At 37.9% G+C, this 72,089-nt stretch overlaps 1 protein-coding gene and 1 non-coding gene across 2 annotated transcripts; one reads left to right on the top strand and one right to left on the bottom strand.

The window, feature by feature from the left end:
* The first annotated feature begins 14,812 nt into the window (after positions 1–14,812).
* Positions 14,813–16,974, top strand: LOC141618349 (uncharacterized). The gene is made up of 4 exons (XM_074435448.1): positions 14,813–15,065; positions 15,260–15,499; positions 15,671–15,831; positions 15,910–16,974. Exons 1-4 carry the CDS (start codon positions 14,813–14,815, stop codon positions 16,972–16,974), a joined length of 1,719 nt encoding a protein of 572 aa, XP_074291549.1.
* A 38,841-nt stretch (positions 16,975–55,815) lies between these two features.
* On the bottom strand, positions 55,816–55,922 carry LOC141625043 (small nucleolar RNA R71). Its single transcript, XR_012534843.1, has one exon. It is a non-coding gene; the product is annotated as a small nucleolar RNA R71 (small nucleolar RNA).
* Between the last annotated feature and the right edge of the window lie 16,167 nt (positions 55,923–72,089).

The raw sequence follows: 72,089 nt of genomic DNA on the forward strand, positions 1-72,089 counted from the left end.
CAATATTAATCTAACTAAAAATTGACCCAAAACTATTGTTTTGTCCTCTTGAAATTTCGGTCAAGAGGGGAGGAATATTGGAGTAATTTTTCTCTCTAAAATTCTTTTGTTTTTTTAGATGTGCAAGAATGATTGATACACTAATATGCATGTAGTGTATATTAGGGAAATTATAGAAAAAAACCCTTGGTCTTTCTCTATGACAAAACTGGGTGGGGTGGGTTAAAGGGGCCAATGCATGAGCTTCAATTCTTCCCAAGAAATTAGGCATGCAAGGCTATGTGTTTAGGTTAATCATTATGCTTCTTTTATGAATAATAAAACATAATATAAACCCCAACCCACCCATAATTTTGGTACATATTGTGTAAAATGGAAAATCCATTTTACACATTATCTTGTCGATTTGTCACATGTAACATATTCCATGATATTATGTATATAAAATGTATTTTTAACAATTAAAAATCAACATATTAATAAAATATGTCACTTATAAAGTTAACCTAGTAATTCATAATTACTTGTACCGTAATGGGTTCCCGAGTCATAAAATACAACATTCTATATTTATAATAATCAATTCATTCCGTTTCAATTGTTTCCGTAATCAATAATCTCATCTAAGTAATAAAATAATTCGATTACTTAGACTGTATCTTATTTAATCAAATTACAATGAGATACGTAAGTATTACTTCCAAAATCGTCAGTCAATTTTAAGTAATTTAATTAACCCGTATCGTCATACGATCAATTAAATAATCAATTAAGAGTGTTACTCTTTAGGTATGACCTAAGGGGATCAACTGATCACCACCGTCGCACGACAGTAATGTCAAACTCTAGTCAGCCAATCATTACCGATATGTGTGGACCAGTTGACAGTAAAATATTACTTTCCACATGTATTCTTAAAATGAGACTTTAAACATGTGATCATCATGATCGACAATTGTGATCGCATTATTGTCGGAGGACACATATTCCAACAATCTCCCACTTGTCCTCGACAAGTGTGCGTCACCAATTCTCTTGTCCTATTACTATCTCCCACTCAATGCAAGGTGTCTTTCAGGTCGTACTTGCAAGTGATCATATCGAGAGTGGTTTCCTCGATCTGGAGAATAACTGATTGACCGGATTTATCTACCATAGATATCTTCCGAGCGTGGCCACGCATTTCTAGTTCATTACTCCTCGAGTGGCCCTGAGATATTGTTATAACCCTGACAAGGGGTGGACAGTTCCTATTGCACTTATTACCTTCGACTAGCCACATCCATCATAACCCAAAATATGCCCATTTGACCCCATTTACGAAGGTCGTAGTAACACAAATCAAAGTTAATCTAAAACTGTGCCATCTTAGGCGAACAGTCTTTAGTCAAAAGAATTGACTCATTAGAATACTATAGTAGCTCTCGCCACGACCAGGCTATATAAATTTGCCAGAACTCTATAAGCGGTCATAAGGCCCGACAAAGTGTTCCTAATGATCGCCTATGTGATCGACTAGTCATCACACATGACTCCATGGCACTTGAACTTGCCATCAATCGCATCACACTCTAGTCACTTCGAGACGTCACCTCATGTAAGTAACTATGGGCGAATACAATGCTAATCCGTGTTCACTTTAACGGGGTTCAATTGTCTCTACAACCCGTTTGGATGTAACAAAGTATAAGGTGAGTTAAGAATAACTCAAACGACGAATGTCGACATCACATTCGGGTAGTCAATACCATATTACAACCTTGTGATGTATATCGTAAGTGTGTAAACACTAGTCGATTGCAATAGAAGTTTAACATACCGTGTGTCCATGTGTTCATACTTTTTGTATTGCATTTTCCTTTATATTCATGTTATCTCTTATATCATGAACCGTACCAAGAACACATATAGGTTCCCAACCTAGGTTTGGGTTCTTTATCTTGAAAGAACTTTCTTTGTTGTTTATCACATAACCAACGAATTTGTGGTGGATGATATAACTTGCACTGGTCAAGTGTTCTACCAACTCGCAATGCACTAGGTATACGTTTTGTAGGGTCTTGCAACAATTGTCAAGATGATTAGTCTAGCACTTCTCATAAGTCCTAGCATATTAGAAAATATTAGTTTTGAGTAACTTCTTACTTTAACTAAGTATCTTTCAAAGCTTCTTATTTCTCCTTTTAGCTTGTATAGCTTAGGATTTTCATAAATCCTTACGTGTGATTGAACTTCAAAATGTGCTCACATAACAGAGTGTTATGTCCATCACTGGAATCGCTCATTAGTTCTCCTCGAGAATTCATGACGATTCTTCTATGGCTTGCCAATGAATCATCACGCTCTTATGCATATGATTCATTATTGGACATATGAATGATTATTCTAATGGCGGAAACATTAGTAATAAATGATCATCTGATCAACCATTCTTAGGTTCAATGAACGACCATGACTGCTTATGCCAATTCCATTTTCATTAACATGAATAACCTACGTTTCTAGTTGATATGATGTGTATATCTCAATACCTATCCAACATCTCATGATGTGATTGGATTCATCATAGTCCATTTTCATCCAGAATTGAAAACTCAAACATATCTTTGTGAAAGATAGTATTAGCTCGTCATTCTCAATGAGTAATGAGTTATCAATTTTACAAGATGATTGCTCCCACTAAATTCCATGTCTTCACATGATAATTTCCAACTCCCACTTAATTCCACATGTCTCGAAATTGACTACTCAATCGAAACATTTCAAGAATTGAAATACATTTTGCTTTGCCAAATTATTAAGATAAAACCAAATGGTCCCAACATATCTTTTTAAAACACCTATTTAGAGAAGGTTTCAATCTTAAACTTATGGAAAGAGAATTTTAATCTCTAACTCATTCATTTTATAATGATGCGTAGTAATGTCATTACTTAAATGTGAATTTCATTTAATATACGTCCTTCTCAAAATACCCTTTTCCGGAAGGATGTTTAACCATTTCATTTTCATAATGAGGTTAAGTAATGACACTAGCGTGGTTAACAATTAACTTAGCTTTTGTAGATATCGGCATATCTTTTTTTGCAACTTTTAGTCATAAATCTCATTTACTTTCGAGGATGCAACTTTGTTTCATTTAGGCTCTTAAGTAAATATCAATATTGAAAATCTTGGTCAAATGTTGTTCAAAAACTAGTCAAATCTCTTGATAAGTCTTTTCATTAGTCATTTTCTTCCAAAACTTTCTTTTGGTCTCCTCGTGTAGTTATCTTGAGAACATATTATTTTGATTACTTCACTTGGTCTCTTTTGTCATGTAGATTTCATCTATTCGAGACCATAGATCTCATCTATTCGTGTACACTATCTATATAGGTATACAAATCATTCTTTCTTTCGTAGATCTTATTTACTCAAGTATACAAATTCGCTTTGTTTTCTTTGTGTCTTCATTTTTCTCCCACTCTATCTTTAGAATAAATACACTAGAGATTCAAAGATAGCTTATGAGACACAAATAATGATTTTGAAGTATAAGGAGGACTATTTCATAGATTGACTAATTGTTATAGATTTGATAAGTGTATTCGGTGATTGACATTCCTTTAAGAGAGTTCATCAACTCAACATCACTTTATAATTGATCATACACAAGCCTTAAGCTTGTGGATATATAATGAATCCCATCATTATAGTTGTCAATTAGATCACTTTAAGTGGATGATCATATGTTTCTATGTGCAAGCATATAAAGACGAATTTTTAGAACAAAGAAAATACGATAAAAGCGGTGACTTGGGTTGCAAACCAAGCCACCATAATCCAAAATACAACAATTGTTTAGAAAGGATCAACCATTTTCATGTCGAACACGGAAATCAAAATAGTTCTAAAAATCCATCACATTAAAATAAAGACAATAATAAAAGCCAAGCTTTATCGGTGGCTACTCCTAGCTCCTTCATGATTTCTCAAGCTTGCTTTTCCTTTCCCTTGTCCTTGCTTGGTGGAGGCCCTATTTACAATAAAAAGGGGATACATTATCACAACTTTGTACCAAAATACCATAGTTGAATTAGAAACATAAAAGAAAGGATAGTCATTTACCTACTAGAGTAATCTTTCCAGCTTTGATGTCACCAAGATACTTGGAACAATTCCTTTTCCAATGTCCAACACCATTACAATAATGGCATTTATCAAGAGGACCCTTCTTGGTCTTGGAAGTACTAGCTTCAAAAGTCTTAGCCTTGGTGAAAGTGGGAGCTTGCTTCTTACCCTTCGTCCCATTGTTTTTGAATTTCCCCTTGCTCTTGGTGCTTATGTTAAACACATCCTTAGGTGGGTTAACATTTAACCCCATGTCTCTTTCGGCTTGCACAAGTAACTTGTGCAACTCTTCAAGAGACACGTCCTTGTCTTGCATATTAAAATTCACCCGGAATTGAACATATGCCTTGACTTTGGATAAGGAGTGTAGAATCCTATCTACAATGAGTTCTTTGGGGATTTCAACTTTTTGAATCTGCAATGTCTCGACTAGCTCCAACAATTTGAGCACGTAAGGGCTAACCTTTTGGCCCTCCTTGAAATCGAGATCAAAGAATACCGAGGCCGCCTCGTATTGGACGATCCTCGGAGTTTGTGAAAACATTGTCACAAGCTTGGAATAGATTTCATTAGCGGTGCCCATTTTAAAGGCTCTCCTTTGGAGATCCGCCTCCATCGCAAAAATCAACACATTTTTCATTGCGGCGGACTCCTTGTGGTGAGCCTCATATGCTTCCCTAGTGGCGGCACTCGACCTAGCATTAGGTTCGGGTGGAGAGGCCTCGGTGAGGTAACGAAGCTTGTCGTCACCTTGGGCAGCTAATTTGAGTTGGGCATCCCAATCGGAGAAATTTGACCCATTCTTTTCAAGTTTACAATGATCCATGAAGGATCGGAGCCATGAAGCATTAGTGAGAGGTGTGGCGTTTGGTGTTTGGAGCGGCCATTTGTTATGAGAAATAAAAGCGGTCTACAAAACAAAAAATAGAAGGAATAAAACATATGTCATTTTCAAAATAATAACACTCGTAAAATTAATTAATTTTAAACAAGTTTTATTGCATTTATCTAGTGAGCTCTACCCAACTTGATAAATGATTCCAAGATCCAAATTCATATTAACTTGGGCACGGGGTAGCCGATTCATCCCTTATCAATATAACTCGGTGGATTAACTCTTTAATCGATTCTACTTTTAGAAATCTTGGTCGATAAATTACATTAATATTTATCTATAGCCCGGAACACATGCGACTACGGTCACGAATACTTCCGTTGAGGTCAATCCAAATTTCAAATAAATGTGTCCATGATCCAAATTCACATTAACTTGGGCACGGGGTAGCCGATTCATCCCTCATCAACATGAATTCGGTGGATAGACATTTATCACCCACTTCCCCTACGTAACAAGGTTTGTACCCCGGGGTGGCCGAGTGCACTCCCTCGCGAAATAGGTTTTCATGGTTTCTACTTTTTGGTAAGGCTATGTCTCAATTGTTTATTTTTAGCGAGAGGTCATGTCAATTTATTATCTATCACGTTTTAAGTGAACTAAAGCGGTGAACTACGATAATTGTAATTGACACGGTCGATAAACTCGATAAAAGGATAATGCATGTTTTAGTTATGACGATTTAGCGATGCATGCAACATATAAATAAAATGCAAACCATAATAAAAAAAAATCCTAGTATGGCCTTCCTAAAATAGTAAATCTAATTTAACTATTACAAATTCGGAAACCAACTCCTTTGGTCCCTTGAACTTCGGTCTTGGCACGCATTTCGAGGTAACACCGTCTTTAATGGATCGCCTTCTCGAGTGGCACCGTCTTCAAGGATCTCCGGAATAAATAAATTACATAACAAATTACATAATTTCCTATTATACATTTGTAATAAAAATAAAAATAAATCTATTAAATTACAAAACGGCGATAAGAGATCACAATAAATTACAACCGAATCGATATTCCCATACATTTCGGGTAATATCAATTAAAACTAAGGCCATACTAAGTAAAATTACATAATTCAAAAATTACATAAAATAAAATTATGACAATCATAAATAAAATGCATCATTATAATATGTATGAACATGCCCAATTTTATGCTAAATCGCCTTTAAGGAGCCAATATCGTATATTAATCGGTTTTTACGGATTTGCGTGATTTAACCTTTTAAAAATCACAATAATTACATAAAATCATATTTATGTACTAGTTAATTACCCTAACCATATTAGGAGTCAAAATTAGTCTCCACTAACATATTGACAATAATTAACTTATATTTCTTAATATTGTTCATAAAAGGACTTAAAATTATACAATATAATGCCATAAACTTCAAATAAATCATAAAAATTTCAAATAAATTTGAAATTTGAAATTTTAAACTCATGGACATTCTGGAAAAATACCATGACACTCATAATGTTCAAAAACATAGGTTAAAATTTCGAAATTTATCGAGAAAAACAATGTTGCGGTTTATCGGATTTATCAATTATAACCATAAAAATGTGAGAAAAATTATTTTTATCAACTTTTAAATTTTAGATCTGAAATATGTGATAAAATGCAACATGTGACGTTTTTCCTTAGTCATGAAGTATGTTTTAGCAATTTTTACTAATTAAAGTCACTATTTATGTGATTTTTCATCAAAAAATCATATATCATGCATAAAGACTTCATTATAGCCAATTATTTTACACACATCTTGTAAAATTGCATGTGACATAATACTAAATTTCTATGACCAGATTCGAAATATAATTCATATTAACCTATTTTTCATTTAAATTCAATTTTATCTTGAAAAATCCATATTTCGAGCATAAGAACTCATAAAATTATGAAAAATTACAGGTCATCAAAAGATAATATATGTCAAAACATATCCAAAAACCACTGGAAAAATCGAAGTTTAGGTAATTTTAGTCCAAAAATGACATTTTTATCATAAAATCACATTTTAATGCCATTATTATAAAAAATGAACAATAAAAATCCATAAATTAACCAAAATATCCTAAATACATTTTAGGACAAGAAACTTTAACATGCATAATAAATTTCGTGATATATCATAATAAACACAAATTTATAAGTTTTGTTTGTTAATCATATAACTCGGAAAAACAATAACCGATTTGCATGCCAACAACCTAAGGCTCATGATACCACTTGTTAGAAATTATAATCTCATTATACTCACCATATTCATATATGTTATAATTAATTTAGTCATAAAAATAATTTAGATCTTATGCATGCAAACATGAATAAGGATAAAGAAGAAATCGTTTTCCTTACATTGAGATTTCGGATATATGGGCACAAATGAGTTCTCCTACTCACTTGTTCTTGAGCTTCCTAATATTGGATGAACAAGGATTCAAGCTTAGAATCCCTCCCAAGGAATTATACCCAAGATAACCTCTTAAAAATTAATATTATTAATACTAGAACAATATTAATCTAACTAAAAATTGACCCAAAACTATTGTTTTGTCCTCTTGAAATTTCGGTCAAGAGGGGAGGAATATTGGAGTAATTTTTCTCTCTAAAATTCTTTTGTTTTTTTAGATGTGCAAGAATGAATGATACACTAATATGCATGTATTGTATATTAGGGAAATTATAGAGAAAAACCCTTGGTCTTTCTCTATGACAAAACCGGGTGGGGTGGGTTAAAGGGGCCAATGCATGAGCTTCAATTCTTCCCAAGAAATTAGGCATGCAAGGCTATGTGTTTAGGTTAATCATTATGCTTCTGTTATGAATAATAAAACATAATATAAACCCCAACCCACCCATAATTTCGGTACATATTGTGTAAAATGGAAAATCCATTTTACACATTATTTTGTCAATTTGTCACATGTAACATGTTCCCTTACATTATATAAATAAAATGTATTTTTAACAATTAAAAATCAACATATTAATAAAATATGTCACTTATAAAGTTAACCTAGTAATTCATAATTACTTGTACCGTAATGGGTTCCCGAGTCATAAATTACAACATTCTGTATTTATAATAATCAATTCATTCCTTTTCAATTATTTCCGTAAACAATAATTTCATCTAAGTAATTAAACAATTCGATTACTTAGACTGTATCTTATTTAATCAAATTACAATGAGATACGTAAATATTACTTCCAAAATCGTCCGTCAATTTTAAGTAATTTAATTAACCCGTATCGTCATACGATCAATTAAATAATCAATTAAGAGTGTTACCCTTTAGGTATTACCTAAGGGGATCAACTGATCACCACCGTCGCACGACAGTAATGTCAAACTCTAGTCAGCCAATCATTAGCGATATGTGTGGACCAGTTGACAGTAAAATATTACTTCCTACATGTATTCTTAAAATGAGACTTTAAACATGTGATCATCATGATCGACAGTTGTGATCGCATTATTGTCGGAGGACACATATTCCAAAAAAAGGGACTCGAGCTAGTGAACTATTGGGCCTTATACATACCGATGTATGTGGAACAATGACTATCACCGCTAGGGGTAATTATGACTACTTCATTACCTTCACCGATGATTTACGTAGATATGGGTATATCTACTTAATGAAATACAAGAGTGAGGCCTGTGAGAAATTTAAAGAATTTCAAAATGAAGTAGAAAACCAATTGAACAAGAAGATAAAGGCACCACGATCCGATCGTGGTGGAGAGTATCTTAGTAATGAATTTGATTCATACTTGAAAGGTTGTGGCATTGTGCCACAACTCACTCCATCCGGTAAACCACAACTTAATAGTGTTGCCGAGAGGAGAAATAGAACCCTACTAGATATGGTTCGATCTATGATGTGTCAAACTGAGTTACCCGACTTGTTTTGGGGATTGCAATCCAAACCGCAATCAAATCATTGAACAATAGTCCAACAAAAGCAACCGAAAAGACTTCATATGAGATGTGGAAAGGAAGGGTTCCTAATATATCCTATATGAAGATTTGGGGATGTAATGCTTACGTCAAGGTAAAGACCGAAAACAAGCTAGCTCCACGATCTGAAAAATGCATCTTTGTAGGTTACCCCAATACCTCCCGAGGCTATTACTTCTACAAACCTCATGAAAACAAAGTGTTTGTGTCTAGTGAAGCTGTCTTCTTAGAAAGTGAGTTTATTTCTAAAAGACAGAGTGGGAGAAATTTTGAACTTGATGAAGTTCAAAAGCCACAAACCGAAGTAAAGGCGCAAGAAGACGTTCCTTCGTCGTCTAATTCGGTTATTATTCCTCCACCGAGGAGATCGGGTCGAGTTTCTCGCCATCCTGATAGATATGTTTGACTTATCCAAGAGGATGGGAGTCTTGATGTGTTACTTCTAGAAAGTGACGAACCCGCCACCTACAAAGCTGCAATCTCTAGTCCCAATTCAGCTTTATGGCTTGAAGCCATGAAATCCGAATTGAGTTCTATGCATGAAAATCAAGTTTGGAGCTTGGTAGATTTGCCTGAAGGGGCAAGACCTCTTCAATGCAAATGGATCTTTAAAGTAAAGAATGGCATAGAAGGGCATGATGATGACTACAAGGCTAGGCTAGTGGCAAAAGGTTTTACCCAAGTTCATGGTCCTCACTATGACGAAACCTTTGCCCCCGTAGCCATGCTGAGATCCATTAGGATACTGTTAGCGATCGCCACATTTCATGACTATGAAATCTGGCAAATGGATGTCAAGACCGCCTTTCAAAATGGGCATTTAGAAGAGGAGGTGTATATGATGCAACCTGAAGGTTTTGTAGATCCTAAAAATCCTAACAAAGTATGCAAGCTTAAGAGATCCATTTATGGTCTTAAGCAAGCATCAAGAAGTTGAAACCATCGATTTAATCATGTTATAAAAGAAAATGGTTTTACTCGAAGTGTTGAGGAACCATGTTTATACATGAAAATCAGTGGGAGCAACGTTGTGTTCCTAATATTGTATGTGGATGACATACTACTTGTTGGAAATGACATTCCAATGTTATTCTCCATCAAAGAGTGGTTGGGAAATCATTTCCAAATGAAGGATTTAGGACAAGCACAACGCATATTAGTTATCCGGATCTATAGAGATAGACTCAAAAGGATATTGACATTAAGTCAAGAATCTTATATTGACAAGGTTTTTCGACGCTTCAACATGGACCAGTCTAAGAGAGGCTTAATTCCTATGGGTAGTGGGATATTTTTTGGCATGTCTCAATCCCCCTCCGAACCCGAAGATGTTGAACGCATGAAGTTGATTCCCTATGCTTCTGCTATTGGATCAATCATGTATGTCATGATATGCACTCGTCCAGATGTCTTGTATGCTTTAAGCATGACAAGTAGATATCAAGATAATCTAGGTGAGAGTTACTAGATAGCTGTTAAGAATATCCTTAAGTACTTGCGAATGACTAAGGATTCTATCTTAGTGTTTGGAGGAGACTCCGAGCTATGTGTTAAGGGTTACACAGACTCGAGCTTTTAAACAGATAGAGATGACATGAAATCACAAGGTGGATTCGTTTACATGCTCAATAGTGGTGCCGTAAGCTGGGGAAGCTTCATAGAAGCTGTGACTACGGGTTCTACTACAGAGGCTGAGTATGTTGCAGCATCAGAAGCTACCAAGGAAGCTGTGTGGATTAGGCAATTCATAGAAGGGATAAGGGTAGTTCCTACTGCGAAAGATCCCATTACTCTCTATTGTGACAACAATGGGACCATCTTCCAAGCTAGAGAGCTAAAGTCTAGTAATAAATCTAGACATGTACTCAGAAAATTTCATAATATTAGAGATTTTAATGAATAAAAGGATATTGCAATTTGTAAGGTTGGGACGGATGATAACTTAGCTGATCCCCTCACCAAGCCTTTATCGCAGGCTAAACAAGATGGACATGTTGTTTCCATGGGGCTTAAATGTATGCCTAATTTGTACTAGATTATTTGATATGAAATAAAATGTTGTTTTATCTGTTCATATATAATCACATTTGTCTTTTAAATTTAAAATATTACTTTGTCACATCCAAATGGGTTGTTGAGACAATATTGAACCCCATTAAAGTGAATTAGATTGACATAGTAATCGCCCATAGTTACTTACATGAGGTGATATCTCGAAGTAACTAGACTGTGATGCGATTGATGGCAAGCTCAAGTGCCATAGAGTCATGAGAGATGACTAGTCGATCACATAGGCAGAATGTATCAGACACTCTGTCGGGCTTATGACTGCTTATAGAATTCGGGAAAATTTTATAGTCTGGTCGTGGCGAGAGCTACTATAGTATTCTTATGTGTCGATTCTTTGACTAAAGACTATTCGCCTAAGATGGCACAATTTCAAAGTCACTTTGATTTGTGTTCTATGACCTTCGTAATTGGGTCAAATGGGCACATTTTGGGTTGTGATGAGCAGTGGCTATGCGAAGGGAAAAGTGCAACAGGAATTGTCTACCCCTAGTCAGGGTTATCTTATATCTCGAGGCCACTCGAGGAGTAATGAACGGGAAATGCGTGGCCACGCTCGGAAGGTATCTACGGTAAATAATTCCGGTCAGACAGTTATTCGCCAGATCGAGGAAACCACTCATGATATGATTAAGTGCAAGGACGACCTTCAAGACACCTTGCATTGTGTGGGAGATAGTAATAGGACAAGAGATTTAGTGACGCACAATTGTCTCGGACAAGTGGGAGATTGTTGGAGTATGTTTCCTCGACAATAATACGATCACATGTTTAAATCTCATGATAAGAATATATGAGGGAAAGTAATATTTTATTGTCAACAGATCCACATTAATCGGTAATGGTTGTCTGACTAGAGTTTGACATTACTGTCGTATGACGGTGGTGATCAGTTGATCCCTTAAGGTCATATATCTAGGGTAACACTCTTAATTGATAAATTAATTAATTGTATAATGATACAAGTTAATTAATCCTGTAAAATATATGATGTTTTTATTATTGTTTATAAAACAATTATAATTAGAATGAGTAATATATTATAATTACAAGGTGTTGTGAATTATAATTAATGGTCCATTTTAGTATGTGCAATCATGTATTGTTGATTATGTCATTGCATGTGATTTATCTTATGTGATTTATCTTATGTAATAAACATGACCAACATGATTAAAAAGAATGAGTAACCTAGAGATAGAAAGAGAAGGCGATATCTGGCATCTCTAGGGTTTAGCAAAGTTCCTAATTTTATAGTGATCTCTTGTCAGCAATGGCTAAGAAATCTAATACATCTGCAAATGCTAAATTACATACTACATCTAAATCAGTTACATCAGAAGTTTTGCAATCTGCAAAGAAGTCCTTGCTGCACGGACCGGGGGGTGAGGAAGGACATAAGCAGAGAAATATACATAACATCAACGACATCCCTGCGTACGAACTGGATGAAATTGTGGTAGAGGATGTAGAGGAGGAATCAGATTCTGAGGCAGAAAAAAACGAGATTAATGAGGAAGGGATCTGGTACCAAAAACATGGGAAGAAGATAATGCAAATGATAGAGGACGAACCTGAAGATCTGCTGCAATTAACGGATGATGATGTCAAAGATGAATTGAACTATTGGCAGCAGGCAGTATATGGGTTCATTGTGGGTGCTAATCCACCATGGCAAGTCTTGGAAGAATTCCTGAAAAGAATATGGAGTAAGTATTCAATTGATAATGTTGCTTTTCTTCCAAATGGAGTCTTTTTAGCCAGATTTGCAACAGAAGAAATGAAACAAAAAGTTTTAGGAAGTGGACATTATTTATTTGATAATAAACCCCTCATCATCAAACCACGGATGCCTGATATTGAATTAACTAAAGAAGAGGTTAAAAATGTACCTGCTTGGATAAGACTTCAAAATTTACCTTTGAAATTTTGGGGTACTAGCCTCGTTAAAATAGCAAATCTTGTTGGGAAATATGTCAAGAGTGACACTGAACAGAAAACGAGGCTAGGGTTTGCTAGGGTTATGGTGGAACTACAAGTGGGAAAGACATTTCCAAACAAAATCAAATTCCTGGATGAGAAGAAGCAGCTAGTGCAAATCCCCATAGAGTACGAGTGGAAGCCAACCTTATGCTCGAAATGCCAACAACTAGGGCATGAGAAAGATAACTACGGGAAAGTGCAAAAGCAAATGGTTAAGAAGCCTGTTAAGCAAGTCTGGCAACCTGTGTAGAAGAAAAGCCAAGTTAAAAGTGCAGGTACAGCAACTACTAATGTCAAGTTTATTGGCCAGCAGGTTAATACTAATCTGGTCAAAGAGGTAGAGCATACTCCAGAGAGGACCCCTGAATCAGTGCATGAAAATGTAGGGACTATCTCCCCAGTCAGAATGATTCCCAAGGCAACTAAAGTAGGGGTAGTAAATGTGAGTAGAAATCTGCAAGTCTCACCATCTTACATGGAAGTTTTAAATGGTCCATGCTCTCCAAAGCAGGGCATAGGAATTGATGGTATTGATTCCCTTAATCTGAATCCATGATTAGTCTAGGATTTTGGAATGTGAGAGGGATGAATAGAGAAGGGAAACAGAAAGTTGTAAATAGTTTTTTGCATTCACATAATGTAGGAGTTTATGGTCTTCTGGAAACTAAAATTAAATCAAATAATCTGAATAAGACAATGAATATTGTGTTCAAAGAGTGGAGTATATCTACAAATAATGCTCATCATCATGGAGGTAGAGTGTGGGTCATGTGGAAACCTTAACTGGTGGATATTCAGTTGGAGTATGATCCTCAGTACATTCACATGTTAGTGGTTGATAAAAGGTTTAATGTGCAGTACTATCTCACCTTTGTCTATGCTTTTAATGGAGTAAGTGATAGAGAATCACTTTGGTTTAATCTCAAAAGGCTCTTGGCTCATATTCATATTCCTTGGGCAGTGGGTGGTGACTTCAATTGCGTGCTATATGATAATGAGAGATTGGGTGGTAAAGTGAGCAATAATGAATCTGAGCCTTTTCAAGAGTGCTTAGATAGTTGTAATCTTATGGACAATCAAGCTATAGGGGCTTTTTACACATGGAATAACAAGCAACCACCTGAGACTAGGGTCTACAGTGGACTAGACAGGTTTTTAGTCAATGAGGAATGGATGATAAGTTTTCCCACTATGATTGCAAACTTCCTACCAGAGGGTCATTTTGATCATTATCCTTGTGTAGTTCAGTCAGCCATGACTAGTCAGAAGAAGAAGAAGAATAGACCTTTTAAATACTTTAATATGTGGAGTTCTTCTCCTCACTTTCAAGGTTGTGTCACAAGGGTTTGGGACCAAGAAGTAGAAGGGACAAAGATGTATAGAGTGGTCAGGAAGCTAAAAGCTTTGAAGCCAAAGTTAAAGGAGATAAACAGGAGTCATTTCACTGATGTTGAGAATGCTGCTGACCTAGCCCTCACAAAGTTGTATCAATTACAGCAGCAACTGATCTCACATCCACACGATAAGGAGCTTATGAGTCAAGAATTTGAAGCTCACCAGTCTTCCAAAGTGTTACAACAAGCAAAAATGGATTATTTTTTAAAAAAAAGCAAAAGCACATTGGATTACTGAAGGGGATATAAATTCAGCCTACTTTCATGGGGTTTTAAAAGCCAGGAGGAATGCAAATTATATTCATGAGATCAAGGACCATAAAGATAAACTTCACACTGATGGGGAAGGGATTAAGAAAGCTTTTATAGCGTATTAGCAAATGCTTCTTGGTTCTAAAAGTGAAACCCTTACAGTTCAAAAACATGTTGTGAGAAAAGGGGGTGTATGTACTGATCTTTATACTCAAAAATGGCTACAACCAGTCACAAGGGGAGAGATCAAGGACATAATTTTTCAGATCCCTAATGATAAGGCTCCAAGTCCAGATGGGTATTCTAGTAAGTTCTTTAAAGATACTTGGGATATAGTTGGTGATGACATTACAGATGCAGTTATGGACTTCTTTACTTCAGGTACTATTTAAAGCAACTGAATGCTACACTCATTACACTGATCCCAAAAGTGGAGAGGCCTTCCTCTATTTTGCAATATAGGCCCATAACATGTTGTAATGTCCTTTATAAATGTATATCCAAACTATTATGCAATAGACTGGCAAGTGTGTTGCCTGATTTAATTGCTACAAATCAGGGTGGATTCATCCAAGGTAGGAGCATTATGGAAAACATCTTGGTTTTCCAGGACATTATAAGATTGTATAGTAGAAGTGCTGTGTCTCCTAGATGCCTTCTCAAGATTGACTTACAGAAAGCTTATGACACAGTGGAGTGGGTCTTTTTAGAACAGATGATGGTGGCTTTAAATTTCCCTAAGCAGTTCATAGGATGGATTATGCAGTGTGTGACTACTGCATCTTATTCCCTAACTTTAAATGGGGATATGTTTGGTTTTTTCAAGGGCCAAAGGGGTTTGAGACAAGGGGATCCTCTCTCACCTTTATTGTTCACAATTTGTATGGAATACTTGTCTAGACTGATGGGGCATATTACTCAGATAAAAAAATTCCAATACCACCCACTTTGCAAACCTATGAAGCTCACTCACTTGATGTTTGCAGATGATCTCCTCTTGTTTTGTAAAGGTGATGCACACTCTATTATGGTTATTCTGAGAACTTTCTCTACCTTCTCCAAATCGTCAGGGTTAAAACTGAGCAAAGGTAAGTCCAATGCGTATTTTAATGGAGTGAGGGAGAGCTTGAAGGCTGAGATTATGCAGGTATAAGGTTTTATAGAAGGGTCTCTGCCCTTCAGATACCTGGGGGTTCCTATAAAGACCACCAGACTTAATACACAGGACTGCAAACCACTTATTGAGAAAATTGTAAACAAAATTAGAGGGTTGGGTACTAGGAAATTATCTTATGCACGAAGATTAATCCTGGTCAAGGCAGTCCTGAAAACTTATCACAACTACTGGGCTTCCATGTTTATTTTACCTAATGGAGTGTTGGCTAGAATTCAGTCCATTTGCAGAAATTTTCTGTGGGATGGGGGAGTGGATTATATAAGGACACCCTTGGTGGCCTGGGATAAAATTTGCAAACCCAAATTAGAAGGAGGATTAGGACTGAAGGATGACATTATTTGGAACAAGGCGGTTGTGGGTAAGCTAATTTGGTGGATCACAACCAAGACTGATCACCTATGGGTCAAATGGGTGCATCATACCTATCTCAGAAACACTGATTGGGATACCTATACACCAAGTTCGGATGCTAGTTGGTATTGGAGGAAATTATGTCAGGTTAGGGCTCATATGGATTCAGCATATAGACAAAATGTGTGGATGGTGCAAAAAGGAAGGGAATACACCATTGCTAAAGGTTATGAGTTTCTTCGGAACAAAAATGCCAAGGTCAGCTGGGATAAGTTTGTTTGGAACAACTTAACTATTCCTAAACACAGTATCATAGCATGGCTATACCATCACAATGCTTTAAATACTCAGGAGAAACTTCAGAGATTAGGGATTACGGGGGAGAATACCTGTTTCATTTGTGGAGCTGGGGTGGAAACTGCAGACCATCTCTTCTTTGAGTGTGTGTACAGTACCCAGGTGATAATCCGAGGAGGGGAGTGGCTGGAGATCAATATTCCTTGCACGAATATCACAGATTGGAGAACTCGCATGATGGGATCTACTAAAAGACAAGCACTGCTGAATGCAACGATCAATGCGTGTATGTATCATCTCTGGCGAACTCGAAACCACTGCAAATTTGAGTTCCAACTTGAGAGACCTTCGAAAGTAGCTACGAATATCAAAGGTGAGCTTTCTCTATGGTTCCTGAGCTTGATGAAGACCGGAAAAAGCATAGACAGGGACTGGATTCAGAGGATATGTGGAAGAATTGACTGATTCGAGATTGTTAGGGTATGGCTTGGGAAAGTTTCCCCAAATTAATTTTGTTGTTGTAATCAGATATGTTGGCTGGGGGTGATAGGTTTGTGTTTAATAATGGGCCACTTTTGTGTTGGACTAGTTTATTTTGGGCAGAATTGGGTTCCGTCCACTATTGGGGACCTGGGCTATCCATGTAATGGTTACTCTTGTTCCTTTTTAATAAAATCACTTACATTTCATCAAAAAAAAAATGATTTTTAATAAGTTAAAAATGCATTACATGATCATATACCTAGTAACATGTCACATATGTCACAAATTACAATTGACAAAATCACAAACTTAAAATGGATTCCATTTTACATATGAAAACCGGTTTTTTATATGGGTGGGGGACAATTGTGCTTTGGCTTAAATGCTTGAAACAACCCTATTAAGCATGGTTTAGGGATTGGTCACTTTAGGTTTTCTTGTGAAGAACAATTGAGGGAAAAAATAAGCAAGGATTGGCCTTGCTTCCCTTTCCCTACCCGGCCCCCTTCTCCACTCTTTACCATAAGAATTATTTTTCTTATGGTAAATCAATTCTAATGCTATTCTTATTTTAGTTCTCCAAAATTGTTTAGATATAGAAAATAAAAACATCATTTCAATACTAATATTAAGATCAATTTACTAGTAGTAGTAATAAAATTATAGTAGTTATTTTAAAGGAACATTTACTAATTTCTAGTAACAAAATTAGTTTATGTATTAAGAGGGATTACCTTGGTACAATCGTTTAAGGAGTAGATCCTACCATTGGATCTACGGTTTTCTCTTGGAGCACTTGGATTTTTCTTAAGAAGACTAATTTGGAAGGAGTCCAATTAGTATATCCATTTCGGCCACCAATGTAAGAATAATTGATTTCTTCTCTTTTATTCATTTGTTATGCATGCATAAGATCTAGATTAGTTTATGACTAAACTAATTTTTATTAAGTTATTAGATGTGTCTAATAAGAGGTTAATGAATCTTTCAGCGCGCAGCGTCTGTTCGTCCAAGAGGACGAGTTCATCATACCTATCTCTATTCCATTCAGCTTTTAGAATTTGACTTTCGAGTAAAATGCGTAGAGATGGGATCTCTAGCGCTACTGGTTGCACAACTTTCATGCCGTAAGTCAAATAGAAAGGAGTAGCCCCAGTGGGTGTTCTAACTGATGTACTATATCCCCATAACTCAAAGAGTATCTTGCTAGGCCAATCGCGCTAATTGTCGATCATTTTGTGAGGATTGTGACGACATTTTTTTTGGCTGCCTCTACCGCGCCAATAGTTTGGGGTCTATATGTCGAGGAATGGTGATGCTTTATCTTATATCTGGCTAACAACTGTTCAGCTTCGGGCTGAAAATGTGACCCGTTTTCACTGATGATTTCATGTGGGCAACCGTATCGACAGATGATATTGGTTTGTATGAAATTGGCCACATGTTTAGCTGTAAGGCTAGTGTAGGATGCTGCCTCGACCCATTTAGTAAAATAATCGATAGCTACAAGAATGTAACAATGACCTCCCGTCCCAACTAGAGTGATTTTCCCGATAATGTCTATTCCCCATGCCGAAAATGGGCAAGGAGATGTCATGGTATATAGCATTGAGGGAGGAACATGTTGCACATTCCCGAAGATCTGGAAATTGTGACAATACCTAACATATTTCATGTAATCTAACTCCATTGTCGTCCAGTAAAACCTTAGACGCATAATCTTCTTTGCCATCATAGGTCCACTCATGTGAGGACCGCATTCTCCATTGTGAACTTCCTCCATTACTTTCTGTGCCTGTGAATGATCAAGGCAACGTAAGGGGACACCAAGTGGTGTTCTTTTGTATAATTCTCCCTGCATGAGGAGGCATTTAGAGGCAAGTAGGCATATGGCGCGTTGTCCCCTCTTATCCATATCTGGTGGATATGTACCATTGAGCTTGAAATTGAGAATGGCCTGGAACCAAGGTTCCTCTGGGTTTTCCTCTTCATCTGTAAGGAAGTGTACGTAGTAAAGATGCTCTATCTAAGTAAAGATTCCAAGAATCCATACTTGTTTGTAAAATATCCTCATCTGGAAAGGACCATATGTCTATTGCTTGCGTATCGTCGATAGGATTATCTGCGAAGAATTCAGCTACGTCACGTCCCTTTATGATTTTCAAAGGTACGTATTTGAGATCGAACTCTTAGAGCATTAAGGTCTATCTTGCCAAGCGTCCATTGAGAACGGGTTTCTCGAAGAGGTATTTGACGGGATCCATTTTAGAATACACTTTGACCGAGTAGCCAAGCATGTAATGGCGTAGCTTCTTTGTTTCCCACACAAGAGCGAGGCATGTCTTCTCGAGAGGTGTATACTTACTCTCGTACTCCAATAACTTTTTACCGAGGTAGTAGATAGCTCTTTCTTCCTTTCCAACAGTCTATGCGAGCATAGCCCCTATGACTGTTTCGGTGGCTATGAGGTATAAACTAAGAGATTAATCTTGTTGGGGAGGCATTAGCACTGGTGGCTTGGCCAATATCTCTTTTATCTTGTCAAATGACTTTTGACAGTCATCGTCCCATATGGTATGGTCCGTTTTCTTGAGCTTTTTGAAGATAGGTTCGCATATCAAAGTGAGTTTCGATATGAATCGACTTATATACTGCACTTTGCCCAGGAATCCTCTAACTTCTTTTTTTGTTTGGGGTTGTGCAATCTCGATTAAGGCCTTGATCTTGGATGGATCAATCTCTATCCCCCTTTGGTTGACGATGTATCCCAGGAGCTTACCTGACGTTACTCCGAATGCACATTTTTGAGGATTGAGCCTCATGTTGTACTTGCGCAATCTGAGGAAGAATTTGCGAAGGTTAGCGATGTGCCCTTTCCTATCCTTAGATTTGACGATCATATCAACCACGTGCACCCCCACCTCTTTATGCATCATGTCATGTAGCAAAGTAGTCGTAGTGCGTTGGTACGTAGCTCCAACATTGATTAGCCCGAATGGCATGATAGTATAACAGTACGTGCCCCACTGAGTGACGAAGGCTGTCTTGTGCAAATCTTCCACGACCATTTTGATTTGGTTATACCCGGTATACCCATCCAGGAAGGATAACGCGTCATCTGCTGTATTATCTACCAATATATTGATGTGTGGTAGAGGGAAGTCGTCTTTAGGACTCGCTTTGTTCAAGTCTCTAAAATCAACACAAACCCGGATTCGCCCATCCTTTTTGGGTACGGGGACAATATTAGCCACCAAGTCCGAATACTCAGAAACTTTGATGAATCCGGCTTTGAATTGCTTGTCGACTTCTTCTTTAATCTTAAGAGCCCCCTTTGTCCTCATCCGACGAAGCTTCTGTTTCACAGGCTTGAATCCTGGCTTAATTGGAATTCGATTGTTCCGGGTGTAATTCCAGAGCAGTTATTTGTTACCACCCGTGCTTGTAGAATGACGTCTTTGGTTGAATCCTCCTTGCGGTCTCCTGAAACGATGAACAAACTGAGGGCTCGGCTTTGGACCGAGCGAACTCACTCCGACGCTCAAGTCAGTAAACTTAAAGGGATAAGTTGTTGTTACTTGGCGAAGTACGTGTTGTAGAGAGATAAGGAAGATATTACCAGATGAATAGTGATTCTTAGGTTAAATTGTGGATCCCCTCCTCAATGAGAGTTGAGGAGTATTTATAGACTTTCACCTTTTGTCACGTAGTGGCCAAGTGGCCAAGTGGCTAGCAGGTGGAAAGACTGATCTACCCCTCGGCCGAGGGACCCATGGCAGGCCGGCGGGCCCTGTTGACTCACCGCCGAGGGGTCTTGGATATGAGTTCGCGGATGTGTGCCTCGGCTGGCCAGTTGCCCCAGCCGGGACCCAAGAGACAGGCCGGCAGGCTGCGTCGGTCAGGCTGTCTAAGATGTTGACTTGCTGCAGATATCTTTGACCTTGCTCAATATGTTGACTGGTCAGCGGGTGCAGAATATGCCCCATCAATTTGCCCCCAGCGTAGTCTATGCCGTGGTATGGGCTCCGATGTATGTTGAGCGTATATTCTGCGCAAGTAAAAATTTCTGGCCCGGCTTCTTCTTCCTCGGCATGGCTCTGCTTAGGCCGTACCATATCCCCCCTCCACATGGATGTGTAATGGACATCAGGTGTGGAAAAGAAAGTGGTGCCGGCCGAGACCGAGGTTGTGAGCGCCGTGTGCTTTTGATTGCCCCCAGCCGGTGCTGACAAGCTTGGTTGATCATGTGGCCGGCGGAGAACAGATACTTAGGAATTTGTTGAGGAAGACGAATAGGCAGAGAGATTTGAAGGGGCGTGTTGAAGACGCTTGGTCACTGTTGCATTGATTGACGTTCAACTGTTGCAACGATTGACATTCCGTGGCTGCATGCCTGACACGTGTCTGTTCTTTGATTGGTGGCGTTTCATGGTTTGTGCCCTGATTGGTCCTTCTTCATGGGCTTTTCCCTATAAATAGGGCAGTTAGTCCCTGAAATTGGCCACCAATTTCATTTTCTATAAAATTTTCTTCTTTCTAGCCTTTTTTGACGAAACATCTCTCTAGCTTTCAGACTTGTTACTCCGGCGTAGCATTTTTCTTCAAGGTAAACAATCAAATTTTTAATTTTTTTTCATTAAGTTTTCGTTGTGAATCATGTCTTCTGCTGATGCCGGTCCTAGTAACCGTGCGCCGGGGAGTTCCCCGTCGCGTCTTGATGAGGAGGAGATGCTAGATGCCATCCCGATAAGGTCTAGGGGCCCTAGCTCTCCGTCTCCCGAAGTCGATCCAAAAGCTTTGGAGGATTGGGAGGACGATGATGATGATGACGACGGTGATGATCTTTGGTGATGATCTTTGAAAGGGCTCATCCCGATGAGGGAGCGATGCGTTATGGATCACGGCGAGGCCTGTAAGGTCCGCCTTGACCGTGTCTGGACCCATAAGTTCGCCAGTTGTTCCGGCGAGACATTTTTCGAGGGCCATTTCTACTTTGGCAGGGGGTACAAAATTGTTATCCCTGAGGAGGGCCAGGCCATCTGTTGTCCTCCACCGGGTTGCACCGGCGTATACATCCGGCACTTGGAGTACGGGCTCCGGTTTCCGCTGAATGATTACGTCATGGCTATCATTAGAGCCATGAACGTCGCCGTGGCCCAACTGCACCCGTTGGCTATTAGGACCATAGTCGGCTTTGTCTGGCTCTGTCTCTTCAAGGGGGAGGTCCCAACGGTTAATTTATTCCGTCGGCTTCACCACCTTCGGCCGTCGTTTCCCGGTCGTGTCGGATGGTACAACGTGCAAGTGGAGCTGGGTTACATCTCCGTTGATAAGCTTTCCTCCTGCAAGGACTGGAAAGATCGGTGGGTGTACGTTGAGGTCTTGGGATGACTATCCGCGCCGGTCCTTCCAGCACCAAGTTAATTTGCGGTGCGAGACTGAGGCGGAGCATGACAGATGGGTCACCCGGAAAAAGCTTAAGATGGACGCCAGCAAGGTCCCTCTTAATGAGGATGAGAAGCTGGCGATGAGGCTCTTTGAGACGGACAAGAGTGGGGTGTCGAAAAGATGGATTCCCCCGACGCAGATCATTCTTCAGGATGAACCGCTCTGCCATGTCGGCCTCATACCGGCCCTAGCGCAGGGTGAGTGGGGTCGGTGTGAGGCCCATCTCTGCTCTCAACGTTTCTGTTTCTTGAATTTCGATTTACTTCTACTTAACTCTTGCTTTGCTTCCTTTGCAGACCACTTTGGACCGGACCTGTCTGAGGATATCCTTCGGAGAATGGGGCTGCACAAGGATAAGACCGTTGCTGATTTGCACCCTAAGGCTCTGGCCCGTGATCGCAGGACGTCGCCGAATGATCTCATGGATCAGCAGCTGAAAGGCCTGAATGTGGAGGCGGCCCAGGCGAAGGTTGCTAGTAACATGCCGCGCCGAACGCGGAAAACAAAGTCTTCGGCGGCGACGGCGTCGACATCAGTTCCACCTCCCCTCCCTTCAGTCCAGAAGGAGACGGTTGTGATCGTTGATATTACCAATGGGGAGGACTCCGATGCGGAGGGGTCTCCCCTCGTCCGTAAAAGGAAAGAGCCCACCCCTGCTGCTGATGCTTCTGCTGCCACTGCTGCAACTGCTGCCGGCGAGGAGATGCGTCCTCCGAGCAAGAAGGCCAAGCATGGTACAGATATATCCTGTGGCTCAGACTTAGCCGGTTCATTAGGCGTTCCTGATGACAAGCTCTCCGATATGTCCATGTATACTCACCGGGATGTTATAATTGATTTTTGCAGATCAACCGTCGGCAGCCGCCGTTCTCACTGTGCGGCAATTAGAGAAGCAGTCTGAGAAGGCGGGTGATAGAAATGTCACCGTCGATTCCCTACTCCAGAAGGTTTCCCCCACCGAGCTTGTGGCAGAGGGGATGAGAATATGCAAGAGGCTGGCGAAATGGACTCAGCTAGCCGGCTCCCACATTATGGAGCAAGAGAAGACCATGGCTGAAGCTGCCCCACAGCTAGAGCGGCTAAGGCCGGAACTCGACGCGGCGAACAAGGAGGATAAGAGGGCCAAGGCCGAGGTCGAAGAGGCGATCCGTCTTGAGAAAACTCGGGGAGGACGCTGAAAAGGAAGTCCTTCTTTGAGAGAGCCAAGGCCGAGGCTGCGGCGGCTGAAGCCGCTAATTTCTTTGGAGATGTGTGACATTGTTTAGAAGCACGCCGACCTTTACCGTACGCAGAGGGACGAGTTTAGGGGCTTGTTCCAGTCCGGGGAAGGTGGTTCGGGAACAAGGATGCTATCATCGCCCAAAGGGAGGGGGACATTGAGACACTCCAAACCGTTCTCCTCCCTAACATGTGCGCCCAATCACGGGACTGGCCGAAGAAGTCTGCCGGGGAAGTGATTGGGGAGCTCTTCCCTCTTGATGGCTCCTTTCCGTGGGACAAATTTGACGAGTTGTTTGATGACAAGCTCGAGGCTAAGGAGGAAGCCGCGAAGGAGAAGGCCAAGGAGGAGGTAAGGGTGAAGAAGGAGGAAGAGGTGGCCGCGGAGAAGGCGGCCCTTCTTGCCGAGGAGGCTAAGGCGGCCAAGGAGGAAGCCGAGAGGATGAAGGCGGTGAGGTTCCGAGGCTGTGGCTGCGAGAAAGCTAAGAGGCCGAGACAGACTTACGGGTCTCCCATTAAGGACGATCTTGCCGCTAACGCTGCGATGGCAAGCGACAACGGGCATAGGGAGACGAGCGGTCGTCACCGGGCTCACCGGCGTCTCGGATAGCTTTAGGCGTTCGGGGCCAATTATTAAGCCTTTCCTCCCCGCCATCTTTTGGCGCTTAAATGATATGTCTGTAACCTTTTGCCTTTCTTTTCCTTGTATTTTGTACAACTTTGGTAGGTTGTGTTTTGGCTTATCCTTATGGGGACGGCCGTCGTCTGTATTTTCCTCACTTTGTAACCCGTTATCATTTTTAATAAGAGTTTGCTTATTCGCCTCCGGCTTGGCCGAGGTCTTTTCTTGTCTTCGCCCCGAGTTATCTTCTTACGTCATTAATTGAGCGCTTCTTTTGTTTCTACCTCGGCTTTGACCGAGGCGGTTAGAATGCGTATCTCAATTGTGTTTAACGTTCTAGGGCGTCTTTGATCGCTTTCGCGAGTATCAACCGCGCTGGTAGTATTTGTCATGAAATCGCTTCCTTATAGTGATTGTCGTGGCGTCTACCTCTTGGAGTGCTAGCTGCGGCGTCTACCTCTTGGGGTGACTGCCGTAGCGTCTACTTCTTGGGGTGACTGCGACGGCGCCTATTTCTTGATGGTGACTGCCGTGGCGTCTACCTCTTGGAGTGACTGCTGCGGCGTCTACCTCTTGGGGTGACTGCCGTAGCGTCTACTTCTTGGGGTGACTGCGACGGCGCCTATTTCTTGATGGTGACTGCCGTGGCGTACGCCTCTTGGAGTGATGGCTAGCTGCGGCGTCTACCTCTTGGGGTGGCTGCCGTAGCGTCTACTTCTTGGGGTGACTTCGACGGGCGCCTATTTCTTGATGGTGACTGCCGTGGCGTCTACCTCTTGGAGTGACTGCTGCGGCGTCTACCTCTTGGGGTGACTGCCGTAGCGTCTACTTCTTGAGGTGCGGACGAGCGCCTATTTCTTGATGGTGGATTGCCGTGGCGTCTACCTCTTGGAGTGACTGCTGCGGCGTCTACCTCTTTGGGTGACTGCCGTAGCGACTACTTCTTGGGGTGACTGCGATGGCGTCTGCTTCTTGATAGTGACTATGGGGAAAAATGAACACTTTGATGGAAAACTTGGACGATTCTTCATTAGATAAAAACGTGGGTCAGGGTGCCCACAGTTGTCTTGGGCACCTCCGTCGCTTATACAAAATTTTCCCGAGATTGTCAGTGCCCTAATGGCTCATCAAAGGTGCACCCTCCATGTCCGTCACCGATGTGTCTTGAGGGATCGTCGGACTGGGAATGTCTTTGTATCCGGAAGGACTTCAATTTGGCGGTGTCGGCTTTCACCCTTTCCGGGTATCTTACTATCCCGTCATCTCGAGCCTCATACTCTCCCTCGATTTGGTTGGCCACCAATAGTGAGCATGTTTTCACCACGACGTGCTCCGCCCCGGCAGCCCTAGCTAACTCGACTCCATTTATCACCGCCTCGTATTCGGATTCGTTGTTTGAGGTCGAGAGGGTAAGCTTCAAGGCGTGCTCAAACACGTCCCCGTTTGGGCTGGTGATAAGAATGGCGCTCCCGAGCATTCGCCGTGGGGACCCGTCGTAGTTATTTCCCATACGCCGGGATGCGGCTCTTCTTGGTCGGTCGGGGTTCCTTCAACCATGCCGACGAAGGTATTCATCGGGTCGCCCTCCTGCTGCAAGGATGGGCTCTTCCCCTTCCATGACTTATTTGCCACTTTGAGGGATTGCATGTTGCACCCTCGGCGGATATCCTGGGTGTTGACCACCTCGTCCTTCTCGTCCTTGGAGACGAGCTTATGCGCTTCCCCACGGTCCGAGACATACATCGGTGCCGGGGCCCGGATTGACATTCCGCATCGGCCTCGCTCGTAGTGACGCGGCCTATGAGGACGTTGTAGGCGGACGAGCCGTCAATGACTACGAACTCGGATAGGACATTCTTCGCCGCATTCCCTTCGCCGAACATCACCGATCGATCAACCCGGGGTACCGGGCCGGCCCGGAAAAGTTGTACAACGGATTGGTGCGGGGCTCAAGTCTTCAACCTTGAGGACCGAGGTTGAGAAAGCACTCCCCGAACATGATGTTCGTGTAGGCGCTGTGTCAATCGGGCACCTCTTGACAGGTGGTTGGATATGTCCAAGTGGACTACAAGTGGGTCGTTGTGAGGGGCGATGACTCCCTCGTAGTCCTTCTTCCCAATAGTCATGTCGGGGATGTTGGCGGTGGGACCGCTATTTTGGGCACAAATTTGATGGCCCGATACGGCTCGTTCGGGTGCCGTTTGTGCCCATGAGCGGACCCACCGTTCTCGTTGCCCCGATGACAACATGGATCACTCCTATCCATTCAAAGACGGATTTATTATTTGAACCGCCGGCCTCAGTCTTTTGGCCTTTGGCAACATACTTGCCGAGGCTCCCCTTCCGGATTAGCTCTTCAATGGCATTCTTGGATGCGGCGAGTTGTCGATAAGGTGACCGGTGTGGCCGTGGTAGTCACGATCTTGGCTCGTGTCACCGTCTCCCTTCGGCTTGGGGGCCTTTCCCACCGGCCCTCGCCCTTGCTCGGGCGAAGACCTCGGCGGCGAGATACAACCAGGGGGTGTGATCATTGTACCACCTTTGGTGGTACGTTCCCAACTCCCCGGCGCCCGCCGAGCGCTGCTTCCTGGTGGACCTGTCAGACCGTGACCTATTATTGTCACGGCGTCTTTCATCCGGGTTGTCCTCCCGGCGGCTTTTTCTTTCTGAGTTCTCGGCCTCGCTGGGCCTACCCGGTTTTGTGGTAGTCCTCCACTTTTATGGCTTGATCGGCCATCTTCCTGGCGGACTCCAGGTTCAGACCGCCGCACTTGATGAGCTCATTTTTAGGTCTCCTCTCGGAGGCCTTTCATCGCCGCGAAGGGCTGCCGATTCATTGTTCAGCTCACGAATCTGCTGAACCTTGGCGTCGAATCTCTTCACATAACTTCGGAGAGATTCGCCTCCTTCCTGTCTGATAGTCAGGAGGTCCGAGGTCTCCACGACCCTCCTCTTGTTGCGGGAATATGGGCTAGGAACGTGTCCTTTAGGTCGGCGTAATAAAGATACCGACCCGTCGGGTAGCCCCTTGTACCAACTTTGTGCCATCCCATGCAGTGTCGTTGGGAAGACTCGACACCAAACCTCATCGGGTTCTTCGCCATGCGACATGTGAGACTCGTAAGCCTCGACGTGGTCGGTTGGGTCGCCTTCTCCTTTGTATGCTATAGGTGGCAACTTGACTTAGTCGGCAGGGGTATCTAGGACATAGACGCTGAGGGGCTATCTGACCACGTGTCGAACGACACGCGGCGATCGGCTCCTCACATCCCTAGTCCGGCTCCTCTCCCCGTGGCGGGAAGGGCTTCTTCTCCGACTCTGGTGAGTCGGGCTTCTTCTCCGACTCTGGTGAGTCGGACTTCTTTCACTCCCTCGGGGGTGCCTCGTCGGCGGTGCGGCGACGCCGTCCTCCCGCGAGTGCGGGAAGGACTAAGGTCTACCACTAGCGCTCGGGCTCCCAGCGTCTTGACAGGCGCAGCTTCTTCCGGTGCTCCATTCAAGTCTCTTGGAGTCACATTCGGGCCCTGGTCTCTCGGACGGATTCCGCCGCTCTTGTCGGTGTGACGGTGTGAGCCGACGTACTACCAATGAGGTCCGGGAGTAGCTTGACTTTGCTACATCAACCACATGTCCCATGATGGTGACTGGTCGCGGCGCGGCGTATCTGGTATTATTGGCATCCCGTACTCCGGTTGAATTACCCGGCCGGTGGAGGGCTGCGCAACTCCATAATTGTGGACGGTATCATCTTGGCAGAATTCGGTTTCGTCAGTTACGAATACCTCTTGTTGTTTTGACATCTTCTCAGCTTTTTGGGTGGGTTTTTGTTTTGTTTTTTTTTTGTTTGGGAATGAATGTGGCTAGCTTCTAGTATCTCTCCCCACAGACGGCGCCAATTGTTCCGGGTGTAATTCCAGAGCAGTTATTTGTTACCACCCGTGCTTGTAGAATGACGTCTTTGGTTGAATCCTCCTTGCGGTCTCCTGAAACGATGAACAAACTGAGGGCTCGGCTTTGGACCGAGCGAACTCACTCCGACGCTCAAGTGAGTAAACTTAAAGGGATAAGTTGTTGTTACTTGGCGAAGTACGTGTTGTAGAGAGATAAGGAAGATATTACCAGATGAATAGTGATTCTTAGGTTAAATTGTGGATCCCCTCCTCAATGAGAGTTGAGGAGTATTTATAGACTTTCACCTTTTGTCACGTAGTGGCCAAGTGGCCAAGTGGCTAGCAGGTGGAAAGACTGATCTACCCCTCGGCCGAGGGACCCATGGTAGGCCGGCGGGCCCTGTTGACTCACCGCCGAGGGGTCTTGGATATGAGTTCGCAGATGTGTGCCTCGGCTGGCCAGTTTCCCCAGCCGGGACCCAAGAGACAGGCCGGCAGGCTGCGTCGGTCAGGCTGTCTAAGCCATTGACTTGCTGCGGATATCTTTGACCTTGCTCAATATGTTGACTGGTCAGCGGGTGCAGAATATGCCCCATCAGCGATGTTCTGCAATGTCCCTGTCGATTCCAGGCATGTCCTTGTAAGACCAAGCAAAAACGTCTTTGAACTCCTATAGGATGTCGATGAAACTGGCCCTTTTAGTTGGGTCTAGGGTCGTCCCTATCCTAAGTTCTTAGGATTCTAATTCCATTCCTACGTTGATAGGTTCAGTGTTTTCTATGACTGTGCCCCTTCCCCCTCTTCTAGTATTTCTTTAATTATGTAGGGAGGTAATTCGATTGAGCCTGGGTCAGGATCATCCACATTATCATCGTAAATAGAATTACATTTAGAATAACACAAGGAGTAAGCAGAATCAGATTTATTCATATTAATGTTTGAAACAGTTGAAACAAAGAAGCCATCTGCGCAGTAGTCAGTGGCGGTAAAGCGGCACTTTCTAGGACATTCCCTATGCTACTGTTACTAGGCGATGCTATTCTAGGGTGGGGAGTGATGACAGGAGGAGACTCTCTAGCGACTTCTCTAGATTTAGATTCCGACTCCGGCTCTGATTACGATTCTGACTCAAATTCATTGTCTTCGGGTTCTCCTTTGAATATCTCTCCTTCTCCAGTAGTGACCTTGAAGAGCTTTCCTTGATTGTTGGTCCACTTGATCGACTTTCTCCATCCTTTCTGCTGATTTGATCTGGTGTTAGTGATCAGTGATGTAGGGTTGAAATGGTCGACTTGAAGTATCATGGTAATGATCGCATCCTGCGCTGCTTTGACGGATCGATCTTCTCGAAATAGAAGGCTAACAACCTGTTCGTCGAGACAAGGTGTCTGACGAATTTTGACGGTAGGAACCGTTTCTGGAAGAGTGAAATAGCAAACGTGGAAGACCTCGATTCCAGCTAGTTGAATGCCTCTGTACAACCAAGGTTCGGGAAATCCGTGAGAATATTCACAGTCCTCTTCCCTGACGAAGTACCCATTTAGTGTAAGGAGATAGGGTTGGATTTGGATTCCCTTACTTTTGCGATTTTGAACTTGAGTAAGCATTTCGATGGTTTCGGCCTTAGTGGGCTTGTACCCCAAGACTAGTGGTATCTTTTGGGAGTTACCTTCCTTAAAAGGTGTAAAGTTACTTTCTCTGATAGGGTTTAGTGGCATTCCAGGGAAGTATCCCTGAGTTTTAAGTATGTGGTTGACCACTAAGTTGGAGTATGGGTCGAAATATTAGCGAGCCAGCTCGCTCTCTATAAGGTTTATGATTTGAAATCCTCCAAGTTCGTGTACTGGATCTGTAACTACTTGGTTGCTTGACATTTTCTCTATCACGGCCTTGGTAGGTGACGAAGTGATCGTCACTACCTTGCCATCTAGAAGTATATTGAAAGATGCCTCGATGTTCACTATCCTAAAATTAACCTTTCGCTCAATTGGCCCAGTGGCCACTGTAAGGTTAACTAGCCCCACTACTTTATATCGTGTTCCATCGTATGCTCGAACACCTTGGTTAGTAGGAGTCCAGTCTAATTCTTTCGTGCCTAACATGTGTGCTGTCTTTAGTGGTATGGCATTGACTGCGGATCCATCATCCACCAAAGTCATTGGTAAGCATGTGACTGTGATGTATAGAGCGAGGTTATCAGTCAGCCCAAAGGGAGGCAAGTCTTCATCTGAGAAAGTAACTGGGTTACTTAGATTGAGTAAGTCTTGGAAGACTAGGTTGACGACGTCATCGGTTGTAGAGTCGTGTGAAACGTTCAATTTAGCCAATGCTTGCAGTAAAGCCTGGCGATGAGGAAATGAACTTGCACCTAGTTTCCAGACTGAAAGATCAGCCTTCGTCTTTTGAAGTTGCTTCAATAAATGGTCAGGAGATGTATCCTCACCATCATTTGGCGTGGCGATATTGATGTTAGTAGCAATTAGACCACTCGCTTCTCCTTGAGTGACATTTTGATATGGACGTCCCGAGCGAGTAAGGTGGCCTACTTCTTGATCTTTACTAACCTTGACTAGAGGATGTTATTTGAGGTAAACATCTTCATCATCATCTGCCCATATTACATGGACGATACTGAGATCTCTCAAACTTATGATTTCAGCTTCTAGGCTGTTTATTTGCTCGACTAGATTGTCGGTCACTGCGATCACTTCTTGTATTGTGGATTCTTGAGATAAGATTGGAACCACTGGCATGTCTTCCCCAGGTATAGTGCTTGGATTGCGTAGGGATGCCACTATAGCTTCTAACTCTGAGACTTGTCTACTTACACTATGTGCCTATGTGACAAAATCGGCGATAGTAGGGGAGATGGTAGAATAACTCTCCTCATTTTCTAGTGCATTGACCTCATCTTCAGCTGGAGAAATGAAGTGTGAACAATCCAAGGTGGATTCCTCATCTGTGATCATCAGAATTCCAAGAGGATTCTGAGTATTGTTAGGCTTGCTTGCAGGAGGTATAGGCAAGCGCCCATCTTCAATCATATCCTGAATGGCATGTTTTAATTTGAAGCAATTTTATGTATCATGTCCTTTGCCTCTATGGTACTCGTAGTAGGCATTCTCATCCTAGATCCTAGACTTCTTCTCTGGGTCGGGTGTAGGTCCTATGGGTTGGAGTTTGCCTTGTTTTATCAACCTTTTTAGAGCATTGGAGTACGAGTCACCAACGTTGGTAAACTTCCTTTGTGGGTTATTCTTCTTGGTAGATGATTCGACAAGGTTGACCTCATCGGTCTTACTAGTGGAGCCATAAGAACGACTCGTTGTGCCTTGATATCCACGACCTATCATTTTGGACAAGAGTCCTTTACGGATGTCATCTTCAGTTCTTGTTCCTAGGACAGTTAAGTCTTTAAAAGACTTTGTGTTTTGGTACCTTAGATGATTCACATAAATTGGCCTTAAATTGTCCACGAACTTTTCAATAAGAGTAGCTTCGTCTGGGCGTTCGACGAGTTGCGTGCTAATATTTCTCCACCTACTTAAGAAGTCGGTGAAACCTTCTTTCTCATTTTGCGTAACAACCTCTAGAGTGCGCATATTGACCTGAATTTTAGCATTATCTGCGTACTGTTTGGTGAACTCAATTGTGGCATCGTCCCAAGTAGCAATTTTCTTGTGATCTAAGGAGTAGAACCATTGCTTAGGAATAGTATCAAGAGATGGAGGAAAGATCCTTAAGAACATCTCTGGCTTAATGCCTTTGATCGACATATAATCTTTGAATGCACAAATATGGTTCAAAGGGTTTTCATGCCCCTTAAACTTCGGGATGTCAGTCATGTTGAAGTTAGTTGGCAGTTGAGCATTTACTGCCTCATATTTGCGACTGTTTTCCCTATAGATGTCATCTCCCTTGAGGTGGATTAGTTGCTCCTACAAATATTGGAGTCGTTTTTCTGCTTCAGTAGGACCTGGTGAAAGATTGAGTTCTGGTTGTCCAACAAAGGGTGGAGGATTATCGTGTACGAGCATGTCAGGAATGGGATCCTTTGTAGAAGGAAGTCTAGCTTCTACAATACGGCCTTCGATGGCGTGAAGGCGAGCATAAGGTTGGTCTTGTCTTGTCTGGAGACGAAGGAGTGCAGCTTGGATTTGATCATTACCAGTTACGGGTTGTTCGTGTACACCATTAATTCTTGCTTGACTAGTTCCCACCATTTTGGACTGAGGCGAAGAGATCGACGACGAATCAAAACACGATCGACCATTTTTGCACACTTACTCAAAAAAGACTTGACTCGTGAAGTGGGTGTGTGCCACTGTGTCAAGTGGAATTTGAAAACGACAAATTTTTGAAATCTCTGTCCTAGACAACTGTAGTGTAGTTATAGGAGTGCTGACTCGAAGTTAGGTTTGAAATGGGTTTGAGGCCGGAATTTTGACTCGATATTTGGCCAGAGGTTTAGCTTATTTTTACGCTATTTTAGGCCATTTTTGAAAATATTTACATTTTGAAATAGATTTTATTTTACAAAATTTCGTCATGGTTTTGGTTACAAATTAAGATCATCTATATGATATAAACATACATATGGCCATTATAACGGTATGTTGAGTTCATTTAAAGGGTTTTGGTTTAAAAGGGTGGGTTGCCATACCAAGCAATCAAACTCTGGTATGTGGAGAGGTCTGTGCCAAACATGAGTAAGGTCGGTTCCTAGTCCCTTTCCTCGAGTAGTGAAAGCTCTCGATACAAAAATGAGTAAGCATCGTGGTATGGTTGACGTCAATCGCTATCCATCTTTAGGCCCAGATAAGAATTTAGACCGTCCGGACGGGATGATTAGTCGAATGGGTTAGGTTAAGCCTAGGAAGGCTGGCTAAAATGACCAAAGAAGGTCGAGTAATGAAAATCGACAACTGCCTCGTATAAAATATTCCCTAACCTTGTTCAAGTTTCACCCTGGGTAACACGTAAGTGTATCATCCCCAGCGGAGTCGCCAAACTGTAGACATGGGCCACCCTCGCCGCGTGCACCCTCGCGTTGGTTTCGAGGCGGTGGAACTTCTTCCACGGAACCTTGGTTTGCCAAAGCATGTCATGGACCGTTACCTATTGGTGAGGCACTGAAACCGGTGAAAGGTTGAATAAGCCTGCATTTGTGGAGTCGCCACCAATTTATTGTGGAAAAATTGTAAACCGTTCGAATACTTCGCGTCATGTCAAGACACAAAGTAATGACATGAACACTAAGAACTCGTTACCCTTAGAATTCTATGTCTATAATGACTCTCGAGATGCCAATGGACACGGATGTCCAGAGATAACTGAGTAAGGGGTGAGGGTACATATTAGGAAGCTCTTTAATCGATCACCTAATCTCGCCCGCCTCGATAGCGGCCTTTACTAATGAGTAGGGAAATTGTTCATATTTGATATGTCATCGATGTAATGCATGCAATGCAACAAACATGGATTAATCCTAGTATTTGAGATTAGCTATGTCGGTTAACACACAATTTACCACTCAATTGGGTCGAAGTTGGAAGTTAGATTAATTACATGTGAATGCCATACAATTAAATCATACATAAATAGTAATAATGAATAAACGAATTACAATAATTAAAAGTACAAGAAATGACAAGGCTTTATTTGATCTACGTCAAAAGCACGCTTGAAGACACGATTTCGAAGGAAAAAATAAAAGGAAATTGAAATTGGAGATAAAATACGAAAATACGTCAGATTAGAGGTGATAATACTATTAATAGTCGATTTAAACCGTAATTAGAAGCTACGTCAAAGCGAGAAAGAGTTCAGAGGCAGAAGCCTGCCCAGAACAGGCGCAACATCTGTTGCGTTCTTTGGAAGAGGCGCAGTAATCCCTGCATCTGTTCTAGAGCTGGGCTCTGTCTGTGAAGTCAGAACCGCAAGGTTGTTATCATTCGTTGGTTGATTTAGGATCGATTATTGATGTTAGACTCGAGTTGAATTGCTTTAATTGATTACATGCAGCTGGGTAAGTCATAAACGAAATAAGAAATGAGAATTATAGATGGTTTACATGATTATGATGAACTCGTGTCGGAAATACAAAAGGAGAAACTTGAGGTTAAGAATGGATTTAGACAAACAAAAACTCGAAAGAAAACTTATGTATCAAGTTATGACTCCAGAACCTCGACATGAACACGTCGAAATTCGAAGAATCAATTTGAATTAAAACGGCGAAAACCCGCAAGTAATGAATTACTCGGGATTTAAGGACGAATTAAGCGTTAAAATAAAAAAAGGAATTATTAAAATATGATTTATATACTGACACAACAAAGAAAACAAAGAAAAACGAAAGAAATAAAAAAAAATAGAAAATTGCAGAAGGTCGGGGAAGAAGAAGAAGAGCATGAGTAGAGGCAGCCTCTGGAAGCGGCGCAACAAGTGTTGCGACCCTTCAAAGAGGCGCAGTTCTTGCTGCGTTTCTTCTCGACGTCTGACTTCCGCTGTTTTATAAAAAATGGTTTTAAGAGATTGATTTTAAGACGGTTTTCGAACGTGCTTTTGATATAGACTTATATTAATTAATACAAAATAAATAGTATAATAAATAAATGGGATTTAAACCCTCAGACTTACATGTTTGATGAAATGAGATTGACTAAAGTTATCGTTTTAGTGATTGCTCGACTCAAATATGCGTGGAAAGTGCCCTTGTTAAAGGATTTAGTAAATTAATTAGGTTGATTAAACGTAGTTGGTCAAATTGGTCGGTCTATGCAACGTGACTGGGACTCAGAATGTTCTGAGCTTACGTGGTCGATTGATCAAGCACGTAGGCGTTGAATGCAATAGTGTAGTCTAGAATGCAAAGAGACAGAAAGAAGAGGCAGAACACTCGCGTGCCAAATATGGAGGCCGGAGGCCTTTATTTATACTAAACATATGGAGGAGTTTAGGAATGACACGGATTTGAAAATAAATCATGGAAGTATTCTGAAAAGCGTTAAAAGAGGGTTGGAGAAGAGGCGCAGCACCTGCTGCGTCCTTTGGAAGAGGCGCAGCACCTGATGTGTCCTTCCCCCAGAGGTTTCCTCCTCAGCAAGAAAGATTTCCGCGTTTTTTATGGAATTTCGGTAGATATTCACTTCCTTATTCCGTGAAAAACAATATACGGAAGATATTTCCTTAAAATATTAATTTTAATTAGGAATAACTATCCAGAGAATTCTAGAACATTCCGGAATATTGCGACTCGGCATTTAAACGGTTTTTAGAAAGTGAAGCGGTTTTTAACTCGGGTGTTTGAGCTATCACCTGTCGATGAACTTACGAACTGTCATAAATTGTTCCGCATATCAAACATGCGGCCCAATCATCACTGGGTGGTTGGCGGGAGGTGAAGAAATGAGGTATCTACTGTATATTTTCGGTCACTAGAGATAACTATCATGTTAGATTGCATGCATGCTTTTGTAGGGCGTAGTTAAGTGAGTGACTATTTTAATTCTCTCTTACAAAATCTATACTCAACTTGGTTTGTATTACACACTTTATATTTAAGGCTTGCTTATGTTGAATTTGTTCTTATGCTCTAATACTTGTCTTGCTTAACCTTTCTTTCCTCGGTTTATATTATTCTAGGCATTTTATGCCTGTTCTCGTCTTTTCGATGATGTTAAGAGGGGGAAGAAATGACCATGATTTATTTTTTGCCTAACCTTGCTCCTTGTCAAGACCTTTAGTCTCTTATGGTCCTTAGTTGCTATAACTTTGAATATAAGTGTCTTGATCTTGCGTCCTACTTACTATAACTTTGATAGTCTTTTGTTGAGGGGGAACTTATCTTAAGTCACAAATCATAGAGACTTGTCATCATAAAAAAGGGGGTATTTTTTTGATTAATAGTTATATGATGATGTTTTGATAATGACAAGTGTGTTTAATTATATATATACTTGTTGCTCGTAATCATCTGTTTAGTTATGTTAGATTAAGCACGGTTACACTTTGGCAAGACGATTTGTAACACCCACCATTTTAATAAATCTCATTTATTTGATTTTCGTTAAAGAAGTTTATTTTTATTTCTTTTTATTCTAATTTTGGATTAATGTTTTATTTAACACCATTTTTATTAATTTTAGTCCTATTTTATAAATGGACCGACTTTTAATTATATGTCACATTTTTATAAAATGGGAAAATGATTCTGGTTCATCACCTTTTTGGATAATGTTAATAGTAATTTTAATACAAAGCATTTTATACACTTTGTATTTATTAAAACTTATGTGATAATATTTACATCATTCCTTTTGCTTATTCTTATTTAAAATATTTATTCTTATTTAACATGGGAAGATATTTTTGGTTGTTTAAACACCCATTTTGGCCAATCAACCTAAAACTTTTAAAAAGCTTTATTTCTTATTTTAGTCTCTTATAAACCCTACCTATTCATTAGGGTTTCATTCAAACAAAAATCATATTCCTGCATTCTTTGCTACGTTTCATTCTTTCTAAAAAATTTACGTACGTGCTTGCCTTCTTGCTTCTTTATTTCGTTTTACAAATAAAATCTACGTACGTGCTTGCCTTCTTGCTTCTTTATTTCGATCGACCTTCCCTCATCATCCGTTCATCTTTTTCTAAGGGTTTGTAGAGGAGATATTGAAGGCTAGCATATGTGGATTCGGATTCGTAACAAGGTAACTACGACGTTACTCGGTATTGCATTGATTAATTGTTGTAGTTGTATGTATTATTGGATTTTTTAATGTTTTATGATGATTTATTGATACATATGATTTTCGAAACCTTTAATTTCTGATCTTTTGATATCCATAATTTATTTTGACTATGTATAATTTTAATTTGTCAATAGAGTATTTATTTTGGTTGATTTAGAAGTTTTATGATCAAATCGATTGTTTTGATATTAGGGTTTTAATAATTTCGTTTTTATAATTTAAACTGATGTAAATCATTTTTCTGGAATTAATAGTTGATTTTAAGATACCATGAATTTTCGTGGTAATTATTTTGGTGTTTTAGTATTTATTTCGTAATTTAAAGTATTGACGCAGTTTCTGCGATTATAGCGTTTCTGTTCGGTTTTAATTATGTTAAAAATACTAAATAAAATTGTAAATTTACAATATTTTAGTATATGGCAGAGACATGGAGTATTAGGTTGTGTATAAATTTGTAGGTCTTCAATCATTATTTTCGATTTATGGTGTATTTTACAAGTTTGATGAAAACCGTTGTTAAATCTGTCAAATATGTTCGTCTGTTTGTAAAATTCATATCACCTGTTTTTATTTCGAATTTGCAAAAGTGTAAAGAATAGACTCCTGTTATTTTAAAGTGTAGAGTCTGTATAAAAATTTTCATAAGATTTAAACTTAGAGTTTGGTCAGAATAAATTATTTGTGAACAGCTCGTCTGTAAAACGCGTTTCTGACTTCTCTCAAAGATTCATTTTTAAAAGATATTTTGCTTTTGATACAGTAGCTAATCTTTTTCTCAATGAAGATTTATCATGTTTAGTTATGTTTAAAATTATGCCTTGCCTTAAAATGTTTTCTAAAAGTAGATTTATGAACTGAAACATTATGGGTGACGTTTTCTGACAGTTTTTAGAAATGCATTTTTAGACCCCTGATACTTTCCTAAATTAAAGTTTGTCAAAACATGAAAGTTGTAGATAAAAGCTATAGGAAACCATGAAAATTGGCCTTGCGTCATTTAGATTTTTCTGTAATTAATTATAAATTTTACAATACTGCTGTTCAGTTTTATAAACTAATGTAGAACTCCGTCTCATTAAAGCCTAAGTAATAAGTCTTTACTAAAGTACCTTAAGTCAAAGGATGGTCTTTAAAGTTTAATTTCAGTAACTTAATTTATTTAAAGTCCTTAAATAAATTTTATACTTTTGGATTTAAGTTTAAGTTTTCTAATTCGAAGAAAATAAAAGTGTAGTTCACTTACGAACCAGTTGAATAATATACTATATCACTTGGAATACTTTTAAGTTTGGAATAATGAAAGTAAAGGCAAAGAATAATAAACTAAGGCATACGGGTTCTTATACAGCTATAAGATTGGGTATCTGGCGGGCGTACTGATTGTCGTAGAGTCATGTACATGTACTTAGACTAGGACTTCGCACTGCGTGGTAAGACGTGTCCTATTATAGCTTGTTGTCTAGTGAGCGAACTTGGAGTTGGTCACCTTTGCGTGACACTGAGTTCCCGAAACTAGTGTAAGATGCTGCGGTGTCAAGGAGTATAGCTAAAGTGAATATCTAGCCTGAACTATATTATTTCCATTCTATCATTTGAGGAATTTTGCTTTTAAGCATGCAGCACGTTGGTTAACGTGATTTGGTAATCATATTTTGTTACTTATGTTTTATAACATTTCAATTTACTTTGATATATTAATTGCATCTGTAACATTTATATCATGTGATATGGCTGGGAGAACGTCGAGTTACTCCCCACTGATTGTGGCTGTTATGTTTATAACATGACAGGTATTAGCTTTGCTGGGGATTTCTGTGTGAGCTAGCGAGTAGTTTGCAGATCCTACTCTGTTTTCTACTTTCTTTTATGGTTTTTAGTTTTAACACTTTTGAGGAATTTTATTTTCGCCCTTTTTATAAAAGTGGCATTTGTTTAGACTTAACCATTTAACTTTATCCTTGAGAATTTTATACATTCTCAATTTGTAACAGTTAGAACTTTTATCTTTGTGTATTTAATCCCATTCAACGGTGTTTCGCCCACTTTGTTTTGCACTAGATTTTATAGGGGATTACGGTTGGTATCGAGCAGCATTTGCTCCCGACGCTCACACATTGATCTTTAGGAAAATGCCTAATAAATGATTTAGTGAGAGATGGGTAGAAACCATAAGGACTTGAATGTTAGTTTATGTGTTCCTGCAAAATCAATGACTAGCATTGAATCTATGTTTTGTTTTTTATTTCCTCCGACGAAGAAGATGAAGGAAGGTGGACATGGACGTGGTGTTTTCCCGGACCAGAACGCGATCATGATGGTGATATTGAACTTGCTCCACAACCTAGCTAAACGCCTGAACGCGTGGAGAACTTGATGCCACAAGGAAGGGACAATGGTAGTTTCAACTCAGATTCAATCCTGCTCAAGCTATAGACAAGTTGGCCAAGAGTAGACTCAAGTTTCACGATGGTTCAATAGACCAAGTGATGATTACACCTTTGTGGATCGTTAGGAAAGCAACCCAAGACTGGTGTGTTTGTTTTCTTTACAAGGTGATGGATTTATCCAACGAGCCATACTGCGTACTCTGGATGCCTGAAGATTCCTTCTCTGATCTCAGACTTTATTAGTCTGCGATCATCATTCTTATTCCTTCAATCTTTTTTAGTCTTAGCTGCTTCCTATGTCCTTATTATAAATTTTGATCTCCTATTCTGATGAATTAATCCTTCTTTGTGATTCCTCCACATTGGTATCTATTCTCGTGAGATTCACTGGTTAAACTGACTCTTCTTGAAGAAATGTGATGGAAGTTAAGTAAGTTTGAGGTTTAGTAAAGTCTTGTTACTTATGGTTTGAGGATAGTGAGTTTTACCCTTAATGCCTATCTTGTGAGAGCTTTCATTCTATAAGGATTAACTTGAATGGTGGCTAGTGGATTATGGACTTAGGATTTTAGCTTAGATGTTAGCTTTGAAGTATAAGCAGCTTGCATATTTTGGTCTAGATGTGATTAAGGTATTTATAGTAACCATGTATCATTATTGGTTAACCTAGATTAATCTCAGTTTTGATTCTTATGGATTTAGATTGTTGAGTTCTGATGTAAGGTTGTAACCTTGGGACTTTTGGTTGTGTGACTTATCTTTATTTGGGTTGTTTAGTGTTAACCTTGGAAATAAGGAGTGTCTTAGCTCAACTGCAGTTTGGATTGATTATTTTGATTTGAAGAATTAAGAACCTAAAGTTGGGAATTATGCATACCTATCATATCTTAATGTCTTAACCTTAGCACTGGTATTTCTCGGAGGAATATTTTGGTATGAATTACCTTAAAGGAAATTGTTGTTTGATGACCTTATATGATCGAAATTGTTGCTTGGTTGAGTTCTTAACCCCCTAGTTGTTGAAGTGTTATGATTGGGAATATAATGAACTTCTAAAAGACTTTGATGAACTTCTAAAAGAGCTTTATCTTTTTAGATTGTACTTGTGGATATTAGAGGCCTTGTTGCTTTTAGTTCAAAGGAATCGTCAGAGCTTTGTTAGACGATGTTTTATATTTGGTGTTTTGAGGAGTCTTATGGATTTGATAACTTGAGTAATTTAGTTAGTCGGTTGGATGTTGAAGTACTTGATGTTTTTTTTTTACCATGATGTTTTGACAGGATGATCAGTTATGTAAGGATTTGAGATGAGAGTTGTGTTAATCGATAATCTTGGAGGATGTAGACTAGGAAGTTTGGCAACTCTGAGCTTGACAACTTAGTTGCCTAGTGTTAATAGCCTTGGTTTGTTTTCGATGGAAATAGGAAAAATGCTTGGGTTCCATAGAGGAGTCGTACCAAGAATCTTGAGATCTTCAACCGCTTCTGTAATCCTTGAGAGAGCTTTGTCTAGCTCTTGAATCTCTCATTCCCACTTCTTCGCATGAGCATCTGTTACTACCTTAACCTTGGCTAATTTGAAAAATTTTTACCTTTAGCCTTTTTCCTCGAATATTTCTGTTTTATACAAGGTTTGACTCCTATAAAGTTTTGATTATCTTTGAAATTTATGATTTTAAAGTGTAAAACTTCCATTTTCGTTTTACTCTTGGTTAGTATCTAAATTTTGTCATGTCTTGAAATGTTTTTAAAACTCGTTCGAAAGTATTTCGGAATTATTTCGAAAAATTTTGTTTGGATGCTTCTAAAACTTTCAAGAGTTATGTTGTATTTACAAATTCGATTTGTACAAAGGTTTTAAGTAAAATTTGCACTCTTTCTTTTGAATCTCGAGATGTTTACCCCCTTTCATAATCCTTGAGAGAGTTATATATGACTCTTAAATCTTTCTCTCCCTTGCTTTAGTTTCAAAACTTTTGTCTTGATTTACCGTTGACCTTTTTCCTCGGATATTTCCATTTTATACAAGAGTTTTTGCTTTTACCAAGTTTGGTTCTCGAAAATTTTAATTTTGAGTTATGATTTAAAATTTTAATTTCAAAGTTAATGTTACTCTGGATTAGTGTCTAAACTTGGTTTTGTTTCAAAATGTCTTAAATCTCGTTTGGAAATATAATTTAATTGTTTCAAATAAAGTTATTTAATGCATAAAAAAAAAAACCTTTCAAATGTTATGTTGTATATACGAATTTGATTTCTCGTGAACCTTTTTCTTTGAGAAATTCCATCTTACACAAAATATTTTGACTTTTATAAAGATATATTGATTATCTTGGAAATTTTGAATTATGACTAGCTTCAAAGTTTTGAACTTCTCTTTCTCTTTTAGTTTTGGGTTATCATTTAAATTTGGTTTTGTTTCGAAATGATTTGAAATTCGTTTGAAAATACTTCCGAATTTTGTTTTTCAATACTTTGATGCCTTGAGAAACTTTCAAAAGTGATGTTGTATTTTCAAAATTTGATTTGTTCAAAGGTTTTAAGTAAAATTGGCACACGATTACTTTTGAATTTCGACATTGGTGGATGCTCGGACTTGTCATTAAAGACGTCTAATGACCGGTTCAGTACTTTCTGATGCATGGTTGTAAGATTTGATTTTTCCAATGTTGACTTACCCTTATCTTGGACGACAGAATCCTGGTTCGCGACAAGTATTCCCTCGATCCATGAGATGAGACAAGTGATTTTTAATATTTCAATTTTGAAAACTGGTTTAAAATTTGTTTATGCCTCAACAATGTCTTTTCGAATCTACTTGTCAAAAAAAAAAAAAAAAAAAAAGTCTTAAAAGGTCTTTATCCCTTAAGTTTTGTTTTTCTCTATTCGAGTTTCGAGGACGAAACATTTTTTTTAGTGGGGGAGATTGTAACACCCACCATTTTAATAAATCTCATTTATTTGATTTTCGTTAAAGAAGTTTATTTTTATTTCTTTTTATTCTAATTTTGGATTAATGTTTTATTTAACACCATTTTTATTAATTTTAGTCCTATTTTATAAATGGACCGACTTTTAATTATATGTCACATTTTTATAAAATGGGAAAATGATTCTGGTTCATCACCTTTTTGGATAATGTTAATAGTAATTTTAATACAAAGCATTTTATACACTTTGTATTTATTAAAACTTATGTGATAATATTTACATCATTCCTTTTGCTTATTCTTATTTAAAATATTTATTCTTATTTAACATGGGAAGATATTTTTGGTTGTTTAAACACCCATTTTGGCCAATCAACCTAAAACTTTTAAAAAGCTTTATTTCTTATTTTAGTCTCTTATAAACCCTACCTATTCATTAGGGTTTCATTCAAACAAAAATCATATTCTGCAATTTCTTTGCTACGTTTCATTCTTTCTAAAAATTTACGTACGTGCTTGCCTTCTTGCTTCTTTATTTCGTTTTACAAATAAAATCTACGTACGTGCTTGCCTTCTTGCTTCTTTATTTCGATCGACCTTCCCTCATCATCCGTTCATCTTTTTCTAAGGGTTTGTAGAGGAGATATTGAAGGCTAGCATATGTGGATTCGGATTCGTAACAAGGTAACTACGACGTTACTCGGTATTGCATTGATTAATTGTTGTAGTTGTATGTATTATTGGATTTTTTAATGTTTTATGATGATTTATTGATACATATGATTTTCGAAACCTTTAATTTCTGATCTTTTGATATCCATAATTTATTTTGACTATGTATAATTTTAATTTGTCAATAGAGTATTTATTTTGGTTGATTTAGAAGTTTTATGATCAAATCGATTGTTTTGATATTAGGGTTTTAATAATTTCGTTTTTATAATTTAAACTGATGTAAATCATTTTTCTGGAATTAATAGTTGATTTTAAGATACCATGAATTTTCGTGGTAATTATTTTGGTGTTTTAGTATTTATTTCGTAATTTAAAGTATTGACGCAGTTTTCGCGATTATAGCGTTTTGTTCGGTTTTAATTATGTTAAAAATACTAAATAAAATTGTAAATTTACAATATTTTAGTATATGGCAGAGACATGGAGTATTAGGTTGTGTATAAATTTGTAGGTCTTCAATCATTATTTTCGATTTATGGTGTATTTTACAAGTTTGATGAAAACCGTTGTTAAATCTGTCAAATATGTTCGTCTGTTTGTAAAATTCATATCACCTGTTTTTATTTCGAATTTGCAAAAGTGTAAAGAATAGACTCCTGTTATTTTAAAGTGTAGAGTCTGTATAAAAATTTTCATAAGATTTAAACTTAGAGTTTGGTCAGAATAAATTATTTGTGAACAGCTCGTCTGTAAAACGCGTTTCTGACTTCTCTCAAAGATTCATTTTTAAAAGATATTTTGCTTTTTATACAGTAGCTAATCTTTTTCTCAATGAAGATTTATCATGTTTAGTTATGTTTAAAATTATGCCTTGCCTTAAAATGTTTTCTAAAAGTAGATTTATGAACTGAAACATTATGGGTGACGTTTTCTGACAGTTTTTAGAAATGCATTTTTAGACCCCTGATACTTTCCTAATTTAAAGTTTGTCAAAACATGAAAGTTGTAGATAAAAGCTATAGGAAACCATGAAAATTGGCCTTGCGTCATTTAGATTTTTCTGTAATTAATTATAAATTTTACAATACTGCTGTTCAGTTTTATAAACTAATGTAGAACTCCGTCTCATTAAAGCCTAAGTAATAAGTCTTTACTAAAGTACCTTAAGTCAAAGGATGGTCTTTAAAGTTTAATTTCAGTAACTTAATTTATTTAAAGTCCTTAAATAAATTTTATACTTTTGGATTTAAGTTTAAGTTTTCTAATTCAAGGAAAATAAAAGTGTAGTTCACTTACGAACCAGTTGAATAATATACTATATCACTTGGAATACTTTTAAGTTTGGAATAATGAAAGTAAAGGCAAAGAATAATAAACTAAGGCATACGGGTTCTTATACAGCTATAAGATTGGGTATCTCGCGGGCGGTCAGATTGTCGTAGAGTCATGTACATGTAGTTAGACTAGGACTTCGCATTGCGTGGTAAGACGTGTCCTATTATAGCTTGTTGTCTAGTGAGCGAACTTGGAGTTGGTCACCTTTGCGTGACACTGAGTTCCCGAAACTAGTGTAAGATGCTGCGGTGTCAAGGAGTATAGCTAAAGTGAATATCTAGCCTGAACTATATTATTTCCATTCTATCATTTGAGGAATTTTGCTTTTAAGCATCTTTGCACGTTGGTTAACGTGATTTGGTAATCATATTTTGTTACTTATGTTTTATAACATTTCAATTTACTTTGATATATTAATTGCATCTGTAACATTTATATCATGTGATATATGGTGGGAGAACGTCGAGTTACTCCCCATGATTGTGGTCGTTATGTTTATAACATGACGGGTATTAGCTTTCTTTGGGATTTTGTGTGAGCTAGCGAGTAGTTTGCGATCCTACTCTGTTTTCTACTTTCTTTTATGGTTTTTAGTTTTAACACTTTTGAGGAATTTTATTTTCGCCCTTTTTATAAAAGTGGCATTTGTTTAGACTTAACCATTTAACTTTATCCTTGAGAATTTTATACATTCTCAATTTGTAACATGATTAGAACTTTTATCTTTGTGTATTTAATCCCATTCAACAGTGTTTCCTTTGTTTTGCACTAGATTTTATAGGGATTACGGTTGGTATCGAGCATCGCTGCTCCGACGCTCACACATTGATCTTTAGGAAAATGCCTAATAAATGATTTAGTGAGAGATGGGTAGAAACCATAAGGACTTGAATGTTAGTTTATGTGTTCCTGCAAAATCAATGACTAGCATTGAATCTATGTTTTGTTTTTTATTTCCTCCGACGAAGAAGATGAAGGAAGGTGGACATGGACGTGGTGTTTTCCGGATTTAACGCGATCATGATGGTGATATTGAACTTGCTCCACAACCTAGCTAAACGCCTGAACGCGTGGAGAACTTGATGCCACAAGGAAGGGACAATGGTAGTTTCAACTCGATTCAATCCGCTCAAGCTATAGACAAGTTGGCCAAGAGTAGACTCAAGTTTCACGATGGTTCAATAGACCAAGTGATGATTACACTGTGGATCTGTTAGACGAAGCAACCCAAGACTGGTGTGTTTGTTTTCTTTACAAGGTGATGGATTTATCCAACGAGCCATACTGCGTACTACTGGATGCACGAAGATTCCTTCTCCGATCTCAGACTTTATTAGTCTGCGATCATCATTCTTATTCCTTCAATCTTTTTTAGTCTTAGCTGCTTCCTATGTCCTTATTATAAATTTTGATCTCCTATTCTGATGAATTAATCCTTCTTTGTGATTCCTCCACATTGGTATCTATTCTCGTGAGATTCACTGGTTAAACTGACTCTTCTTGAAGAAATGTGATGGAAGTTAAGTAAGTTTGAGGTTTAGTAAAGTCTTGTTACTTATGGTTTGAGGATAGTGAGTTTTACCCTTAATGCCTATCTTGTGAGAGCTTTCATTCTATAAGGATTAACTTGAATGGTGGCTAGTGGATTATGGACTTAGGATTTTAGCTTAGATGTTAGCTTTGAAGTATAAGCAGCTTGCATATTTTGGTCTAGATGTGATTAAGGTATTTATAGTAACCATGTATCATTATTGGTTAACCTAGATTAATCTCAGTTTTGATTCTTATGGATTTAGATTGTTGAGTTCTGATGTAAGGTTGTAACCTTGGGACTTTTGGTTGTGTGACTTATCTTTATTTGGGTTGTTTAGTGTTAACCTTGGAAATAAGGAGTGTCTTAGCTCAAGCTCAGTTTGGATTGATTATTTTGATTTGAAGAATTAAGAACCTGAAGTTGGGAATTATGCATACCTATCATATCTTAATGTCTTAACCTTAGCACTGGTATTTCTCGGAGGAATATTTTGGTATGAATTACCTTAAAGGAAATTGTTGTTTGATGACCTTATATGATCGAAATTGTTGCTTGGTTGAGTTCTTAACCCCCTAGTTGTTGAAGTGTTATGATTGGGAATATAATGAACTTCTAAAAGACTTTGATGAACTTCTAAAAGAGCTTTATCTTTTTAGATTGTACTTGTGGATATTAGAGGCCTTGTTGCTTTTAGTTCAAAGGAATCGTCAGAGCTTTGTTAGACGATGTTTTATATTTGGTGTTTTGAGGAGTCTTATGGATTTGATAACTTGAGTAATTTAGTTAGTCGGTTGGATGTTGAAGTACTTGATGTTTTTTTTACCATGATGTTTTGACAGGATGATCAGTTATGTAAGGATTTGAGATGAGAGTTGTGTTAATCGATAATCTTGGAGGATGTAGACTAGGAAGTTTGGCAACTCTGAGCTTGACAACTTAGTTGCCTAGTGTTAATAGCCTTGGTTTGTTTTCGATGGAAATAGGAAAAATGCTTGGGTTCCATAGAGGAGTCGTACCAAGAATCTTGAGATCTTCAACCGCTCTCGTAATCCTTGAGAGAGCTTTGTCTAGCTCTTGAATCTCTCATTCCCACTTCTTCGCATGAGCATCTGTTACTACCTTAACCTTGGCTAATTTGAAAAATTTTTACCTTTAGCCTTTTTCCTCGAATATTTCTTTTTATACAAGGTTTGACTCCTATAAAGTTTTGATTATCTTTGAAATTTATGATTTTAAAGTGTAAAACTTCCATTTTCGTTTTACTCTTGGTTAGTATCTAAATTTTGTCATGTCTTGAAATGTTTTTAAAACTCGTTCGAAAGTATTTCGGAATTATTTCGAAAAATTTTGTTTGGATGCTTCTAAAACTTTCAAGAGTTATGTTGTATTTACAAATTCGATTTGTACAAAGGTTTTAAGTAAAATTTGCACTCTTTCTTTTGAATCTCGAGATGTTTACCCCCTTTCATAATCCTTGAGAGAGTTATATATGACTCTTAAATCTTTCTCTCCCTTGCTTTAGTTTCAAAACTTTTGTCTTGATTTACCGTTGACCTTTTTCCTCGGATATTTCCATTTTATACAAGAGTTTTTGCTTTTACCAAGTTTGGTTCTCGAAAATTTTAATTTTGAGTTATGATTTAAAATTTTAATTTCAAAGTTAATGTTACTCTGGATTAGTGTCTAAACTTGGTTTTGTTTCAAAATGTCTTAAATCTCGTTTGGAAATATACCAGAATTGTTTCAAATAAAGTTATTTAATGCATAAAAAAAAAACCTTTCAAATGTTATGTTGTATATACGAATTTGATTTCTCGTGAACCTTTTTCTTTGAGAAATTCCATCTTACACAAAATATTTTGACTTTTATAAAGATATATTGATTATCTTGGAAATTTTGAATTATGACTAGCTTCAAAGTTTTGAACTTCTCTTTCTCTTTTAGTTTTGGGTTATCATTTAAATTTGGTTTTGTTTCGAAATGATTTGAAATTCGTTTGAAAATACTTCCGAATTTTGTTTTTCAATACTTTGATGCCTTGAGAAACTTTCAAAAGTGATGTTGTATTTTCAAAATTTGATTTGTTCAAAGGTTTTAAGTAAAATTGGCACAGTTACTTTTGAATTTCGACATTGGTGGATGCTCGGACTTGTCATTAAAGACGTCTAATGACCGGTTCAGTACTTTCTGATGCATGGTTGTAAGATTTGATTTTTCCAATGTTGACTTACCCTTATCTTGGACGACAGAATCCTGGTTCGCGACAGTATTCCCTCGATCCATGAGATGAGACAAGTGATTTTTAATATTTCAATTTTGAAAACTGGTTTAAAATTTGTTTATGCCTCAACAATGTCTTTTCGAATCTACTTGTCAAAAAAAAAAAAAAAAAAAAGTCTTAAAAGGTCTTTATCCCTTAAGTTTTGTTTTTCTCTATTCGAGTTTCGAGGACGAAACATTTTTTTTAGTGGGGGAGATTGTAACACCCACCATTTTAATAAATCTCATTTATTTGATTTTCGTTAAAGAAGTTTATTTTTATTTCTTTTTATTCTAATTTTGGATTAATGTTTTATTTAACACCATTTTTATTAATTTTAGTCCTATTTTATAAATGGACCGACTTTTAATTATATGTCACATTTTTATAAAATGGGAAAATGATTCTGGTTCATCACCTTTTTGGATAATGTTAATAGTAATTTTAATACAAAGCATTTTATACACTTTGTATTTATTAAAACTTATGTGATAATATTTACATCATTCCTTTTGCTTATTCTTATTTAAAATATTTATTCTTATTTAACATGGGAAGATATTTTTGGTTGTTTAAACACCCATTTTGGCCAATCAACCTAAAACTTTTAAAAAGCTTTATTTCTTATTTTAGTCTCTTATAAACCCTACCTATTCATTAGGGTTTCATTCAAACAAAAATCATATTCTGCATTTTCTTCACTACGTTTCATTCTTTCTAAAAAATTTACGTACGTGCTTGCCTTCTTGCTTCTTTATTTCGTTTTACAAATAAAATCTACGTACGGGCTTGCCTTCTTGCTTCTTTATTTCGATCGACCTTCCCTCATCATCCGTTCATCTTTTTCTAAGGGTTTGTAGAGGAGATATTGAAGGCTAGCATATGTGGATTCGGATTCGTAACAAGGTAACTACGACGTTACTCGGTATTGCATTGATTAATTGTTGTAGTTGTATGTATTATTGGATTTTTTAATGTTTTATGATGATTTATTGATACATATGATTTTCGAAACCTTTAATTTCTGATCTTTTGATATCCATAATTTATTTTGACTATGTATAATTTTATTTTGTCAATAGAGTATTTATTTTGGTTGATTTAGAAGTTTTATGATCAAATCGATTGTTTTGATATTAGGGTTTTAATAATTTCGTTTTTATAATTTAAACTGATGTAAATCATTTTTCTGGAATTAATAGTTGATTTTAAGATACCATGAATTTTCGTGGTAATTATTTTGGTGTTTTAGTATTTATTTCGTAATTTAAAGTATTGACGTGATTTTGCGATTATAGCGTTTCTGTTCGGTTTTAATTATGTTAAAAATACTAAATAAAATTGTAAATTTACAATATTTTAGTATATGGCAGAGACATGGAGTATTAGGTTGTGTATAAATTTGTAGGTCTTCAATCATTATTTTCGATTTATGGTGTATTTTACAAGTTTGATGAAAACCGTTGTTAAATCTGTCAAATATGTTCGTCTGTTTGTAAAATTCATATCACCTGTTTTTATTTCGAATTTGCAAAAGTGTAAAGAATAGACTCCTGTTATTTTAAAGTGTAGAGTCTGTATAAAAATTTTCATAAGATTTAAACTTAGAGTTTGGTCAGAATAAATTATTTGTGAACAGCTCGTCTAAAAACGCGTTTCTGACTTCTCTCAAAGATTCATTTTTAAAAGATATTTTGCTTTTGATACAGTAGCTAATCTTTTTCTCAATGAAGATTTATCATGTTTAGTTATGTTTAAAATTATGCATTGCCTTAAAATGTTTTCTAAAAGTAGATTTATGAACTGAAACATTATGGGTGACGTTTTCTGACAGTTTTTAGAAATGCATTTTTAGACCCCTGATACTTTCCTAATTTAAAGTTTGTCAAAACATGAAAGTTGTAGATAAAAGCTATAGGAAACCATGAAAATTGGCCTTGCGTCATTTAGATTTTTCTGTAATTAATTATAAATTTTACAATACTGCTGTTCAGTTTTATAAACTAATGTAGAACTCCGTCTCATTAAAGCCTAAGTAATAAGTCTTTACTAAAGTACCTTAAGTCAAAGGATGGTCTTTAAAGTTTAATTTCAGTAACTTAATTTATTTAAAGTCCTTAAATAAATTTTATACTTTTGGATTTAAGTTTAAGTTTTCTAATTCGAAGAAAATAAAAGTGTAGTTCACTTACGAACCATTTGAATAATATACTATATCACTTGGAATACTTTTAAGTTTGGAATAATGAAAGTAAAGGCAAAGAATAATAAACTAAGGCATACGGGTTCTTATACGGCTATAAGATTGGGTATCTGCGGGCGGTCAGATTGTCGTAGAGTCATGTACATGTACTTAGACTAGGACTTCTTTGCGTGGTAAGACGTGTCCTATTATAGCTTGTTGTCTAGTGAGCGAACTTGGAGTTGGTCACCTTTGCGTGACACTGAGTTCCCGAAACTAGTGTAAGATTTCGGTGTCAAGGAGTATAGCTAAAGTGAATATCTAGCTTTGAACTATATTATTTCCATTCTATCATTTGAGGAATTTTGCTTTTAAGCATCGCACGTTGGTTAACGTGATTTGGTAATCATATTTTGTTACTTATGTTTTATAACATTTCAATTTACTTTGATATATTAATTGCATCTGTAACATTTATATCATGTGATATGGCTGGGAGAACGTCGAGTTACTCCCCACTGATTGTGGCTGCTATGTTTATAACATGACAGGTATTAGCTTTGCTGGGGATTTCTGTGTGAGCTAGCGAGTAGTTTGCAGATCCTACTCTGTTTTCTACTTTCTTTTATGGTTTTTAGTTTTAACACTTTTGAGGAATTTTATTTTCGCCCTTTTTATAAAAGTGGCATTTGTTTAGACTTAACCATTTAACTTTATCCTTGAGAATTTTATACATTCTCAATTTGTAACAGTTAGAACTTTTATCTTTGTGTATTTAATCCCATTCAACAGTGTTTCCGCCACTGTTTTGCACTAGATTTTATAGGGGATTACACGATTTGTGAAGTAAAGTTATAGTTGTTTTAGCTCCAAGCTTCAAGATTCATTTGAGCTCATGACAAAGTACAAGAACAAGTTCCAAGTAATAATTGTTGAATGTACAAGTTACAACACTACTACAGATATTGTGGAATACAACGGCTAATAACCGTTGTTATAGAAAAACGCGGGCGTTGTTGTTCGGGCTGTTGTTAAAACTTTTAACAACTGTTACGTTTTTTACTAATAACCGTTGTAAAAGGTTTTAACAATGGTTTAAAACCACTGTCGTTATTAATTATACGTTGTGAAAAGAAGTCCCTATATTGAATAAATTTTTGGTGGGAAAGTAATAACAACGGTTTCATGGCATAAAACCGTTGTTGATAGTAATGCACGCGTTTAATAGTTTATTTGTAATACTCTGTATTTAATAATTATATAATAATAATATTATATCGCATTTATACGAATTATGTTTGAGACGGAATAATAATATAATAATAATTATTATGAGATAGTAGTAATAATAATAATAATAATAAGTTGTAATGATAATAATAATATGTAATACGATACATGTATAATATACGTATACTATATCCACCTTATATACTTCCACCTCACCTTATATATCCTTATCCACCCATCAACTCTATCCAAACACAATCTCACAATATCCACCAAAATCCTAGAGAGAAAGATGAGAGAAAAAGAGAAGAAAAAGAAGAGATTTGTCCCCCCGCCTCGAGTTCGTAAAGTAAGACCGTCTCACTAGCTTATATATTATTTTATTGGATCCGCCTGGACCTTGACCCGCCTTAGACTACCGTTGACCACCCAGTTGACCTACCGTTGACCACCAAATATGGGTTTGACCGAACTAGATCTAGGATTATAGCTGTTTTGTGCGATAGTTTTGAGACGGATTTTTAACCCTCTATTAGTGACTGACTTGGGGTGGTATTGGGTGGATTTATTAGGGGTTGTGAGGAGAGTACAGTGGTGGTCTTGGGTGGCAGAGTGGTGGCTGTGGTGGCCTAAAACCGAGGGTAAAAGGGGGGCGTCAGGCTGTTTTTGTTGTTGTTGTCGTGCTATTGTTTGTTGTTGTTGTTACGTTTTGCTGTTGTGCGGGTGGTGGCTGAGGTTAGACCCACCATGGTCAAAGGGTGCCATGGTGGTGGTGGTGGCCACGGTGGAGGAGGTTGTGGATAGTGGTTGTAGTGTTGTTGTTGTCATTGTTGGTTGGTGGGGATGTTGTCGTCCGCCACTGTTGTTGCTACCGTGGCGGCTGGCTGTTAGGGCAACATGCTCAGGTGAGGCCACGATGGTAGTTGGTGTCGGTCGTGGTGGTCGGGGGGTGGTTGTCCATTGTCTCGGAGTGGTTTGGTGGTTCAAGCACACGGTTCAAACCGTGTGTTTGTGTGCGAGACAACGAGTTTTTAGTGAAGTGTGAGTCGGGTTTTGAACCATGGTTAGCGGGGATTGTTAGTCGATATTTGAATTTAAATTATATTAAATTATAAAATTATAATTTAATTAGATTAGTAAGTAATTAATCGTATTTATTTTTTATTAGGTGACGGTTTTGTGGAAGATTATTATTATTCAGATTGCCTATGCGGATCGCTAAAAGGTAGGTTTATCCTACTCAGTTAGATAATGTATCTATTTGTTAAATGAGTCGTTTGTCATTAATTTCGTTGAATGAGTAGGTAATTGACATGGTATACGGTATCTTGCATATTTGTGTTATTTCATATGATGGAGGGCTTGATTGGTTATTTGTTATTGTGGAGACGGAAGGTGGTTGGAAGACCGTCTTCCGCTTGAGTCGCCTCTTGGACTTTCCCGCTCCAAGAGGGTTGTAAACAATAATAACTCGAGTTTAGAGGGACGCGTGTGGTGAGGCACGACGTCTGGCAGGGGACCCGAGTGGCTCTTGGGCCCGGTACCACCGACGTGTTCGGAGTACCTTGTTTGAGTGCGGTGTTGTAGACGTGTTCTTGGCACCAGTGGTTGTGGGTACGTCTGGGCGTGTCTCGGTACCGACGTGATGGTTGGATAATATTGTGTCATTCATATCATGGTCATGTTGTCGACTCACACACTTGAGTCATGTCAGACTATGTTTATCGTTACTGACGTTTGTGTGTCTGTGTAATTGTCACCTATCTCTTTTGGGGTGGCCTGTGTCAATCCATATGATATCCTTTGGTCATATGGGGAGCAGATTATGTACATGTTGTTTGGTTAGCACGCGGGAGACGGGACGAGCTTGATAAGTCACGAGACGAGTCTAGTTGATTAGAAAAGTATAGTTGTCATGAGTTTGATGTGACTCATATTTGAGAATATTTAGTCCCCGAATTAACCTCGTTCCCATGCTTTCTAGCATATATTAGGGTCATTTCTTATATTTTGTTTCCCATTTTGCATATTCTTTGAGGTTTTGTGTCCTTGGTAGGAGAGGATTGCTAACCTTGCATTTATAGAGCGAAATGGAGCTAAATGAATTGCATCTAATGACCAAGCATTGATGACGAGACCGATACTAGAGGGCGAAGCAAATAAAAAGAGTGAAATGGGCAATGATGAAAAGATCCTTGCATCCCCAACACAATCCCCGTGGATTGTTAAGGAGCCAAACAAGAGAAGAACCCTTTTCAACGATCCGAGCGGCCCGAGCTCAGGACGAGCGGATCAGAGCAACAATCCGAGCATCCCGGAGCATGATCCTAGCGTACCAGAGCACTATTCAGGCGTCCTGACTGCCAGCCCGAGCGGATCTTCTTACAGTACAGCCCGTGCTTCAGGCGAGGACGAGCGGATCCTGGTGGGAGTTGCAAGCATTATCTGTGCATGTCCCTCGGGAGTTACATTTCCTCAAGCTTCTCTTACGGTCTTAATAGTCATTTAAGCCCTTAGTAACCCTAATCCTTATACTTAATTTTAGTATAAATACCCCTTTGTACTACCTAGATTATCATCATGTTTGAACCAACTTTTAATCTTATTTTAATCAACTCTTAATCTATTTGTAATTCACATTTTAATATTAATCACACCTTAATCTTTCCTTAATTCTCTCAATTTTTCTATGTTTTATTTGGGTAATTCGAAGATTATTGGGGTTTATTGGAGGATTGACAACCTTCCATCAATCATCAAGTACTTCTATTATTCTTTGCTTTATTATTTTGGATCATCTCCATAGGTATAATTCCTTTTTACCCTTGTTTAATTATTGTTAATCACCCATTTATTCATGATGTTTTGCTTTGTTAATATGATTGACAACCTTATTAGCATGCTAAACTTGATCAAGAGTGAGTAGTTCTTTAGCTAGGGTTAATGGGAAATTAGGGGAAACAAACATGGGAATTGATCTATGCTTAATCTAATATGTTTTCATAATTATTTTGCTTGCTTGTTGTGATTTCAACCTATGCACATGTTATGTTTGATGAAATGCGAGCCTATGAATCCTTGCATTTTTTACCCATCTTTTATCTTTTCAATGGGGCTTGTAAGACATAAACCAACTCAAGCCTCATTAGACCATGCATAGAGTTGAATAGGGGGAGACTAAGTCGACTTGTAGGTATTATACAATCTAGATGACTCGGCTCCGGGACCCAAATTCTCCTAAGGATTGTAAGATATACACTAACTCGATCCCATCACAACAATTAGTGCTTACATCTATTTGAGAACATGTTTGTATAATCTATTTTCATGAGTCCCCTATGTACCCATGACAACCTAGTGCTTTTAATCAATGTTTACAAACCCCCTTATTTGCTTTACTTTGTTTTCATTAATTTACTTTCATCTTGTTTATTAGTTTAGACCACATCTCATCTCAACCCATAATTTGTGACACCTTAAAACATAGCTACTTGCAATTGAAAATCCTACATCAATACCCGTCCCTTGGGATCCGACCTTTACTTACCTCTTTGCTAAGAGTAGTTTGTGAAGTTGTAAATATTGTTTTGGTTGGTAGCTTTTGACGACGAGTTTTTAACCACACCAAAAATGGCGTCGTTGCCGGGGACGGTGTTCAACTGATTTGATTTTCGTTAATTGTTTTTAGTTGTGTCTTTCTTTACCTTGGGGAAGTCAATCTCCTCAAGGTTGTTCTTATTGTTTTCGAGTTGTTTGATATTTTGCATGACTAGGAGATCACAAGGTAATTTATTACCTATTGATTTCGAGATTGAAAGGACCTTAACCAACAATATAAGAGTTTCTAGAGGTGATTCAAGAGTTGTAGGTATTGGTGAGATTGTGGACATTCAACCAAATAACATTGTGTTTGTCAACCCTTTTGCAAGAGAAGGAGAGGATAACCCAATTCAAAACCCACCACAGAATCAACCTACAATGCCTAAATTTTCATCACATTCCGTACCAACCGAGGAGAACCTACCAAACGGTACTCCTACACCACCACATTTAACCGGTAATTTCATTGCCAAATCCGCATTCATACAATTAGTTGAGAGAAATCAATTTGGAGGGATGCCTAGTGAAGACCCTCATTCACATATGAAGACTTTTTGTGACTATTGTGATGCAATTTCTCAAACGGGAGTTACTCAAGACCAAATCAGATGGGTATTCTTTCCTTCTTCTTTGATCGGTACCGCAAAGCAATTGTTGAAGAGCCTAGACAAGGCTACCCTTGGTATTGATTCATGGAAAAATTTAGCACTTACACCTTCTATAAGAAATTCTATCCTCCGGAGAAGACTAATATGTTGAGAGCCCAAATCGCCGGGTTTAAGCAAAGGGATGAGGAATCATTATATGAAGCATGGGAGAGATTTAAGGACACCTGTCGTTCTTGTCCTCACCATGGACTTAGTGAGTGGTTCCTTGTGCAACAATTTTGGACGGCCTATATGAAGACGCCCGCAATATTCTTAATATGGGATCCAATGGGATGTTTATCGAAGTTGATGACAATCAAACATGGGCCAAAATCGAAGAGATTGTGGTTCATAATTCCCAATATAGTAGGCCTCGAAAAGCCACAAGAGGAGGAAAGCATGAGGTAGATTTCATTACTCAAGTAGGTGCTCAACTAAGTGCTCATATCGACACCATCAATTTGAAGTTTGAGAAGGCCATGACTAAGCTTGATGAAGCTTCCAAATCACCCAAACAACATGTTAATGCTATGGTGGCATCATCCTCAATCCCAAGTAGAGTATGTGAAAGTTGTAGAACCTTGGCACATGATCAAAGCGAATGTAGGGGAACAAATGAACAAGTTAATGCTTTTCAAGCATACAAAAGTGGCACCCCTTATTCCAACTACTATAATGAGAACACCAAATTCCATCCAAATCTTTTATACAAAAGCCAAAATGTCGAAAACCCCAGCAAACATACACCCCACCTCCAATGAGAAACCAAGCTCAAAGACCCTTTTTCAACCAAAGCCAAGGTTACCAAAATCAACCTTCCTACAACCAATCAAATGACCAAAGCTTTGATGTTCAAAAAGCGCTCCTCCAAATGCAAAAGAACCAACAAGAATTCTTCACCCAAATGCAAAAAGATAGCCAAGCTAAAGAAATCACCATCAACAACATTCTTGCCCACACCAAAATGTTAGAGACTCAAATGAATCAATTAGCATCTTCTAGCTCTCAAAGACAAAAGGGGAAATTACCGCCTCAAGGTAATCCTCCAAGACATGAGACGGTTAGTGCCATCCATTTGAGGAGTGGTACAAGATATGAAGGACCGAAGAGGCCAATTGATAAAGATATTGTGTATGCTAGTGACATGCAAAGAGTTGTGGAGAACTCTAAGGAGGTATATCCTACCACCAATGAGGTTTCAAAGAAGAAGAATGAAGAGAAGGCTAAGGGAAAAGAGCCTATTGTGATTAGACTTCCATTCCCAAGTCGCCAAGCTAAACCTATGCTTGATAACCAACTTGGAAAGTTCATAGAAATTGTGAAGAACTCAGAACTCTCAATCCCATACACGGAATTGATCAATCATGTTCCGGCCTATGCAAAGTACATGAAAGATATTCTTACCAAGAAGAAATCCATCCGAAAGTTGGAGACTATTGCCTTTACCAAAGTGAGTTGTGCTATTCTTCAAGGGAGTTCCCCTCCAAAGCTCAAAGATCCGGGAAGTTTTTCTATTCCATGTACCATTGGAGATACTACAATCATCAAAGCATTATGTGATCTTGGAGCAAATATAAGTGTCATGCCATAATCGGTATGTAAGAGGCTAGGAATGGGAGAGCTCAAATACACCAACATCACTCTTCAAATGGCGGATCGATCAACAAAAGTACCTTTTTGGGGTATGGTAGGATGTGCCCGTGAGAATTGGCAAATTCTTCATCCCGGTAGACTTTGTCATTGTAGACATGGAAGAGGACTCCAACATTCCTATCATTTTAGGAAGACCTTTCTTGCATACCGCCAGAGCGGTAATCGGCAAGAAACATGGAGAGCTCACATTTGAAGTAGGGGGCGAGACAATCACTTTCAATCTTGACAAAAAAATGAGAGCTCCCCGACTACATGAGCCATGCTTCATGGTCGATCATTATAGCCGAGAAAGTGATAGGAAGAAGTTAGAATCTCTATGCAAAGATCAAGCCATGGGTAAAGAAACACCACCCACATGGAAGAAGAAAGTGGATGACCTTCAAGTAGCTCTATTCGGAGAGCAAGGAATTTTCAACAACAATGAGAGCTTGAATAGCTCACCCATCATGACAAGTAATAAAGAAGGCCTCATTGGCCAAGACAACAAGAAAGCGGAGTTGCCCTTGTCAACTCATGACATCATTGGGGAACAAGCTAGTGAAGTTTACGGTCTATGGGACGATGAATTTGAAGGATTGGTCAATTCTTATATTGAAAATGCTATGACCTTAGACCAAGGCTTTGTGGATCCTTGTCATCACTTTGACTTGGAATGCAACAATGAAGAGAACAATGTGCAAAGGTCTACCCAAGAGCTATATCATGAAAATGAGTAAGCCTTCGACTATTTCTACAAGGGGTTGAGCAACATCAACAACACCTTGGCTTCGCCCCCTTGACATCTCATCCAAGAATGAGAGTTTGGTGGAGTCCTCCCTAAACCACCATTTATAAATATTCTAACCCCTTAACTCGCATTTTATTTCCTTTATTGCATTTTTGTCACTTTTGGATTTGCATTTTTGTGCTTTGATCAATATTTTTTACATGAGAGCAAGTGAGGGAGGTATTTTAAAATGTTTTGATGTGTAGTGTTTAATCAAGTGTGGGATGGCATAGGCCTAGGGTAACCAAGCCATTGTAGTGCACCCACAACATTTAACAAAGAAGAAGAAGAAAGAACGACATGGGAAAAGGAATCCCCACGAGCGGACCTGAGCTCGTGGGAGCTGGAGAGGATCTGAGCGTCTCCAGAAGAATTTGAGTGTCCTAAGCATGCATCTGAGCATCCTGACCTTTAGACGCGGGTCCTGGGAAGGTTTGAGTTGAATAAAATGCCCTGTAAGAAAATCTGAGCAGATCATCCTAAGGACGCTCGTCCTCATCCTTAGGACGCTCATCTTGGCATCAATCTGTGTGTCCTGGGAAGACTCCCAATCTATGAAATTACGCTGTAAGGAAATCCTCACGTCCCCAGGTGAATCCGAGCATCCCAGAAAGAATCCGCTCGAGCTGAAACTGATCAGCGCGTCCTAGCACTGGTTTGCAATTTCAGGATGTCCTGTAAGATGATCCGTGCGTCCCGTGAAGGATCCGAGCGTCCATAGCTGCTACTTAAGCAAAACACGGAACTCCCCTTCCTTATTCCTAATTCATTTCTATCTTTCACAAACACAAACACACACCTTTTCTCCCACTTAAACCCTCAATCCCCTCATTCAAAAACACCAATTTCTCAACAAAATTCACTACCATTTAAACAAAACTTGCTCAAAACAAGATTAATTCACTCCTTTATCAATAAAAGAGCATCTAAACATCAAATTCCTCACAAATTGAATCAATTTTCTAGGGTTTGGGCAAAAATTCGAAAAATCCTAAATTGATTGAGGAATTGATTGAAGTTTGAGGAAGAAAGGAACATTCAAGGAAAATCTTGGTTTATTGATACCAATTTGAGAAGGAGAATACAATGGCAAGGACCAAAGGCGGAACCAAGGCACCAAACACTCCAAATTTATCAAAGAGACAACAAGCTCTTCTTGCATCTAAGGCTTTGGTAGTGACACAACCAAGGGTGGAAATCCAAGAAATCACAACTCCTATTGAGGAAGCTACCATACCTACTCCGGTTATAGAACAATTGCCAAATTTTCCGGAGGTAACTTTATTAACTGATGCTCATAGGAATGCATTTTTATCCCTTATTAGAAAGACTATTGTGGCTACCAAGTTTATATGTCAAGACACTTTGGAAAAATTGGGTGTGCTTGAAAGAACTAGAGCATTTTTCGAGTCCATGAGGTTGTTAGCCCTCTTTGAAATGGAAGAATTGACCTACCCTTCATTGACCATGGAGTTCATAAGCTCCATGAAGGTGTCTTAGATAGAGAATCGATATTATGTTGAATTCCGTCTTCAGAACAAGAGTAGAAGAATGACTTTGAGTGAGTTTGTTAATGTGTTTGGTCTTTTACAATATCATCATTATGAGAGGAAGCCTTTGAAATATGATGCAGCACCCCTTTGGAAAGCTATTACCGGTCGAAAATTTGACTCTTTCCGGGAGTGTCATGCTTTATATGTTCATCATCCGGGCATAAGAGTATGGCACAAGTTTGTGGGCAATTCCTTGATTGCTAGAAAAGGCACCAATCACTTCACCGAACTTGATTTTGTCTACCTTGAGGCCTTCATGAATATCAATGGAAAGTTCACCAAAAAGAACAACATTATTCAACTATTGCTTGATCGGTGGCTTGAGATTGATAATGGGAAAGATGAGGCGGCCTTCATTGTAAACGGCGGCTTGGTAACGAGGCTAGCTAAGCACTTTAACCCGAATTTCAACAAAGATGAACACCTATAAACCGGTTAAAGGGAGCAATCTCCTTGATATGAGCACTATGATCAACAAATTTCATTGGGTCAAGAATGACAATCTTGACAACAAGTATGAGTTTCTCATCAAAGAAGCTAAGTGCTTTATCTTGCCTAACAAAATTTTTCGCATCTCCGTCCGTAGCCTAAACTACCTAATGCCCGTCTCCGAGGAAGCCGAAGTGATAATTAAACAACATAGGGAACCAATTGAAAAGCCCTCCTCCTCCACCATTGTGACTCCACCATACCCCTTTGTCTACCAAGAATTAAAACCGAGTGGCTCTAATGTCATGGTAGGAAACGAATATTTGACCCAACTAATGCAACAAATGCATAAAGAACCTCATGAAGATCGGGTGAATGCCTACGGGGCCCAATATTCACCCCTTCTACATCTAGCTAGGCAAGGACTTCTTGATCCTTCATGTCCTTGTTGGAATATGTGTCCTCCGACAATAATGCGATCACAACTGTTGATCATAATGAACACATGTTTAAAACTCGTTTTAAGAATACATGTGGGATGTAATATTTTACAGTCAACTGGTCCACACATATCGGTAATGATTGGCTGACTAGAGTTTGACATTACTGTCGTGCGACGGTGGTGATCAGTTGATCACCTTAGGTCATACCTATAGGGAAATACTCTTAATTGATTATTTAATTAATCGTATGCTGATACGAGTTAATTAAATTGTTTAAAATTGACGGATGATTTTGTGAGTAAAGTCAACGTGTCTTTTTGTAATTCGATTGAATTAGATACGGTCTAAGTAATCAAATTGTTTTATTACTTAGATAAAATTATTGTTTACGAAACAATTGAAATTGAATAAATAATTTATTATAAATACAAGTTGTTGTAATTTATAATTTGATAAACCATTTTGGTACATGTAATTAAGAATTACTAGTTTATTTTGTATATGACATATTTTTATTAATATGTTGATTTTTAATATGTTAAAAATACATTATAGTGTTACATGTCATGTAACATGTGACACATGACAAAATTGACAAATGACAAAATAAAATAGATCCTCAATTTTATATTTATATGTGCCGAAAAATTGGAGGGTTTTAGTGGATAATTTGTGTTGATTATTTTAATAAGTGGAAACACTATGATTAATACCTCTCATAGCCTAGCATGCCTATGTTTTCTTGGGTAGAAAAATTAGCCCATGCATTGGGCACTCTAATCCCCTCCAACCGGTTTATCCAAGAGAAAATGATGGAGTTTTTCTCTATTATTATTCATACACACTTCAACTCATTTTTGCTAGTGTGTTAAAAATTATGATTTTTCTCTCTACAATTTATGATAATTCTAGAGAAATAAACTCACATTATCCTATCCTCTTGACCGAAATTTCAAGAGCAAAATAATATTTTTGTGTCAAATTTAAGTATGATTAATATTATTACTAGATCAAAATAATATTAGTTATTATGAGTTTTCCTTGGGTATATGCTTTTGGGAGAGATTCTAAACTTGAATCTTGTTCATCCATTATTGGTGAGCTCAAGAACTAACAAGAAGGAGATCTTGTTGGTGCCCATAAAACCGAAATCATGTAGTAAGGACAATGATTTCTTCTCTTTTAATTTAAGTTTGCATGCATAAGATTTGTAATTAATTTTATGACTAAATTAATTTTGAAACATATATGAATATGCTAACTAATGAGATATAGATTTCTAACAAGCGGTATCAAGAGCACAAGGTTCTTTGCATGCAAATCGGTTATTGTTTTTCCGAGTTATACGATTAACATATAAAACTCATAAATTTGTGTTATTATGATATATCACGAAATTTATTATGCATGTTAAAGTTTCTGGTCCTAAAATGTTTTAGGATATTTTGGTTTAATTTATGGATTTTATTGCTCATTTTATATAATATTGGCATTAAAATGTGATTTTTATGATAAAAATGTCATTTTTGGACGAAAATTAGCTAAACTTCGAATTTTCCAGTGTTTTTTGGATATGTTTTCACATATACTAGTTTTAGATGATCTGGAAATTTTCAGAATTTCGGGAGTTTTTATGCTCGAAATATGGATTTTTCATGATAAAAATCGAATTTAAATAAAAAATAGGTTAATATGAGAAATATTTCGAATCTGGTCATAGAAATTTAGTATGTTATCACATGCAATTTTACAAGATGTGTGTAAAATAATAGGCTATAATGAAGTCTTCGTGCATGATTTATGAATTTTTGATGAAAAATAGCATAAATAGTGACTTAATTAGTGAAAAATTGCTAAAACATACTTCATGACTAAGGAAAAACGTCACATGTTGCATTTTATCATATATTTTAGATCTAAAATTGAAAAGTTGATAAATATAATTTTTCTTATATTTTTTATGACAATATTTGATAAATCCGATAAACCGCAACATTGTTTTTCCCGATAATTTTCGAAACATTTAACCTAATTTTTTTGAACATTATGAGTGTCATGGTATTTTTCCAGAATGTTCTTGAGTTTAAATTTTGAATTTTGAATTTATTTGAAATTTTTGTGATTTATTTGAAGTTTATGGCTTTATTTTGTAATTTTAAGTCCTTTTATGAACAATATTAAGAAATATAAGTTAATTATTGTCATAAGTTAGTGGAGACTAATTTTGAGTCCTAAGTTGGTTAGGGTAATTAACTTGTGCATAAATATGAATTTATGTAATTTTTGTGATTTTAAAAGGTTGAATCACGCAAATCCGTAAAAACCGATTAATATACGATATTGGCTCCTTAAAGACGATTTAGCATAAAATTGGGCATGTTCATACATATTATAATGCTGCATTTTATTTATGATTGTCATAATTTTATTTTATGTAATTTTGAATTATGTAATTTTTACTTAGTATGACCTTAGTTTTTAATTGGTATTACCCGAAATGTATGGGAATATCGATTCGGTTGTAATTTATTGTGATCTCGTATCACCGTTTTGTAATTTAATAGATTTATTTTATTTTAATTACAAATGTATAATAGGAAATTATGTAATTTGTTATGTAATTTATTTATTCCGGAGTTCCTTGAAGACGGTGTCACTCAAGAAGGCGATACATAAAGACGGTGTTACCACGAGATGCGTGCCAAAAACCGAAGTTCAAGGGACCAATGGCGTTTGTTTCCGAATATGTAATAGTTAATTAGATTTTCTATTTTAGGAAGGCCATACTAGGATTTAATTTATGCTTTGCATTTTATTTATATGTCGCATGCATCGCTAAATCGCCATAACTAAAACATGCATTGTCATGTAAATCGAGTTTATCGACCGTGTCAATTATAATTATCGTAGTTCACCGCTTTAGTTCACTTAAAACGTGATAGATAATAAATTGACATGACCTCTCGCTAAAAATAATCAATTGAGACTTAGCCTTACCAAAAATTAGAAACCATGAAGTACCGGTTTGCAAGAAGGGAGTTAAGCCGGCTTTACCGTAAGACAAACCTTGTTACGTTGGTGAAGTGGGTGATAAATGTCTATCCACCGAATTCATGTTGATGAGGGATGAATCGGCCCTACCGTGCCCAAGTTGATGTGGATTTGGATCATGGATACATTTATTCGAAATTTGGATTGAGCTCAACGGAAGTATTCGTGACCGTAGTCGCATGTGTTCCGGGCTAAAGATAAATATTAATGTAATTTTATCGACCAAGAGTTCTAAAAGTAGAATAGATTAAAGTGTTAATCCACCGAGTTATATTGATAAGGGATAAATCGGCCCTACCGTGCCCAAGTTAATATGAATTTGGATCTTGGAATCATTTATCATAGTTGGGTAGAGGTCACTATGTAAATGCTTTACTTGTAATTTACAAGTATTAATAAAACGATAAATGTTAAGTTTTCCACTTTTCCGTTATCATATTGTTCTATTTCTTTACCACAATTCATATACGATATCATTTCGATTTTTGATTCAAATCTCCATTAAAACATCGTAACTAAAGACAAATTTGAATTTTCTTCTAAAAGACCTCGAATTATCCATTGCTAAGGATCTCTTGTAAAGAGTATAGATTAGAGTTATTCATTATCAAACAGGTTTTTGATTCTTGACTAACACATCTACTTACAATGGATTGTTTTTCATATACTTAATTAAATTAAGTACCTTGAAACGTTAAATTGTCTTGGTAATTAGAAATCATAATTGACCAAAATACCCCAACCACTTCAATGAAAGTTTTAAGACTAAACAAACGAATGAAGAGTAGTCTTCATGAAATTCAATTTTGCTTCTCTAAGCAAAGATTCATTGAAATGAGTGGGAGCATTCTCTTAAACCGTTAAGAAAGGCATGAGGTTCAAAGAAGTAAAATTAGAATGGAATTGATACAAGGTTATGATAAAAGTAAAGTTATTGAGAATAACGATACTAAACCTATCAATCCCGGCCGATAAAGTTTCCATTGTCTTAAATGTTGGACACTAGAAAGGAAACTACCCCAAATTATTGAAGAATCAACAAGTTAGTTGTGGGACATCTAATGGGATCTTCTTCTTTAAATTTTTATTTGATTGACATAAATTTTGCTAGTACCATTTCGTCAATATTAGAAACCGATGGTGGTTTTCATCATTGTATGCGATACATAGATTGATTAGAATATGACGACTAGCAACAATAATGTTGAGAGATAGAGTCATTGTGTACTAAATGTAGTTTTTGGGTTTAGAGTTGTACTTAATTGTGACTATTAAGTGAATAAACTCTAAATAAGAATATGAACTTGTTAAGATACAAAAAGAGGTTTCACTTTTGTGACCCTATACACCATGATTTGATGTATGGCTAGCCCATTATCAAGGTGATCATATTCTAAACCAAACTAGAATAATATATCATGAAGATGATGCAAGACTCAAATTGTTAACCCAAGATCAAACCTAAGATTCTGGAATGATGAACGCAAAGAGTTATCGAGTACTCTTGAAACCATTAGATCTTATGGTATATGCGTATCTTGTATTCAAAGCAAGATGTCTCATGCCTTTTGGTTGAAAAGGAGATCGAGGTTGTAAATCATTGATCCAAAATAGGTTGATCATTTTCTTTTACCAACGATTAAAGTTGACGCTAATATGTTCACTTAATAAGGTAAATAGAGAAATCTTTGAAAAAGTTCAAAGTGTTCAAAGAATCACGATTTAGTCATGATGGGATTATCAAAGTGAAGACTTTGATATAAGCCAAAGGAAATGTGATTTAGAATCACAAGTTAATCTCTCTTAGCACGCATTATGGAATAATGTGTGGTTGGATAAGAAATCAAACGCTATTCGATATGGTTTGGACTTCGATCAAGTTACTTTGAGTTACTTGATCCTTTTGGGGATTTTATCATTTTGTCTAAATTATTTTTCCACTAAATCTAAAACGAATCATATGAGATATGAAATGGTAGAGTACCATATTTGTAAGTTTTCACAAGAAACAAATGCTCATTTTTCCTTTCAATTATCACAAGTACGACGGATTTGCGGCTCGTGAAGCTGTCTTTCTAAAATACAAGTTTATTTCTAGAAGACAGAGTGGGAGAAATTATTCAAGAGCCACAAAGAATCAAGAGCCACAAAGAATGCCACAATGCCACAGAGAATGTTATGTCGCAAGAAACTGGTCTTTCTTGACTACATGACACGTTTTGTGTAAGATGTTGTTTCTTTAAAACCTAGGAGGTTAAATTCCTCACTTGTTGAAGATGATGAATTCATGCTACTTTTAAGAAAGTAAAGAGCTTATAACTTACAAAAGAAATCGTTTGATTCAATTTGATTACTTCTAGAAAGTAATGAACATATGACTTACATGAGAGTGTTTAAAGTCACAACTCAATACAAGGCTTAGAGCCATGAAAATCCGAAATAAAAAGGCTTGATTAGTGACAAAGGGTTTTGCACTAATAAAGAGAGATTTCAAAGCTTTATTGGTTGCAAAGGGTTTTTCACTAGTTGAAATGCTTAAGTCTATTTGGATCTCCTTAGGGATTATATTTCATTATGAAATATATAGCGAGTGAATCTAAAACCCACTTCTTCAATTAGAAGGAATGTATTCAATACATGTCTTGAGTTTTATAGATTCTTGTCATCCTAAGATAATGTGAACTTAAGAGAGGGTCTTAAGTAGGACATCAATGAGTTGGAATCAATGTTTTGATCATGTTATAAAACTTTTCTCGATAAGTCGAGAAGTTGTGTTTATACATGGAGTTTAGTGGGAGTTACGGAAATTTTAATTATTCTTATATGTGGATGACATATTCATCATTGAGAATGATTTAAGACTTTGGATATATATAGTACATCTTTAATATCCAGATTTATGAAGATAAATCTACATGATATTAGCGTCAAATAAGAAGTCTTATGTTGATAAGATTCATGACTACTTCAATCGAGTTGAACATATTTGATTGATTCCATTTGCTTCCGCTGCCGGATCAATTAAATGAGTAATGATGTATAACACTTCATATACTTTGAGTATGATGAATTGTTTTCCAAATCGAATTTAAGTAATCTTTACCAAGTAAGCCATAAAGATTACCCTTAAGTGCTTGCAGAAGCATTAAGGAAGTAAAGCAAAGTGTTTTTGATGCAATTTTGTGTAAGGGTGTTACACAAGTGACAATTGACAATTGAGATTGCGCATGATTTCCGACAAAACCATAATCAAAACACATTAGGATGGTTAAGATACCATTGTGGCTATGTTATTTAAGAAATATATTTTCTAGAATCGTTCTAGGCAATAAAGAACAATGAGAAATATTTACAACGGAAATTGAGTACACTTGCAATCATGAGATGTGCAAGAAGGATGAGTCCCGCACACCATGAAAACAGTGGGAGCTATTCTAAGGCTAGAGGGCCTATGTCTTTATTGGATCTCGACACGTACTCAGAAAGTTTTGTAATGCAAATGTATACATTACAAAGGAAAACGAGTATGTAGTAAGGTTGAGTAAGGTACAAGAAGTTGATAAAACCTACAAACCAAAGCCTTCTCATAGGCTTAACATGATGAGTCATGTCATTTCAATTAAATTGAGTTGAACAACTACATTCAAGATCAAACTGGATTATAGAATATGAAGTAGTAATCAAGTATTGACTACTCATACGATAATCACATTTATCGTTCAAGTTTTTATCTGAAAACTCCTTTTGTACTTTGTTACATCCAAACGGGTTGTAGAGACAATGTTGAACCCCGTTAAAGTGAACCTGGATTAACATGGTATTTGCCCATAGTCACTTGTAAGAGGTGACGTCTCGAAGTGACTAGAGTGTGATGCGATTGATGGCAAGTTCAAGTGCCATAGAGTCATGTGAGATGACTAGTCGATCACATAGGCAGACTGTTAGGAACACTTTGTCGGGCCTTATGACCGCTTATAGATTTCTGGCAAATTTATATAGCCTGGTCATGGCGAGAGCTACTATAGTATTCTAATGAGTCGATTCTTTTGACTAAAGACTGTTCGCCTAAAATGGCACAGTTTCAGATTAACTTTGATTTGTGTTACTACGACCTTCGTAAATGGGGTCAAATGGGCATATTTTAGGTTATGATGGCTGTGGCTAGTCGAAGGAAATGAGTGCGATAGAAATTGTCCACCCCCTTGTCAGGGTTAAAACAATATCTCAGGGCCACTCGAGGAGTAATGAACTAGAAATGCGTGGCCACGCTCGGAAGGTATCTATGATAGATAAATCCGGTCAATCAGTTATTCTCCAGATCGAGGAAACCACTCTCGATATGATCACTTGCAAGTACGACCCGAAAGACACCTTGCATTGAGTGGGAGATAGTAATAGGACAAGAGAATTGGTGAGGCACACTTGTCGAGGACAAGTGGGAGATTGTTGGAATATGTGTCCTCCGACAATAATGCGATCACAACTGTTGATCATAATGATCACATGTTTAAAACTCGTTTTAAGAATACATGTGGGATGTAATATTTTACAGTCAACTGGTCCACACATATCGGTAATGATTGGCTGACAAGAGTTTGACATTACTGTCGTGCGACGGTGGTGATCAGTTAATCCCCTTAGGTCATACCTATAGGGAAATACTCTTAATTGATTATTTAATTAATCGTATGCCGATACGAGTTAATTAAATTGCTTAAAATTGACGGATGATTTTGTGAGTAAAGTCAACGTGTCTTTTTGTAATTCGATTGAATTAGATACGGTCTAAGTAATCAAATTGTTTTATTACTTAGATAAAATTATTGTTTACGAAACAATTGAAATTGAATAAATAATTTATTATAAATACAAGTTGTTGTAATTTATAATTTGATAAACCATTTTGATACATGTAATTAAGAATTACTAGTTGATTTTGTATATGACATATTTTTATTAATATGTTGATTTTTAATATGTTAAAAATACATTATAGAGTTACATGTCATGTAACATGTGACACATGACAAAATTGACAAATGACAAAATAAAATGGATCCTCTATTTTATATTTATATGTGCCGAAAAATTGGAGGGTTTTAGTGGATAATTTGTGTTGATTATTTTAATAAGTGGAAACACTATGATTAATACCTCTCATCGCCTTGCATGCCTATGTTTTCTTGGGTAGAAAAATTAGCCCATGCATTGGGCACTCTAATCCTCTCCAACCGGTTTATCCAAGAGAAAATGATGGAGTTTTTCTCTATTATTATTCATACACACTTCAACTCATTTTTGCTAGTGTGTTAAAAATTATGATTTTTCTCTCTACAATTTATGATAATTCTAAAGAAATAAACTCACATTATCCTATCCTCTTGACCGAAATTTCAAGAGCAAAATAATATTTTTGTGTCAAATTTAAGTATGATTAATATTATTACTAGATCGAAATAATATTAGTTATTATGAGTTTTCCTTGGGTATATGCTTTTGGGAGAGATTCTAAACTTAAATCTTGTTAATCCATTGTTGGAGAGCTCAAGAACTAACAAGAAGGAGATCTTGTTGGTGCCCATAAAACCGAAATCATGTAGTAAGGACAATGATTTCTTCTCTTTTAATTTAAGTTTGCATGCATAAGATTTGTAATTAATTTTATGACTAAATTAATTTTGAAACATATATGAATATGCTAAGTAATGAGATATAGATTTCTAACAGTCCTTTGCCTAGTTGATCGGATAGGAAGGTATTCTACCCAAGTGCTTCTCAAGATGCCGAAATGGGTAGTCGGGTGGCTAGTGGAAAGGAGGTTGTTGTTTATGAAGACGGGGAAGGTAATGATTCATACCAAGAAGAAGAAGAGCAAGGTTCAAGTTCCAATGTTGATGATGGAAATGGTGAATCCCCCGAGTCAATGGAGGTGGATGATGAACTAGATAATGAAGAAATTTATGATTCAAATGATGATGATGAAGGCAATGATGCCGGTGATGAGGATGTCGCAATGAGCGACAATTGAGGGTTTACAAGGCTATTTGGAGGATACCACACATGCGGGGTTGATTACTTGACTTCAACCTATTCCATTGTGAGTATTTGTTTTGAGTCCTAGCAACATTTAAAGGATTCCCATCGCGGTTCCATTGAGGTGTCGTATTTGTAGTTCCCTCTTTGAAAATCCAAAATGACAATTAGGATTCATGCATTACATCCTTTCCTTGTGCATGAACTCCCCCTATTTTTACACTAGAAATAGTGTCTTACTTGGTTTGGGGAAGTTCAAACACAAGGGATGCGAGTTAATTCAAATTAGCTCTCCAAACAATAGAAAGCATGCATCTGTAGATACCCAGTATCTGCTGAGACTCCAACAAACACCCGATGATTATCGGACTACAACATGTTTTGGGATCGCAGCGTTTGATCGACAGTTTGTGTACAACTTTACGTCGGAAAACTTAAAACGATTTCGAAAACAAAACATTTCAAAACATTTCAAAAATACCTGGAGTGTTTAATGCACGACGACGGGGTCGCAATGACACTAACTAGAGTCAAAACCGACACCGGACCAAAAACCGACTCGGAAAATTCAGATCCCGACTCCAACAACGAGTCAAACCGAGTCAACCACAAAAACAAAATATCTCAAGCCTTCTATACTAAGTTTTCCCGGATTCATGTTGGTCAAGTACCAAACATGTGACTACAAAACCTAGGATAGAACAAATCATGATTGCGTTTAGTGTAATAGTGACAACACAACTCGAAGTGTCGCGACGTGGCTCGCGCCTCTTTGAGCAGCCCAAGTGGACACGTCGCTCAAAACTCACACAACCACTCATTCTCCTATAAATACCCCTCAAATGTCGTCCATTTGAGATTTACGCGAGTGTCCGCCCCCTCTTTTCTCCCTTAAAATTCTCGACTCGACTTCTTAAGTCACAACCCGACGCGTATTTACGACCTACCGATCGTAAATACGAGCCTTACACATTGTTTGGTACCGTCATCATGCATTAAATCACTTGTCCGACCACTTTGACCACTACACCATCACTAAACTTTTAAAACACTCTTTTACTTACCAAAACGGTTTTAAACCGAGTTTTTTCCGATCAAACGAGTTGTTACACTTACGTCGGTCACTCGCCATAACCAAACATGTAATTATGAGGGTGTAAAAATCCTCATTATTATGTTTTCATTTGTTTCATGACTTTAACATGCTAAAACATGCATAACATGAACAAAAACATGGAATAAACGAGCCAAAACCGATTTTTGGTCCGAGGCGTAAGCCCCTTAGGTCGCCAACAGGATCGCGTCTAAATGGGGTGCTGCTGCACTGCAGATCAACCGTGTTTGTTCTCGTCATTTCCCTTAATCCATTTTCATATTTGTAATCGGTTTTTACCATTTCAAGTATTTTCGAAACCTTTTGTTTCATTTCACATGTTTTAACCATAAAGCATTTTTCACCCTTGGTTCCTCATACCATGACGGTTAAATCCGTGTTTCGGTGATAATATTTGGTTAATGACATTTAAAAGGTATTTTAAAGCCTTTTATTTCATTTCTTTACATTTTCAAACAAACATATTAGTCACCAACACAAAGTCATCCTTGGTTATACATACCATGCCGGATTTTAACCCGGGTACGATGATGAGTATCGACTAGTTACATTCAAAATGGACTTAAAACAAATAGTCCATAATCATTTTTAAAACTATTCATGTCAAGCTTGTCAAACCGAACCCGACACCGAATATTATCAAACAATGATGACTATTCGAGTCTAGTTCTTCAAATCAACAAATGCGGTCTAAACGACCCTTTCAAATTAAACCGGGTTCAAATACCCATTTTTAACACGTTTTATAACGTTTTCTAAACAGTCAGAACACGGCATACAACCGTTGGCTAACCCGCGCCTCAAGCAGGCCTTTTCTTTCTCATTTTCAAAACAAGAGGGAGGCCCCTTACACCGCCGGCTGGCTCGCGCCTCTTATAGCCGCCTGGTACAGGGCCTGTTCCCTTCCAGCATTAGTCCACGACGATACCGACTCCGGTTAACCCGGATATAGGACGGATCAGATGACTATTCAAACCACATTTGCAAAATGCCTTACTAAGACAAATGGATCATGTTATGCACCCTAAACCTAATACGGTAAATGGATGTTTAATTTCCGTCTTGCATGCAAATCAATTATTAATCCAACTCGACATCTTATACTTGATACTTGGATTAAATCAACCGACTTAGAAAGCTCTCACATGTTAGGTTTAAATTATTGGATGCGCATTCATGCATTTAAACCGTTTTATCAACTTTTGCATTCAACCAACCAAGATCGATCAGTAGAGGCCGCTAAACGCGGGCGGGATTGGGTATCTGATTAAAGGGCTTCCCAATACGTACCTTCACCTCTTACTCAGAAACTTTGGATAGTGGACGACCTTATCCAG

The sequence above is a fragment of the Silene latifolia genome, chromosome X (assembly GCF_048544455.1).
Source record: "Silene latifolia isolate original U9 population chromosome X, ASM4854445v1, whole genome shotgun sequence".
Classification (NCBI taxonomy): Eukaryota; Viridiplantae; Streptophyta; class Magnoliopsida; order Caryophyllales; family Caryophyllaceae; genus Silene; species Silene latifolia.

Excerpts from the sequence above, each read along its gene's own strand:
- LOC141618349 (XM_074435448.1), top strand. The coding sequence starts at position 14,813 with ATGCTTCTTGGTTCTAAAAGTGAAACCCTTACAGTTCAAAAACATGTT. Across the intron at positions 15,500-15,670 it reads TTTAAATGGGGATATGTTTG|ATGATCTCCTCTTGTTTTGT; the intron begins GTTTTTTCAAGG and ends TGATGTTTGCAG. Across the intron at positions 15,832-15,909 it reads TGAAGGCTGAGATTATGCAG|GACTGCAAACCACTTATTGA; the intron begins GTATAAGGTTTT and ends CTTAATACACAG.